Source organism: Hemitrygon akajei, chromosome 10 (genome assembly GCF_048418815.1).
Source record: "Hemitrygon akajei chromosome 10, sHemAka1.3, whole genome shotgun sequence".
NCBI classification, from domain to species: Eukaryota; Metazoa; Chordata; class Chondrichthyes; order Myliobatiformes; family Dasyatidae; genus Hemitrygon; species Hemitrygon akajei.
Genome location: NC_133133.1, coordinates 123480318 through 123552406, shown reverse-complemented (window position 1 = coordinate 123552406; position 72089 = coordinate 123480318).

The following is a 72089-nucleotide window of genomic DNA, read 5'->3' as shown; positions in this document are numbered from 1 at the left end:
GAAGAAGAAGCTTCAGTGCTAGTGTGATAATTTTGTTTCCTGGTTTGAGAGTACTCAGTAAAACAGGGGGTGGAGTGGAGCAGGGAGTGTGTGCTTGTGGTTCTGGATCTGGAGTAGGTTAGCAGCGAGGCTGAGAAAGCTGTTGAACTGCTGCCTTTTGTGAGGCAGCTGGGGAGAAATGGATGGTTGTGAAGGTGGCATTGAAGGGAATGAGGAGATAATGAGGGGATGGATGAATGAAAACTGAGACAAAGGGAGTAAAATAATAAGAAATGATAGTGGATAGAGTTCCGAAAGTGAGGAAGATAAATAAGTTCAGAGAGGAAGTGTTGTCATAGTAAGGTTGAATGACAAGTCTCAAGGGAACATGAAGAAAATTAACCTGTGTGTGCTAACAACAACACTGGCAAATAAGATAGGGGAAACAGTATTTGCAAAAGTCCTTAATTATGACAACCTATTGGTAAGATGTGTGAATGAGGAACAGCCTGAAAAACCACACAAATTAAGAGAGATAAGAAAATGTAAGGTGGAATACACGGGGTGGGTGGGAGCACGAAATACTGTTCGCTGTAAAGGTGTGATCACGGGGGTACCAATGCATATTAATATGGAGGAGTTAAAGAGGAATATTAAAGGAGGAAACGTAATGAATGTTCAAAGACTGAAAACAACAAAGGAGGGAGTGAAAAAGGAAAGTGAAACAGTATTGACAGAATTTGAAGAAGAAAGAGTGCCAGGGAAGTTGTTCCTGGGTTTCATGAGTTACCCAGAAAGAATGTATGGGCCAAAGACATTAAGGTGCTATGATTGTGAAGGGTTTGGACACATAGCTAAAAACTGTAATAGGCAGTGGAGATGTGCTAGATGTGGGGGTGATCATGAGTATGGAAAGTGTGGAACAGGAGTGCAATCAAAATGATGTAATTGTGGAGAACCTCATAATGTGTCATATAGTGGGTATGATGTTGTGAGATGGGAGAATAAAATTCAAGAAATAAGAGTGAAAAGATAGATCACTTATGTAGAAGCTGTAAGAATGTCAAGAGAACAGAATAATGCTCCTAATGAGCAGGGAGCAAGAGGGATGCGAGAGATGCAAGAAAGAACAAATGACAGAATTTATGTAGACAAAAAGGCTCTAGTAACATTCGTTGCAGGAATGATTAATAGTACGGCTGAGGTAAACTGAAAAGGTGAAAAGAAATGAGCTGGTGTTCAAAGCAGCAGTGAACCATTTAGGGTTAGTAGGACTGACATGGGAATACGTGAGGGTGATCTTACATCGCACATCTTACCAATAGGTTGCCATCATAAAGGACTTTTCCAAATACTATTTGCCCTATCTTATTTGCCAGTGTTGTTGTTAGCACAAACAGGTTAATTTTCTTCATGTTCCCTTGAGCCTTCTCATTAAACCTTACTGTGACAACAGCTCCTCTCTGAACTTGTTAATCTTCCTCACTTTCCTCACTAATCAGTCAAACCAGGAAGTGTCATGGGTTGGTTAATACTAATTATAGTGATTCTTTTGCAATGGAATGCAAGGAGCTTGCTTGCCAATAGCCAGGATTTCAAGCAGTTTATTAAAGAGGTGTGTGTAAAACCGGTTGTAGTATGTATTCAGGAGACTTGGTTGAAATCAACTTTAGTCTTTTTTGTGTACAATGTACTGTGTATGTTAATCAAAATGGCTTCTTTGTTTTGTTAAGAGTACGAAGGCTTCTTTGTTATGATAAGTGCTTTATTTCGCAGTTGCTTAGCTTTAGACTTGTTGATATCGGGATTGTATTCATTTGTTAACCATGGGGAAATGTTATTTTGTCTTGTGCGTCTGAGAGCTGGGAGGTTTTCGTGGGAGTCGGGAGGAGGTCGCCGAGGAAGGTGGACGTGTGCGGCACTGCTCGGTCGACCACTAGGGTGGTCCCAGGTGCAAGAACGTGGAGGTTGGCGGAAAGTGATGAGGGGTTAAGTGGTTCGATGGTTGCGCTCAAACGATGTGCACTAAACTGACTGAACCCTGATAAGTTTTGGCGCCTTTTATTTTATTTTATTTTCCTTCATATGTACTGTATTGTTATTAACCTTTTAGTTTTAGTAAATTCTTTAAAGTATATTCTATAACAGTATCTGGTGTGAGTTTGATATTGTGTGTGCATCGCTGCATTAACTTGTTTTCCACAGCACCTGCGAATATGAGAGGTGGGGTTGGAGAGTGGCTGGAGTTCTTCCCCTCTACATATACCAGTCTGTTGGGCAGGTGTTACAGTGGTATATGGATATACAATGATAAGGAAAGATAGAAATCTAGGGGGAGGAGGGGGTAGTGCTATATTAAGTAAACAAGATGTACTATATAGGGTACTAGAAAAGGGAGATGATCAGGAATACATAGTGATGGAAGTGTGGGAGACGGGGAGGAAGTGGTTATAATTAACTACTATAAACAAAGTAAGATGTTAGATTTGGATAGCCTACTAAGGATACAAGTACAAAACAGCCATAAAGTAGTGTGGAGTAAAGATTTCAATGCTCACAGCACAATATGGGGGGATTCGTTTACAGGTTCAAATGGAAATTTAATTGAAGATTTGATGGAAGAAAAGGATTTGGTGTGTATGAAAGATAGTAGAGGAACAAAGATGAACATAACATCAGGAACGGAGTCAGTATCAGATGTTATGTTGGAGTCTAAAACCTTGGCTGGGGTTAGCATCTGGGGAGTTTGGACTGCTTCAACAGTAGGCAGCGATCATGTTTCAGTGGATGAAAGAGCTGAAGTAAGAACAGGTGGTGCAATCCCAAAGTGAATGTTTGGAAAAGCAGATTGGGGTAAGTTCCAGAAGTTTAGTGAAGAAGCATAGACAAGGATTAACATTTCTGGAAATGTAGATGAATTAAACAGTCAGGTGACTTCAGCAAATATTATGGCAGCAGAAGGATCTATACCCAGGAGTAGAAATAGGATGAATAGAAAACTGGTTCCATGGTGGACAGAGGAATGTTGTCAGGCTGTAAAAAACAAAAATAAAGCATTCAGACTAGCTGAAAGAACCCATAATATGCAGCATTTGATTCAATATAAGAAGGGACAGGCAGTAGTGAGAAGATCTATACATCAAGCAAAAAAGGGCAAGTTGGAGGAGTTTTTGCAACAAAATAGGAGGTATGGGGAATGATTAAGAGGATGGGAGGTGATATAAGGGAATGGGAATATTCAGTAATGATATCTGAAGAGGAAGCAGCAGACTCCAGCAGGGATAATGCTGAGATCATGGCCAAGTCATTTGTAAAGATACATAATTCATTAAAAAATGGCTGAAGAATAGAGTAGGAGAAGAACAATGAGTCAACACCCAGGTGTGTTAATCAGGAGGGAAGAAACTGATATAATTGATGAACCATTTACGTCAGCAGAGATCATGACAGCAATAAAGAGATCGAGACCAACCTCCTCAGGGAAAGATCTGATATGCTATGTTATGCTAAAAAATCTGGGAGAAGGAGCGCTCTTGAAGTTACTGCATCTTTACAACAGAGTGTGGGAGGAGGGAAGATTACCAAGTGCATGGAAAGAGGCAGTAGTAATTCCAATAAGGAAACCTGACAAGGATCCATCAAAACCTATTAGCTACAGGCCAATAGCATTAACATCAAATATATGCAAGATAATAGAAAGGATGATAACAGAAAGTTTATTGTGTGTGCTGGAGAGGAGGGGAATGCTGGGATGTTATCAGAGTGATTTTAGGAAGGGAAGGAATTCCATGGACTAAGTGATAAGGTTAGAGACAGAAATAAGAAAGGCCCAGGCAAATAAAGAGTTAGTAGTTGCAGTGTCTCTTGACATAGAAAAAGCCTATGACCTGATGTGGAAGGAAGTATTGTCAATTAAACTGCAAAAGATGGGGGTTGTTGGGAGAGTTTTTAATTGGATAACTGATTTTTTGTTTGGTAGGAACATTACAGTTTAGATTGGGTCAGAGATATCAAATCAGTACATAATAGGAATTGCCACACCTCAAGGTAGTGTGATTAGCCCGTTACTTTTCATCTTTATGATCAACAATGTCTTCACAAAGCAACTAGTGGATATAGGTAGGTCACTGTTTGCAGATGACGGGGCCTTGTGGAAAAGAGGTAGGAACATGGAGCATATAATCATGAAGTTACAAGGAGCAATTGATGAAGTTGTGGAGTAGGGTTATGATTGGGGATGTAGATATTCAGTAGAAAAATGCTCAAACTGTATGTTTCACCAGGAAAAGAATTGAGGTAGGGAAAAAGTTAAGGATGTATGGGATAGAATTAGAAAGGGTTGGATCATTTAAATTTCTGGGAGTTATATTTGATTCACGGTTAACATGGGCAGACCATATCAGGAAAGTTGAGGAGAAATGTAAAAAAATAAAATAAATTTGATGAGAAGTTTGATTGGTAGGGAATGGGGAGCAAGTTGTTCAGCATTGAAGACAATGTATGTGGCTTTAGTAAGATCTCTGTTGGACTACGGAATGGTAGCATATTGAGCAGCAGCTTGGTCTCTTATAAGGGAACTGGATGTGATTCAGGCTCAGGCTTTGAGAATGTGCAGTGGGGCTTTTAAAACATCACTAATAGCAGCCCTACAGGTAGAATTGGCAGTAATGCCTTTGGAGATAAGAAGCAAGCAATTGATGGCAAACGACTAGGCTAATTTTCAGGGGCACAATGATTCTCATCCTGCAAAAGGAGTTTTGCAGGAGTGCTGGGAGAATGGGAAGTTTCAGAGGGATAACTAGTCAAAGTGTTGATGTGCTCAGAGTCATCCTCAGTTCTAGCAAGCTTAAAGTCTTTTCGCACAAACAGCCAGCAAGATGTACTTTATGAAATCCTTCAATCAGTCACAAGAGTTGCAAATCAGGGAAGTCAGGTGAAATTTCTATGGGCTCCAGCTCATGTAGGGGAAAGGGAATGAGCGGGTGGATGAGTTGGAGAAAACAGAGAAATGCACATTAGTATCAGCAAAGCAGAGGCTAAGTGTATAATCTGGGGAAAAAATATCGAAATGTGGCAAGAAAGATGGGACAGAGCGGAAAGAGAGACATTTGTATCAAGTAAAAAAGAGTGTTACAGGTACTAGGGTAGGCAATGGATACAGAAGAGCGGAAACTGTGGACTAGGATAAGGCTGGGGCACTGTGCACTAAACGAAACATTGAAAATGATAGGGAAACACCAGACAGGATTGTATGAGGAATGTCAGGAAGAGGAGTCAGTAGAACATGTAATTTTGAGATGCAGGAATTATGGGATACAAAGAGAGATGAGAATTAATCTAAGCGAATTGGAGGTGCAGGAATTAACATTAAAAGGGTTACTGGGAATGGGTGAGAGAGCACAGGTCAGGGTGCTTTTAGCTTTCTTAAAGGATACAGTAGTTTATTGTAGGGTACGATGGACTATCAGTAATAGGGTAATCGAGTGGGCAAAGAAGAAAGGATGAAGTGTGTGTGTGTGTGTGTGTGTGTGTGTGTGTGTGTGTGTGTGTGTGTGTGTGTGTGTGTGTGTGTGTGTGTGTGTGTGTGTGTGTGTGTATTTAGAATGTAAGTCCATTGTCTGATTTACATTTCGGAGCAGAAGGTGGCATTAATGCACCATTAAGCTGGGGGGGGGTGGGAGGAGGAGGAGGTGGAGCTTCAGTACAGGACTGTTCCCTACTTCTCCCTTCTGCAGCCTATGCCTGAAACCTTGCCTGCTCAGGAGTCCCATGTCCTGCCCAAGACCTAGGCTCTGTGTTTCCATTCCCCAAGACGTAGTCAAGGCTTTGTCTTCTCGTTCTGTCTTGTAGCCTAGCCACGTCCAGTCCTGTAGCCTAGCCATGCCACGACCTGTAGCCATTTCTTGTCCTAGCCTAGACCTGGGTTCTGGTTCTGGGTCAAGACCCGTTTTCCTAGTTCCAACCAAGACGTAGGTTCCGGGTCCTTGTCCAGTCTCTGTTCTGGAGTTCCGTGTTCCCTGTCCAAATCTGAGCTTCCTGTCTTCATCTGGTTCCAGTTCCTTGCCCAGCCCAGGTGTTCCTTGCCCAGCCCTGTGCAGGAGATTCTACATCCTGTGCTGGGGTACATTGCTATGGCCTGTAACCAGGTCCTGTCATTGGTAAGATCTTAGACCCGTGTCCTCACCTGAATCTGGGATCTGAGCCCAAGTGAAGTCCCATGTTCCTCGGGACCTCTCCCGTCTCTGGCTCAGAGTCCTAGTCCAGGCACCGAGTTCAAAGTTCCTTGTCCAGGTTCCTCTTTCCTAGTCTTAGACTTAGCTCAGACTCTGAATCCTAGTCTCGTCCAGACCCTGTGTCAACGTACAGCGTTGTTTCGTCCCGACTTCCCTTGTTTTCGTGTCACACCTAGTGCTGTTCCTAGTACTTCAGTGTCTGTGTCTTGCATTTGGGTCTGCTACCAGCACCCCACCCCCCATGAAACCAAGAGTATAAAAGGAGCAGCGCAGTTGCTCCAGAGAGACATTTTGGTAGCGAGACACTTTGGTGGAGGGTTGTTGTGTTTAAACAGCAGAGTCGTTAATGAGAATGAAGAGTGCAAGCTTTGATCGAATCCAAAAGGGTGTGGGTAGTTGATAAAGCTGTGCATTTCGGAGTTATACTGACATTTCGTAATCCAAACATGGATTTTTGGCACCCACTTTGGTAAACCCCTGCAAGGTCTCGGGTATGGTGACAAGTCCTGTAAAAGGGACATCTCCGGTCAGTTACATGGTGAAATTCACACTTTTTGTCGACTCTTCGAAACAGACCGCATCGTGAACTCACTTCCACTTAAAGGAACAGTGGCTGCTTTATGAGATCTGCATTCAAGAGGTATTGTGTGTCTCTGCTAGATCGGCTTCGGAAAGGTCTGTTGGCTGTTTCTGGTGTTTCTCTGCGAGAATCGCCTCTTTGCTGTATTTTTAATCACCAAGATAGCCTCTTCGCTACACTTTGAATCTAAAAATATCTCCTGTCAATTCATCCGTGAACCCCTGAAACCTTCTGAACTGACATTCTGTGACCGTGCTTCAGTAAGACTCTTAAGAATTGTTTCTAATTTAACCATTTGGGAGTTATAGACACATAGCACTGTCAACTTCGTTTTAAGTTATTCTGTTTAGTTGTCTATGTTTCTGCTAAAATGTTAATAAATTTAGTTGTTTTGCAATAATTCCCCGACTCCATTCCACAATTATTGTTGTGGTTTGTAACATATAAATTGGGGGCTCGATCGGGATCAGACGCAAATGGATTTTATTGGATAAATAATGATTTAATTGGGAAAGGGGAATGCCTAACCCTTTTTGTTTAATTGGTTTGTATGCAATTCATCAGCAATGGATGTTAGGAGTTTTCTAGAATCAGCAACCCATGTGGCATTAGGAAAAGTGAAAAAGTGTGATGTGCTGGAAATTGGTAAGAAATTGAAGCTTACAGGGATAGAAACAAAACGACAAAACTGAGATTAAAAGGAAGATAGCTGTGCACTATATGGCTACGAATGTGCTTGATGAGGAGGTGTTAGAGAAGTTTCCAGTAAGTAACCTTGAGATGCAGAAACAACTGGAGCAAATGAAGTTGGAGAAATTTAAAGTGGAGGTGGCAGAAAGAGAAGCAAATAAACAGAGGGAATTTGAGCTAGTGATGGCGAGGTTAAGGTTTGAGAATCAGGCTTCTGGTTCTAGGAAACCGTTTGTTGCTAGTCACGATTTTAAATTGGTTCCTGCATTTAATGAGGCAGAAGTTGATAAGTTTTTTCAATATTTTATGATTGTTGCTCCCAGTATCCAATGGCTGAAAGATGGATGGCCAATCCTTATACAAAGTGCAACTAAGCGTGAAGCACAACAAGTTTATATAGCTTTATCTGTTGAACAGGCATCTCATTATGTCTTTGTGAAGCAGGGTATACTTAAGGCTTATGAGCTTGTTCAGGAAGCTTAGAGACTAAAGTTCAGAAATCTAAAGAAATCTGTGAACCAGACTTGTGTAGAATTTGCCTATGACAAATCTGTATGCTTTGAGAGATGGTGCACAACCGAAAATGTGGAAAATTATTTTGACCTCTTAAAGGAGTTGAATCGAATTGAGGAAATTAAAAGGTGGTCCCAAATGACATAAAGACAAATTTGGAGAATAAGGATGCTGTTGCGTTATGAGAGTCTGCTAAATTGGCAAATGAGTATGCCCTAACCCACAGGGTTAAGCTTGTCCTGAGTAACTCTTTCCAAAAGAATAGCGGAGATAGTAAGAGAAAACTGAAAATTAACACGGGAACTATTGGGAAATGTAAGGAGGAAGAGAGGCAAGTGAAGGGAAAACCTTTCGGTCAAATTTTCCACTGCTGTATAAAATTGGTTCTTGTTATGGCTAACTGTTTCCATCAGAAGAAGAAGGAAAAGAAGTCCATTCTAGATGGAAACAGTGCAAAACATTGAAACACTCAAAACCCCTCAGGGTTTGGGATATGCAAAGGAAGTTCAACCCCTGATTGAGATGTCTGACCTAATCAGAATGAAATTTACTCATTTTATATCAGAAAGATTGGTGTCACGGTACCAGTAAAAATTCTTCCGGATACCAGGCCTTCTCAGTCATTTATATCAGACAGTATTCTAAAGTTTAATGATGAAACAGACACCAGTGAGCTAAATTTTATTTCAGTTATTGGAGGCACAGAGTAAATTTGAAATCAGGGTTGATTCAGGATTTGTTAAAATAGCACTGAGGCCTAGTTTACCAGTGGACTAGTTTAACAGTCTCTACTGTTAGGAAATGACTTAGCAGGTGGCAAAGTTGTTCCTGCAGTGCAGCTAACAACTAAACCCATTTTAGATGTTCCAAAGATAGATTTCAGGATTTATCCCTCGTGTGGTAACTCGAGCAATGATCAAGAAGTCTGCCAATGCATATGGTTTGGTGCAGCATGGTTCTACCCATTTTGATGATTTGTCAGTAACATTCCTACCTTCATTGTTGGATCAAGATCCTTGCAGTAAGTCAATAATGAAAATCTGTCTCTGTCTAGGAAGGAGTTAATAGTGGAGCAGAGCAGAGACCCTGATATTGCAACCTTGAGGGAAACAGACCTTCCAGATAATGAGATTGCGAAGGTGCCAGTAGGGTATAATTTCAAAAGTGGGGTGCTGATGAGGAAGTGGAGACCCCCTAAGATTCCTGCAAGTAAGGAGTGGGCAGTTTTTCATCAGGTGGTAGATCCTAAAATCTACAGGAATGAGATTTTAACTTTGGCTGGTGGTCATCTTGGGGTAAATATGACTGTGAACAAAGTTTCTAAACACTTCTTCTGGGCTGGGTTAAGAAAAGATGTGGTAACATTTTGCCGAACCTGTCACACTTGTTAGGTTGTGGGTAAACCTAATCAAGTCACTCCAGTGGCCCCACTGCAACCTAGTCCTGCATTTGGTGAGCCCGTTCTCTAAAGTTGTTGTAGATTGTGTTGGCCCATTGCCAATAACTAAAACAGTCCATCAATACTTGTTAACCGTAATGTGTACGGCATCTAGATTCCCAGAAGCCATCCCTCTCAGAAATATAAAAGCTAAAACTGTGTCAAAGGCTTTTATAATGCTCTTTACTTTGTTTGGATTGCTTAAGGAGTTCCAATCTGACCAAGCCAGTAACTTTATGTCCGTATTATTCCAACAGATGCTTTACAAACTGGGAGCTAAACAGATTACTTCATCTGCGTGCTATCCAGAATCACAAGGGGCCTTAGAAAGATTTCATTCCACCCTCTAAGCCCTGATTAGTAAATTATGTGTGGAAAATAGAAAGGATTGGGATTATATTTGCTTTTGCTTCCAGTAAGGGAGTCAGGCAGATATCTAGCCTTTAGCCCCTTTGCACTTGTGTTTGGGCATTGGGTCCGAGGACCATTAGCATTGTAAAAAGAACAGTGGGTTAACAAATTGCTACATACTAATTTACTGGAATATGTCTTAAAATTTAAGGAAAGACTGCAAAAAGCTTGCAGCTTAGCAAGCGAAAATTTAAAATCAGCTCAGGAAAGAATGAAAACTTGGTATGACAAGAAAGCCAGAATGAGGTAATTTAAACCAGGAAACAAAGGGTTGGTTCTTTTTCCTGTGCAAACGAACCCACTACAAGCCAAATTTCATGGTCCTTATGAAATTGTATTTTGTCCACTAATCTCTTATGTGGGACCTTATCAAAGGCTTTTTGAAAGTCCAGGTACAATATATCCACTGGCTCTCCCTTGTCCATTTTCATAGTTACATCCTCAAAAAATTCCAGAAGTTTTGTCAAGCATGATTTCCCCTTCGTTATTCCATGCTGACTGGGACCGATCCTGATACTGTTATCCAAATGTGCTGCTATTTCATCTTTTAAAATTGACTCCAGCATTTTCCCCACCAATGAGTGCCTATCATAATCATTCCCTTCACATCCTAAACCTATGCACTTTTTTAGATTCGCCTACCCTGTTGCCTCCATAATTTCTCATAACTTTAATCACATTAATATGGTCGCCCTTCAGTCTCTTATGTCCCAAGTAGAGAAGTCCTGGCCAGGCCAACCTCTAACTCAGGGCCTCTGAAGCAAAAGACAATGTATTGGCTCATACCAGTTCATCCAACTAGTTTGAGAATATTTCTTAAACTGTCAAAATTTTTAAATAGCTAAACTAATTTAATTGAATTAGTACCTCACCGAGAAGTGACTCTACTCTTCCCCTTTATAACCCAGGTCACTGGCACGGAAAAGCATTACGCTAACTGTTATGCAAACATGCTGTCCAATGTACTGAGCAATAAGAACAATCTAGTGTTTGTTCCCTATTCATCAGATGGTACTTGAAATACACAATATGAGACATTTATGCTAAAGACAAAGCTGTTCAGTTTAATTTTGACCAAGGTAAAACTGACAAGTCAGTGTGGCAACAGGCGGGGTAAATGGACATGATACTGGGAATTGAGAGATTACCAACTTCAGTTTGAAAGGACAGATTGTATGCTTCCTGCAACATTTTGATCAGAAAGAGGAATGGAATAGAAAGGTTTGAACATGATTTATTAATATGATTTAATGAGGTTTGAACAGTTTATAATAGTTTTAGTAACAATGAACAATGAAATAAAGCACAGAAACCGGATCTCATTTTGTTCACAACTTGTGAAGGTTTTACAGGAACACACACAAAATTCTGGTAGAACACAGCAGGCTAGGCTGCCTAGCCTGCTGTGTTCTACCAGCATTTTGTGTGTGTTGTTTGAATTTTCAGCATCTGCAGATTTCCTAAGGTTTTATAAGACTCCTGTTTGCAAAACCCACCAATCCTGTTCTTGAGAAGGTGAAGACAATAGATGAAATAATACAGGAAGGACAGGTTGTCAAACCTTAGAAGACACTGTATGATGTGTGCACGTTAACTATTGTTTGATAGAATATACCTATCATACAGACATATTATTTTTTTGCATACAACATTAAAGAGAGTCAGACGGACCATCCCATCTTATCATAGGGCATTTTCACTGCTGTGTGACTCAATGTTCACCAGCCCCTCATGTCTAAGATGACCATTAAATACTCATATATATTATTGTCACTTTCCTGCATTTGAACATTACCATTTGATGCTCAAGTGATGATGTGTTCTTCTTATCTAAATGTTGTGGGGTGTCCACGAAGTCCTCCGGCAGCTGTCCTCTTTAGTGATAGTTTTCCCTGCAGTTCAATGCTTAGTCGTCACCTGAAACCTCTCCAATCTCCTTTTGAATTATTGCACTAATGCTCTACTGTTTTGAGACACTACCATGAAAAAAGACTAACTATGTACCATATTGGTGCCTTTTAGAATTTAAGTATCTCTATCAAGTCATTCCTCAGTCACAAAACGAAGGAACTGTTCAATTAATTAGAGAAAGTTTGTGGTTCTTTCATGATTAATCTGCAATAACTTGTTGCATCAACTGTGTCAGAGGAGTATAATTATCCATCTGTTGGCTGTGAAAAGTTAGCGTTTAAATAGATTTACAAGCAGGATGATAAGCAGCCCAGCATATTATCCACCCTGAATCTGGTGGATATCTGTAGGAACAGCGGATGACAAGAACCTGGCGAAGTATCAATGGGGCGGAGTGTGTGATGAAGGGGAGGGGAGGGGAGGGGAGGGGAGGGGCGCTGCTCGCGGGAGAGTCACGCATGTTAGGCTGAAAGGGACAGTGGATGGCTTGGCGCTCATAGGTACTGTGTGCATCCTATAACGAGAGAGAAAGGGTATTTCACAATATATTTCAGCTGCTTCCTAAAAATCGTCTGGGTTATCGCGTAAAGAGCCGCGTTGTTGCAGCAACTAAGAAGTTGAAGTATGTAGGCCAGCTCTAGCAATGAATGAGGTGGAATTTCTATCCCCCGCACCAAGTAACCTAGTCGAGCCCATATAAAATTTACTGTAAGCAATGCCCATAATGAAATGAAGTTCCCAGAAATGACCAGCAATATGATGAGGGATTTTCTGCGGCTGTCCATCTCTGGGTCTCTGGGAGTTCTCCCAGTGCCGGAACCTCGGAGCCTCTTGCGGGCTCTGTTGGCCACCAAAGCGAGTCTGATGGTCACTGCATTAAAAAGCAGAAACAGGGCAAACGGGAGCACAGGAGTGAGGAGGTAATGGAGGATAGTAATTGTTCCCCAGACAGGAGAGCCCAGAACTCAATTTCGTGCGCAACAAAATCTGGGGTTATCAGCAATAAAAGAAATACCTGTGAGCATAAAATACCATAAAATATCCTTTGAACAGCTCACAGTGGTCACTGTCCCCAGAACGACTGCCACCGTGCTCTCGCTGCAGGATTTATTCTTCCGCATCTTGCAACAAATGGCCACACATCGATCTAATGTGAAAGTGACGGTAAAGCAAACCAATCAGTTGATGCCCGCGAAAATCATGGCCGCCTGGTTGCTACACATGCGCAGCGAAATAAGGAACTGAAGTAAGTATCTCCCGATTTCGAAAGTTCGTTTACGCTTTTACGAAAGAACTACATTAGTACCCGTTTTCGTTAAACGAAAGAAATCCGAAGAGGATTTTCGCTTGTATGAAAAAAGCCGAAAAGTGAAAATAGCGTTCAACGTTTTTTTTGCAGCGAGCCGCCATAGCTTTGAACTGCTTGTGATTTTCGCTATGATTCACAGCGCTGCAATGATTGCAGAAAAGTATGACTTTAATTTTGAAAGGGAACGTAGGTTTAAGGAAGGGTTGCGGGATGTTTGAATGCTTATAAACAACTATTATTGAAAAATGCGTGATACTTCCAGAGTGCTCGATATCTTCCCGATTATTGTTAAGTGGAGCAACACTGTACATACATTATTTCTACTTTATGGAGGTGTGTATTTATCACCTATTTCCTGCTTTTACTACATGTGCGTTCATTTTAGGTTTTATGTGTAATTTGGTATGATTTGGTGCGTTATTTTTGGGGTCTGGCAACGATCAAATTTTTCACTTATAAAGTAATGTTAATTGTTTTTTGCTTTACGCCATTTGAGCTTACGAAAGTATTCATAGGAACGCTGTACTTCCGGATAGTGGGGAAACTTCGAATGAACAATCTGAATTTGCCTGCAGAGCAGGTTGACAAAAATGACCAGTAGATCGTTTGCTATCATGGCAACCAGGTAGTGTGTGACAACTTTCGAGAGTCCGCACTTACCCCGGGATAGAATCGCAATCGTCACAGCGTTCACTATGCGGAGGGAAATTAACAAGAGGATATCAATTTTGATCTATCATTTTTTCTATTAGTTTTTCTAGTTTTTTAGTTTGGGCTAATTTAAACTACTAAAATGTCCTCTGTGTCGTCACTTCCGGTTCCTCCCTGTGCTTTTGTTCATCTTCCGGGTTCACGAGTTCATAATTTTGTTAATTCTTTATATACTAGAGGGTTGATCGTTAGAAAACACGAGTGAATCTGCAGATGCTGGAAATAAATAAAAGCACAAAATGCTTGCAGAACTCAGCAGGCCAGACAGCATCTATGGGAGGAGGTAGTGACGACGTTTCGGTCTGAAACCCTTCATCAGGAGTGAAGTAACATGGGATGGTCGAGGGGGAATAAGAAGTGGGGGGAGGGATGAAGTAAAGAGCTGGGAAGTGATAGGCTGAAGGGAAATGGGCTGGGGGGAAGGTGGAGAATTATGGGAAATAAAAGAGAAGGGAAGGTAGGGCTGTTGGGAGATTATAGTGAGGGGGGAAAAGAGACAGACATATCGGAGTGGGAGTGGTCTGTGGAATTGAAGTGTGTGGCCACAGGAAGATACCTGGCCTGCCTTTCCCTGTACCTCCCGCACCTCCGGGAGACCTTATTCGCCGTGTGTTGTGGACCCACACGCTATTTCATCCTTCTTCGGATTCATGCATGCAATTGTCGTATTTTTTTTTTTACTTTGTTTCATCCGTCAAACACCGCAAAATCGCCCATCTGCGGACCCCAGAGCCCAGTCGGCTCCGACGCCAACACGCATGAATCTCGGATCGCGACCCCGCTGCCAATCACGGCACTGGACAGCCTCCGAACCCTGACTCCAGTACCACCAACGCGGGTTCCTACGGCCATGGACGCCCCCTCAGGGACACCGACATTGAACTTCCAATCGGACCTCCTCGTGCTGCCATCTTCCCGCCTCCCCCATCAGCACGCTGGATCCCAGCCTTGACCTCCGAGCTCGACCTCCACTACCCCCACCACCACGCTGCCATCTGATCTTTCCGAGCCTGAGGTTCAATCACCGGTTCCCGAACCCTCGGGGACTCTCAATCCCACCCCTTCCCCGCTGACTCCACCAGCCTCCCACCCCCCTCGGACCAGAGCTCTCAACACTTCCGGGTCTTCACCATCCCTCCGACCTTCCTCTCTCTGAGGCTGAGCACTCTGTCCATAGTAAGGGCCTCACATTTGTCCCCCTTCGCCCTCAGCTTAGTGAGTCCACTTCTTCGATAGGGACTCTCCCACACCCACCGATGACCCGTTCTCCCGTCTCAACCCTCCTCCTCCTCATGGACTCCCCGCCCAGGACTTCTACTCGCCCTGGATCTGTTTATCTCTAATTGCCGTCGGGACATTAACCATCTCGACTTCACCACCTCTTGCTCCAGTTCCAACCTTACCCCCTCTGAACGCTCTGCTCTCTTTTCCCTCTGCAACAATCCCAACCTTACCATCAACCCCGCTGATAAGGGGGGGGGGGTGCGGTTGTCGTCTGGCGCACCGACCTGCACATAGCGGAGGCATGACGACCACTCGCTTACACCTCCTCTTATCTACCCCTGGACCACGACCCCACTAGGGAGCACCAGTCCATTGTCTCCCAAACCATTTCGGATCTCATCAGCTCGGTAGATCTCCCATCCACGGCCACCAAACTTATACTTCCCACACCCCGCACATTCCGTTTCTACCTCCTACCTAAGATTCACAAACCTGCCTGTTCAGGCAGACCCATTGTCTCTGCTTGCTTCTGCCCCACTGAACTCATTTCTGCCTATCTCGACTCTGTTTTATCTCCCCTTGTTTCTATCCTTTCCCACCTATGTCCGTGATACTTTCCATGCTTTACATCTCTTCAAAGAGTTCAAGTTCCCTGGCCCCCACCACCTCATTTTCACCATGGACGACCAGTCCCTACATACCTCTATCCCCCACCAGTAAGGTCTCCAAGCTCTCCGTTTCTTCCTGGATTCCAGACCCAGCCAGTCACCTTCTACCACCGCTCTTCTCCGCCTCGCGGAATTAGTCCTCACCCTTAACAATTTCTCCTTTGGCTCCTCCCACTTCCTCCAAACTAAAGGTGTAGCCATGGGCACCCGCACCCGCACCCGCACACCTGCCTTTTTGTCGGCCATGTGGAGCAATCTATGTTCCAAGCCTTCACCGGTATCTGTCCTCCTCTTTTCTTACGTTATATCGACAACTGCGTCGGCGCTGCTTCCTGCACACATGCTGAGCTCGTCGACTTCATTAACTTCGCCTCCAACTTTCACCCCGCCCTCAAATTCACTTGGTCTAATTCTGACACCTCCCTCCCCTTTCTAGCTCTTTCTGTTTGTATCTCTGGGGACAGCCAATCCACCGATGTCTACTACAAACCTACAGACTCTCACAGCTACCTAGACTATTCCTCATCCCACCCTGTCTCCTGCAAAAATGCTATCCCTTTCTCTCAACTCCTCCGCCTCCGCCGCATCTGCTCTCAGGATGAGGCTTTTCATTCTAGGACAAAGGAGATGTCTTCCTTTTTTAAAGAAAGGGGCTTCCCTTCGTCCACTATCAACTCTGCCCTCCATCGCATCTCCCATATTTCACGCACCACTGCCCTCACCCCACCCCCCGCCAGCCCACCAGGGATAGAGTCCCCCTGGTCCTCACCTATCACCCTACCAGCCTACAGATCCAACGTATAATCCTCCGTAACTTCCGCCACCTCCTACGGGATTCCACCACCAGAAATATCTTCCCCCCCCCCCCCCCCACTCTGGGCTTTCCGCAGGGATCGCTCCCTACGCGACTCTCTTGGCCATTCATTCCCCCCATCCCTCCCCACCGACCTCCCTCCAGGCACTTATCCCTGCAAACGGAAGAAGTGCTACACCTGCCACCACACTTCTTCCCTCACCACCATCCTAGGCCCCAGACAGTCATTTCAGGTGAGGCACCACTTTACCTGCGAGTCAACTGGGGTCATAAACTGTATCCGGTGCTCCCGGTGTGGTCATTTATACATTTGGGAGACCCGCCGCAGACTGGGAGACCGTTTCGCCGAACACCGGCGCTCAGTCCTCCAGCAGTGGCGGGATCTCCCTGTGGCCACACACTTCAATTCCACAGACCACTCCCACTCCTATATGTCTGTCAATGGCCCCCGCTACCGTCAAGATGAGGCTATACGCAGGTTGATGGAGCAACACCTTATCTCCCGCCTAGGTAGCCTCCTACCTGCCGGCATGAACATTCAACTCACAGACCTCCGTTGATACCCTCGCCCCCCCTTACCCCATCCCTATCTATAATTTTAGACTGGTTCTCTTTCTCTCTCTTTTTCCGCCCTTACTATAATCTCCCCACAACCCTACCTTCCTTTCTCTTTTATTTCCCCTTCATCTCCACCTCCCCTAGCCCATTTCCCTTCAGCCTAACACTTCCCAGCTCTCTATTTAATCCCCCCCTCTGCTTATCCCCCCTCGAAAATCCCATGTTACTTCATTCTTGATGAAGTGTTTCGGCCCGAAACGTCGCCACTACCTCCTCCCATAAATGCTGTCTGGTCTGCTGAGTTCTGCCAGCATTTTGTGCTTTTATTTGATCCTTAGAAATATGGCTCAGACTATTATTTTTTTCTCTTGGAATACTAATAGTTTTAACCATCCGATTAAATGGAAAAAGATTTTTAAAGTATTCCGAAGACTGAACGCGCACATTATTTTTGCAGAAGAAACTCATGTGAGGAAAGAGCACAATCGGTTTTGGAAGTGTCAATAGTATCATTCGAACTCAAATGCCAAAGTAAAAGGAGTTTCAATTTTTATTGACTTCTCTATTACATTTTGTTTTCAATATAATATTATTTCTGATCCGAATGGCAGATTTTTGTTAATTACTGGGTTACATTTTAATAACAAGGTTGCTATGTTTGATGTTTATGCTGCAAATGTGGACTATCCTGAATTTTTTAAGTCTTTATTTACTTCTCTACCTAATCTAAATAAATATGTGTTGATAATGGGTGGTGACTTAAATTGTTGTTTAAATCCCTTGCTGGATAGATCTATATCCACTCAGACTTTACCAAATAAGTCGGCTGCTTTTATCAACTCTTTTTCGACTGATTATGGAATTTTAGATATTTGGAGATTTCTACGCCCTAAGGACAAAGAGTTTTCATTTTTCTCACGTTTATCACTCTTACTCGAGAATTGACTACTTTTTTAATGACTTACATTTTATTCCATCTGTAATTGGTTGTAATTATGACATTATTACCATCTCTGATCAAGCTCCAATGAAATTTTCTATTAAGTTAATGGACACAGCTCCTAGCATTAGATAATGGCAATTTGATTCTACTTTGCTTCAACACGCGGATTTTATTATATTTGTGAAGGAACAGATTGATTTCATCTTTTCATTAATACAATCGAAGAAATTTCCTGCGGAATTATTTGGGACACTTTTAAAGCATGCATACGTGGACAGATTGATTTGCGAAAACGTATTAAGTTGAAACTCTTTTATTGGTTGATAAGATCAAAGAAATTGATAAGAAATATTCTATTGCTCCTAGTAAGGAGCTCTATAAACAAAGAGTGCAGCTTCAAATGGAACACGGTTTATTATTTACATCCTCTATCGAAAATCAATTAATAAAAACTAGAAGTGATTCTTATATTTATAGTGATAAATCGGGCAAATTGTTAGCTATCCATAGAACCATAGAACATTACAGCACAGAAACAGGCCTTTTGGCCCTTCTTGACTATGCCGAACCATTTTCTGCCTAGTCCCACTGACATGCACCCATGCCATATCTCTGCAAACCCCTCTCATCCATATACATGTCTAAGTTTTCTTAAATGTCAAAAGTGAGCCCACATTCACCACTTCATCTGGCAGCTCCTTCCACACTCCCACCAATCTCTGTGTGAAGAAGCAGATCCCCCATGCTCCCTTTAAACTTTTCCCCCTTTACCCTTAACCCATGACCTCTTTTTTTCTCCCCTAGCCTTAGTGGAAAAAGCCTGCATGCATTCACTCTATCTATACCCATCATAAGTTTATACACCTCTATCAAATCACCCCTCATTCTCCTACGATCCAGGGAATAACGTCCTATCCTATTCAACCTTTCTCTGTAACTCAGTTTCTCAAGTGCCAGTAAATTCCTTGTAAACCTCTCTGCGCTCTTTCAACCTTATTAATATCCTTCCTGTTATTAGGTGACCAAAACTACACACAATACTTCAAATTCGGTCTCACCAATATATTATACAACCTCACCATTACATTCCAACTCTTATACTCAATACTTTGATTTATAAAGGCCAATGTACCAAAAGCTCTCTTTATGACCCTATCCACCTGTGACGCCACTATTAGGGAATTATGTATCTGTACTCCCAGATCCTTCTGTTCTACTGCACTCCTCAGTGTCCTACCATTTACCTTGTATGTTCTACCAAGGTTTGACCTTCCGAAGTGCAATACCTCACACTTATCCGCATTAAACTCCATCTGCCATTTTGCTGCCCATTCCTCAAACTGGTAGAAATCCCTCTGCAACCTTTGAGAATCTTCCTCCCTGTCCACTGCACGTCCAATCTTTGTATCATCAACAAATTTGCTGATCCAATTTGCCACATTATCATCCAGATCATTGATATAGCCAACAATTAACAATGGACTCAGCACTGATCCCTGTGGCACACCACTAGTCACAGGCCTCCACTCAGAGTAGCAATCCTCCAATACCATTCTCTGGCTTCTTCCATTGAGCCAATGTCTAATCCAATTTACTACCTCTGCATGTATACCTAGTGACTGAATCTTCCTAACTAGCCTCCCATGCAGGACCTTGTCAAACGCCTTACTAAAGTCCATGTATACAACAACCACTGCCTTCCCTTCATCTACTTTCCTGGTAACTTCCTTGTAAAACTCTAATAGATCGGTTAAACATGACCTACCACGCACAAAGCCATGCCGACTTTTTCTAATAAGTCCCTGTCTATCCAAATACTTGTAGATCCTATCTCTTAGTATTGCTTCCAATAATTTACCTACTACCAATGTCAAACTTACCGGCCTATAATTTCACATCTTCCTTTTTGAGCCTTTTTTTTTTTTACCAAGTGAAGACTGCTTTGGTTAAACGTCAAATTATTAGGAGTCGTAAACAGAATGGTGACTTGATAGTTAATCATGGTGAGATTAACACATTTTATCAAGATTTTTATACTTCTCTTTATCGCTCTGAATTTCCCCATGATCCCAATACTATGTATGATTTTTTAGGGAAATTAAATTTTCCAAAACTATCACCTGAAGAACGTTTAACGTTAGAAACTCCAATTACAGATGCAGAAATATAAGGTGTTATATCCTCAGTGAATTCCGAAAAAAGCATCATGTCCAGATGGGTATACAGTTGAATTCTTCAAGTTGTTTTCTTCTCTTTCTCCTTGGTTATTTAGGGTTTTTGAAGAAGCAATTCGATTCTAATTCAAATTACCACAATCATTTTATAGAGCTTCTATTTCTTTAATTTAAAAAGAAAGATAAAGATCCAACTGATTGTGCATCCTTTAGACCGATACCCCTGTTGAACGTAGATTCTAAGATCTTTTCCAAGATACTGGCGACCAGGTTGAGAAAGTATTACCTCAAATTCTCTCTGAGGACCAAACTGGATTTATTAAAAACCATTATTCATTTTTTTAATATTAGGAAGTTAATGAATATTGTTTATATTCCTTCACGTAGCACCCCAGAATGTGCCATTTCCTTAGATGCCGAGAAAGCATTGGATAAAGTTGAATGGCCATATTTATTTACTGTGCTTGAGTAATTTAACTTTAGTCCGACATTTATATCTTGGATTAAATTGATTTATCACACTGCAGTAGCCTCAGTTCTTACTAATAACCAAAGATCTCCCTTGTTTCGCTTATTTCCGGGTACCAGACAAAGTTGTCCTCTTAATCCATTACTATTTGATATTGCCCTGGAACCTTTAGCAATTGCAATTAGAGAATCACCTAGCATTTTTGGCATTACTCATGGGATGGATATACATAAGTTATCATTATACGCAGACGACTTGTTATTACCGTAGATTCCGGACTACAGAGCGCACCTGATTAAAAGACGCTGGCTCTAATTTTAGAAATAAAATCAATTTTTTAATTGTAAAGGCCGCACCGGATTTTCGGCCGCAGGTGTCCCACGTTGTAATATGAGATATTTACACAGAAAGATATTACACGTGAGGATTTTTTAACTTTTAATTAAATCCATATGGTAACAAAAACAAATACATATTGGAAATGCTTTTTTTCGAACCGTGCCCGTAACGCGGCTACTTTTAAATATACTTAAAGTTCAGTATACTTCTTTACTGAACAACATTCCAATATCTCCTAACGACTGGTAAAAAATATATATACTGCAGCCTACCAGGAAAAGTTATTGATCACCTTTAACTTAAAAGCAGCGTTCGCTCAGATCCAAAGACGCTCGCGTAATGCGCTCCCTCCCTCCGTCCCGTTTCATCGCAAACCGGCATTTTCCCACAAGACACCGCGAAACCGGGTGTGACGTCATAGCATCCCGCGATGTAGTACAGAAAACAAATATAGTTAAAACTCTTCTAACTTTAACTAGAAAATGAATTACTAAGCGAAAATATTATAAACTAAGTAACTGCCATAAGGCAGCACAATGCTTCGAGTGTTTTCCATGTTGATGAGGGTGAGTACAAATGACTGATTTACAATAATTTAATTGTGAAAGTGCGCTTGATTTATCGTACAATTTCATTGGACCTCTGTGAACTACTCATCAATTTTATTGGTCTACTGTTATGAGGCAAAATGTTTACGAGGCGGCATGAAAAAAATCATGTATTAGCCGCATCGGATTAAAGGCCGCAAAGTTCAAAGCTGTTCAAAATGTGGGAAAAAAGTAGCGGCTTAAAATCCGGAATCTACGGTATATATTTCTAATCCTGAGAAATCCATTCCCGCAGTTATAACACTGTTGGCTCAGTTTGGTAATTCTTCTGGTTACAAATTGAACCTTAATAAGAGTGAATTGTTTCCCCTCAATATGCAGGTTCCAACTTATGGAAATTTACCTTTCAGATTAGTTACTGATCACTTATATACTTAGGGGTTAAAATTACCAAAAAAAAGGATTTATTTACAGCTAATTTTTTCCTTTAAACTGATGAGATTAAACATTTGTTTACTAAATGGTCACCACTGTCTCTGTCACTGATAGGGCGGATCAATGCTATTAAGATGATTATTTTACCTAATTTTTAATATATATTTCAAGCGGTATTTCAAGGTAATAAAATTTTTATTCCAAAATCCTTTTTTGATAATGTTGATTTAAAAATGTCTTCATATATATGGCAGAATAAAAATCCTAGGTTAGGTAAAATATATTTACAGAAGTCTAAAAATGAAGGTGGACTGGCATTGCCGAATTTTAGATTTTATTATAGCGCAATTAATATCCAATATTTGAAATGTTGTTTATGGGATTTGAATTTATGTTTTGGTCCTCATTGGGTAAATTTGGAAATCAAATCTGTACAAGGGTTGTCATTGGGTTCTATTTTAGGGACTTCTCTTCCCTTTGCTTTTTCTAAATTGCATAAACAAATTGACAATCCTATAGTTAAATACACTCTACGCATATGGTTTTAATTTTGGAAATTCTTTGGGTTGAATCAATTTGTTTCAGCAATTCATATTATATCTAATTTCTTTTTTTTTTCATCCCTCTATTATGGACCAAGCCTAATTAGCTTGGAAGACTAAAGGTATATTACGATTTTCCGATTTATTTTTGGATAATTGTTTCATGTCTTTTGAACAGTTATCTAATGAATATAACTTGCCCAGATACCTTTTTTATAGATATTTACAGATTAGGAACTTTTTATGCACTGTACTTCCTACCTTTCCAAATCTAGATTCTATGGGTATTTTGGAGACAATTTTAGAATTAAATCCTTTTCAGAAAGATGTAATAGCAAATATTTACAATATAATTATGAAAATATATTCAGAGGTTTCTTATAAAAATAAGAATGATTGGGAAAAGGAACTTAAGTTTACTATTCCTATTGAGAAATGGGAAAAATTATTCAATTAGTTAATTCATCCTCTTTATGTTCAAAACATTCGTTGATACAGTTTAAAGTTGTGCACAGGGCTCATATGTCTAAGGATAAATTTGCTCGTTTTTATTCCCATATAAATCCTATCTGTGACCGATGTCATTCTGAGACAGCCTCACTAACTCATATGTTTCGGTCATGTCCGTTTTTGAAAAAAATATAGGAATGATATCTTTGATATTATTTCTACGGTATTGAGTATTGATTTACAACCTCACCTTATCACCACAATTTTTGGTTTACCAATGATAGAGTCAATTCATTATCTCCTTCTGTTTGTCTGATGATAGCATTTCTTACATTAATGGATAAAATATCTATTTTGTTGAATTGGAAAGAGATTAATCCCCCTACCACATTTCATTGGTTTTCTCAAAATATGTTATGTTTAAATTTGGAAAAAACTAGAAGCGTCGTATATGATTCTTCTATTAAATTTGAAAAGACTTGGAGGCCATTTATTCAATGTTTTCATATGATGTAATTTGATCTTTTTCCAGACCTATTTCTTTCTGCTTCTGACAATATACATGCATAGAGGATCGGAGCTGATGACACTTACGATTCTTTTTCTTTTCTTAGATATTATAAACAGCCCATGTTTCTTTTCTTTTTTTTCAGTTAGTGGTTACCTTGTTAGAGTAGTTTCTTTTTTTCTAGTTCTGCTTGGGGTATATTTTTTTCTTATGTTTTGTTTTTTTTTTCATATTGTTATACCTCGCTTTCTTGTCTTGTACACATTATATTTGTATCATGTGTGATTTTGGGAGACTTAATTTTTTGTATCTATTGTTTATATATATTTTTTATGTTAGCTTTTAATTTTTAATCCCAATAATTATGTATTGATTATGTATCGATTTTTTATTTTAATATGTTGATATTAATAAAATTGAAAAAGATAAGAAGAGAAACCACCTGGTTTCCTTGGCTGCGTAAGTCTGGGGATGGCAAAACACTCTCCGGTCCCACCAGTGAGACTGAGACGACTCTCCCGCCCCAAAGCCCGGTTTATGTGGATGCTGTGTAATTGGCTACCCTATTACAAATTGGTGTCATCAAATAACGGACCGTACATTGCATACAATTAAAGGAATTATATTTGTGAAACTTAAGGCTTAGTATAGAAAACCAAAAATAAAAGTGGCTGTTCTAATGTAAAGTCAAATATGCACAAGTTGGAGCTCATTTAAAACTTCTCCGTCATTCACACGCTGAGCGCTCGGTCAGCGTGAAAGCACACACCACTTTCCGAACGTCGCTCGAAATCCATCTCGAACAAACGGGTCTCCTACCGGGTCGCAACCTATGACCGGTTCTCCCCAGCGTCTTCGCTCTCCAAGTCCTGCTGAAAAAAAAACAAGATCAAACTTACTGCCCCGACCAAGAAAACCTTCCCCTAATTCGATGGCACACATTCCAGATCATCCCTTATCTTCAACAGTAACCCAGACAGGCTGAACGCTGAACAGACTGCTCTCACAGAGCTGCTAAATGAAATACCCATAGCATAGCAGTAAAGATATGAACCAGGATATTATAATAGTGAAAATGTAGTTATAAATAGCAACGAGATCATCAGCATAAGGAGCCACTGACAAGCATGCACAAGTACATGCACAAAGTAGGAGTACTTGCTCCAGCTCTTGAGCATCACCCAAAGACCTTGTGAAAATGTGAGGGATTTAGACCAGTTTTGCGTACGTGATTATTTAACAAAAGCTATGGAAATCAGGAGGAAAAAAAAGGTCTGCTTCATCTTTTGACCTTTATCCAGAGATCCTGGGTCACTGGGGGAATGTTGGAAGGCGGCCTGCGTAAGATGTGGTGGGGTGGGGGTTAAATGAGCCCAACTACTTCCTGCTCTTTGATGCGCACTAAACCTGAGTGTAAATGCTATTATCGGATCAAGCATGCCATTATGCATTGCCAGTTACCTTGGGATACTCCAATGGAATAACCAGTCTGCACCCTGATCATTAGCTAATGACCCAGTTACCATGAGTGGGTTTCAACCCCCGGGTAAGTGTGAGGGAAATTACCAGGTCCCTGCTACTGGTTAATCCCTAGTGACATTGGGTTGCGATGACAGAATCACGCAGGATCTTTCTATTAGTTATTGTGCACTGACCCTGATTGGGGTGGGACAACCAATTCAAATTCCTGCTCCTGATTGTTTCCCAATGACTCTGAATTTGACTGGATGACAGGCCAGGCACCTTGGTCTTTCCTCCAGTGTCCCTGGTTTAATATGAGGAAATCAATCTAGTTTATGCTCCAGTCTATTGCTCTTGTGCTAGCGGGAGGATGACAGCCCCATTTCCTGGTCCCAAAAGTTACAGAATGAACTTGGCAATGTGGGTGAAAATGCTGAATTCTCATCTCTTGGTCACTACCAGTTGTGGGCGAGTCTGCCATGTTCCAGAATTATCGCACTCCTTGGGCTTGCACTCCACCTCCAAAATTTGTGTTCCTCGTCTTTACCGTGTAGGTCATGTGAACGTGAGGCAAGTGCAATGATCGCGGCTGTTCTATCTACCGGAAGTGGTGAATACTGCCCAGTCCATCACAGGCAAAGGATTTGAGCATACTTACAAGAAGTGTTGCCACTAGAAGGCAGCACTGACACTATCTACAGACTCACGTTGAAGGATTGTACAACGCATATTTTCAGTATTATTTATGTTTTTTTTTCATTTTCTGCTATTTTCTTCTATTGCACATCAATATATGTTGTATTCTTGTTTCTATATAGTGTTGTATTTCTTTATTTTCCTGCAAATTACTATAAGAAAATAAATCTCAGGTTTGTACTTGGTGACATCCACATACATTCATAATATATTTACTTTGTTCAGTTGACAAATTTGACCTAGTAGCTCTGTCCCCCAGTATTTTAATAACTTTCTCCACTATAATCTCCCTCCTCAGATTCTGATGCTAGTCCTATCAAACTCATCATCAGTATGACCAGGTCACCATTTGACCTGTTATGTACTTCACATTCACAGATTTTGATTACCACCTTTGAATCCACTTGTACACTTAAACAGATTGCTCATTCTTCAACCCTTCTCTCCCATATTCATCCATACATAAATATAAACTACCTGATCTGATGCCAGTTCTTTCCAACATTTTCTGCTTTATTTCATAAAACTCTGATTAGGGACCATTTGGAGTATTGCATTCAGTTCTGCTCACCCCACAATAGGAAACATGTGGAATGCTGTAAGCGGTGCAGAAGAGGCTTACCAGGAGACTGTCTGGACTAAACAGCCTACACCATTACGAAATGGATGGTCAGACTTAGGTGGTTTTCTCTCGAGTGGTTGAGGCCAAGGGGAGATCTAATAGAAATTTACTAGAATATATGAGGCATAGATAGATTAGATGTGCATCGTTCACCCAGGCTCAAGATGTTTGATACCCAAGGGCATACAAATCAGGTGAGGGAGTTAGGTTAAAGGAGATATGTGGGCGTAATTTTTTTTTACAAAGAGTGGTGGGTGCCTGGAATGTGCTTCTAGGAGTGACAGAGGAAACAAATATGGTAGATCAGAGGCATTAAGGAGACTATTAGATAGACACATGAATGTTTATGAGATTAGAGGGATATGGATATTGGGTTGATAGAGGGGATTAGTTTGGTTAGACATTTACTTTCTAGGTTAATTAGTTTGGCACAATATAGTAGGCCATGGAAGCTGTTTCTGTGCTATTTGTTTCCATTTTCTATTTTTAAATTCATTGTGGAGTGGAGTGCGTGAACAGGAATTAAGAGTTTATACTCTGAGCATAGTCCACAAACTTCCAAATATTGAAAAGACAGTAAATAAAATACAAAAGAAATTTACAGTTGCAATAACTGGAAATGGTGACTTCATTGAAACACCCAGACCCAGTGTAGCAGTGGTGAGTAAGTAAATTACAAGAACCGCAAGGGTTTTCTTAATTAACACCTGTAATACCAAGTAAGAAGGGAGAATACCCCTCAGGAAGAGTGAGGCATTTAAGCACAACTTGGAATTAGTAGATGGATTGAGAGACTCACCAGGAACAGCAACAATAGCAAGAACAGGAAGGTAAATTTGTTGAGTTGTCACGAGTGCATAGTAGATCTGGTCATCCAGAGTTAGACAGTTCGCATCTGCAAATATATAGTGAGCTGCCCCGAATACATTTCTCCACATTCCTGGAAAATTTGACACATCTGTTCCCATATTATGATGGATCTTGTTCCTCATCCACTCTACTGTTCAGAGTTCACCCTCCCTTCTTCAAGTGCTACAAATTTCTGCTGGTTCTAGAGAAGCTGCTGTTGCAAACAGCTATGGAAAGAAACCCTCATTAATACAGGAGAGAGTCACAGAGTGACACAATCCAGCCCCATGGAAACTGATTTTAATAGCAGCTAATGAACAAATAGGTGAATCCCTTTCTGTCTAGAAGACTTTCACAACATGAGCAGTAGCAGTCAGAAGGGCCAATGAATGTCAGCCTTTCTATCCAGAGTGTTAAACATTCAGTCACAGTCAGCAGGACTGATGATATCAAGGCTTCATAATCAAAACTCCTTTGCATCTAAATGGTTCCCAGTACCTGCAAATCAGATATCTGTATATATGCTCAAGCGGTATCTCAATAATAAAATAAATAAATAGAATGCAAATGTCTCAGCACAATTTAATATCAGAGAGCGAAGCCAGTGAAAATTATTGAAGCTAGACTAGATTTGCTAATTGAGAAAAAATTGATTCTTGTGAAAGAATCAGTAACAGTAAATTATGGTGATAAAAGTGGATTTGGGTTGATTCAACAGGGATTTAAGAAACTGAGCTACTATCGACAAGCTGCTGGTGTTTTGATGTTGTAGGTTGCAGCACATCTAAGGGTGAAACAGTGGCAATGACTAAACTTTAGGAAGCCCTTCAACATATTTCCAGACAGGAGGTTATGAAAAGAAACTGGAACTCATTGTATTCGGAGAGTATTAGGATGTGGTGAAACGAGAGAAAATCAAGTTGGAAATAATGGATCATTTAGTCTTGTGAAATCCCCCTGTGTACTGCTTTGTGCCAGAAGTTCACTGACCTTGTTTCTAATACTACTGACATTCAAATAGTGTCCTTACAGTTACAGTCCTTTTAAAGTATTGTAATCTTTTCTCTTATGCTCATAACTTTTCTTCAGTCCACTCTTACTTTTCTCCTTCTATCCTTTTATTTTTCGTCATCCACACTTTTCTTTTTTTACTTTATCCATACTTCTCCAATTTGTAAAAGCACTATTCACAGCCTATGTTATGCAACTCACTCGGCTCCCTGTCCAATCATGGTTCAGGTGGAGCCTGTCCCTCCTTTCCAATACTGGCGTCAATTTCCCATGAATTTAAATCACTTCTCCCACACCAATCTTTGAGCCACACTGTTAACTCTTTAATCTTCTTGACCCTATGCCAATTTGCACGTGGCTCATGTAGTAACCCAGAAATTACCACCCTTTTGTTTCTGCTTTTTAATTTACTCCCTAACTGCTCAACGTCCTTCAGCAGAACCTCCTTCCTCTTTCTGCCTTTGTCATTGGAATCCACATGGACCATGACAACTGGATCATTACACTCCCACTCCAAATTCCACTGCAGGTCAGACAAGACGAACGCAGGCACCATGCCAGCAACACTGCCTTCAGGACAGTTTATGCTCGTGACATAGAACTCTGGTCCATTCTTCAGACTATACTATCCCTAATTAAATCCACATTCTTTACCCTGACCGAACGGCTCCCTGAACTACTGTGCCAGAGTTAGGTTGCGCATCCTTCCTACAACCCTCACTCTCATCCACACAAGGAGCACATATCTCAGACCTGTTTGGCAATCACAAAGGCTAAGGATCCTCCAGCACTGTCTCTTGGATCCCACTACTCGTAATCACACCTTCTTGTCCCTGACCACAGACCAAATTTGAGGCAGCTAATATAATGGGTGTGACTACTTCCTGAACCAGATAATCCAAATGACTCTCCTTCCCTAATGTCCCACAGTGTTTGAAGGTCAGATTCCAGGTCGTCAACTTTTAGCCAGTGTTCCTCGAGTAGTCAACACTTGCTGTACACAGAGACAGCTTTTAAAAGGATGAAGAATACAGGACCGAAGGTATTGTATTTAACAGTGCATTCCATTTGGAATAAGGTGGGCGAACTCATGGTGCATTTAGAGATTGGTCGGTATGGTGTTGTGGGCATCACTGAGCCATGGCTGAACGAAAGCCATAGTTGGGAGTTTAACATCAAAGGATGTACTTTGTATCGAAGGGACTGGCAGGAATGCATAGGCAGTGGTGTGGCTCTGTTGGTAAGAGATGGAATTACATCACACTGAGCACAGGGGGCTCCCCAGGGTTGCGTGCTCAGTCCACTGCTGTTCAATCTGCTGATCCACAACTGTGCTGCAACACACAACTCGAACCATATCATCAAGTTCGCTGATGATACGACCGTGGTGGGTCTCATCAGCAAGAACGACGAATCAGCTTACAGAGAGGAGGTGCAGCGGCTAACGGACTAGTGCAGAGCCAACACCCTGTCTCTTAATGTGAACAAAACAAAACAGATGGTTGTTGACTTCAGGAGGGCACGGAGCGATCACTCCTGCTGAACATCGACGGCTCCTCGGTAGAGATCGTAAAGAGCACCAAATTTCTTGGTGTGCACCTGATGCAGAATCTCACCTGGTCCCTCAAAACCAGCTCCATAGCAAAGAAAGCCCAGCAGCGTCTCTACTTTTTATGAAGGCTGAGGAAAGTCCATCTCCCACCCCACATCCTCATCACATTCTACCGAGGTTGTATTGAGAGCATCCTGAGCAGCTGCATCACTGCCTGGTTCGGAAATTGCACCAGCTCGGATCGCAATACCCTGCAGCGGATAGTGAGGTCAGCTGCGAAGATCATCGGGGTCTCTCGTCCTGCCATCACGGACGTTTACACTAAACGCTGCATCCGCAAAGGAAACAGCATTATGAAGGGCCACATGCAAGCCTTATACAATCTCTTCTCCCTCCTGCCGTCTGGGAAAAGGCTCCGAAGCATTCGGGCTCTCACTACCAGACTATGTAACAGTTTCTTCCCACAAGCTATCAGACTCCTCAATACCCGAAGTCTGGACTGACACCTTGCCCTACTGTCCTGTTTATTATTTATTGTAATGCCTGCACTCCTTTTGTACAATTTATGCAGTTCAGTGTAGGTCTGTAGTCTAGTGTAGCTTTCTCTGTGTTGTTTTTTTTAATTATTACATAGTTCAGTCTAGTTTTTTGTACTGTGTCATGTAACACCATGGTCCTGAAAAACGTTGTCTGATTTTTACTATGCACTGTACCAGCAGTTATGATCGAAATGACAATAAAGTTGACTTGACTTGACTTGACTTGACATCCTTATAAAGAGATGACATAGCGTCAGAGAATGTTGAAACTTTGTGCGTGGAGTTAAGAAACTGCAAGGGTACGAAAACATTTTCTGAATCATATATAGGCCTCGAAATAGTAGCCAGGATGTGCAGTTGAGATTGCAAAGGGAACTGGAAAAGGCATGTAATAAGGGTAATGTGACAATTGTAATGGGTGACTTCAATATACAAGGGGATTGCAAAAATCAGGTTGGTGTCGAATTGTGAGAGGAATTTTGTTGTATACCTACGAGCTGGCATTTTTTCAGTAGCTTGCACTTGAGTCTACTTAGGAAAAGGCTATCTTAGATTGGGTGTTGTGTAATAACCCAGATCTTATTAGGGAGTGTAATGTAAAAGAACACTTATGAGTAGTGATCATAATATGATTGAATTCATACTAAAATTAGAGAGGGAGTAGCTTCAGTCACATGTACCAGTATCACAATGGAATAAAGGGAATTTAAGATGCATGAGACAGGAGCTTCCCAGGTGGGTTGGAGAATACTGGTGGGGATTACGGCACAGCAGACATGGCTGATGATTCTGCGAATTGTTCACAAGGCACAGGATAGATATGTCCCACAAAAGAAGCTGCTCTCAAATGGCAGGGGTAGGCAACCATGGCTCAGAAGGGAAGTTAAGGACTACATAAAAGCCAAGGAAGGTGTATATAAGGAATCAAAAGTGAGTGGGTTAGATGATTAGGAAGCTTGTAAAATGCAACATTATCTAAATGGGGTTAAGGTTCCATCATAAGAGGTGCAGAGGGACCGAGGAGTCCTCCTGCAAGACTCCCAGAAGGTTAATTTACAGGTTGAGTCTGAGGTAAAGAAGGAAAATGCAATGTTGACATTTATTTCAAGGAGAATAGAATTTAAAAGCAAGGAGGAAATGCTGAGGCTTTATAAAGCACTAGCCAGGCCGCACTTGAAGTATTGTCAATGGTTTTGGGCCCCATCTGGGAAAGGATGTATTGTCTTTGGAGAGAGTCCAGAGAAGCTCCATGAGGATGATTCTCAGAATGATGAGTGTTCGGCAACTTTGGGCCTGTGCTCATTGGAATTGAAAGGAAAGCAAGGGGATCTTACTGAAACCTACTGTTTGTTGAAAGGACTAGATAGGGTGGATGTGGAGAGGATGTTTCCTATGGGGGAGAGTATCCATAAATGGACAGCACTGCCTCAAATTTGAGGAGCGATCTTTTAGAACAGATGGAAGGAGGATTTCCCTTTGCAAGAGAGTTTTGAATCTGCGGAATGCTCTTCCACAGACTGCACTGGAGGCCAAGTCAGTAGGTATATTTAAGGTGGAAGCTGATAGCTTCCAGTTCGGTCAGGGCATCACAGGATATGGCGAGAAGTCAGATGTATGGAATTGAATGGGATCCAGAATCAGCCATGATAGAATGATGTAGCAGACTCAATGTGCTGAATGTCCTAATTCTGCTCCTATGTCTCATTGCCTTATTGCGAGGACCAGACGTCTCAGTTGCTGCTTCCAGAGGACTTGCAGAGTATGGTGTAACACTCACTGCATAAGATTGATATACAAATTTGGCAAGTAAATAGGCCATATATTTAACCAACCCAATGTTTGCTGTTAGAAGACCAAATCAGTATATAAAGACCCGAGACAGAGTAAAACCCTGATGAGGAAGCCAGTTACACCTGATGAATCTGATTGGTGCTCATTATTGAAAATCGTGCCTCACTTCATTTACTTCATCTCTTTCTTTCAAATGTGGTTTTGCTGTTATTGGAGCCCGTGATCTACATTTTGGTGATGTGTTTTCAGGCTGATCAAGCGATCTCATGCTTTGCTGTCCCCGAGGGAGTTCAGTGACGTTTCAATTGAAGGCCAAGAAGCCTGATGATGAGGCATCAGCCCATGTTTGATGCCATTTCTTGCCGACTTCACTGATTAAAGCACTGAGGATGATTACAATCAATAAAGACAAGAGTGTAAGGTGCCTGCACACAGATGCACGTGTTTCCCCTCTTGCTGGGACTAGGGCAAGGCTCTGTTGACGTGGTTCGCGGATTTGTGAATCAGAATCAGGTTTATTATCCCCGGCATGTGACTCAGCAGCAGCAGTTCAATGCGAATCATGATCTACCAGAGAGATAAAAAATAATAATGAATAATGTAAAACATAAAAATAAATAAACATGTAAATCAATTACGTATATTGAATAGATCTTTTAAAAATGTGCCAAAACAGAATAACTGTATATTAAAAAAGTGTGGTAGTGTCCAGAGTTTCAAAGTCCATTTAGGAATCAGATGTCAGCGGGAAAGAAGCTGTTCCTGAATCACTGAATGTGTGCCTTCAGGCCTCTGTTGCTCCTACTAATGGTAACAGTGAGAAAAGGGCATGCCCTGGGTGCTGGATGTCCTTAATAAAGAATGCTGCCTTTTTAAGACACCGCTCCCTAAAGATGTCCTCGGTATTTTCTAGGCTAGGGCTCAAGATGGAACTGACTAGATTTAAAACCTTCTGCAGCTTCTTTCGGTTCTGTGCAGTAGCCCCTTCATATCAGACAGTAATGCAGCCTGTCAGAATGCTCTCCACCGTACAACTATAGAAGTTTTGGGTATATTTTATGACATGCCAAATCTCTTTAAACTCCTGATAATGTATAGACCCTGTCTTTATGACTACATTAATATGTTGGGACCAGGTGAGATCCTCAAGGATCTTGACACCAAGGAACATCAAGCCGCCTACTCTCTCCATCTCTGATACCTCTCAGGATTGGTATTGTTCCTTCGTCTTACCTTTCCTGGTCCATAATCAGCTTTTTCATCTTAATGACATTGAGTGCCAGATTGTTGCTGTGGCACCATTTCACGAGTTGACATATCTCAAGCCTGTACACGCTCTCGTCGCCACCTGAGATTTTACCAACAATGGTTGCATCATCAGCAAATTTGTAGATGGCCTTTGAGCTATGCATAGCCACAGTCATGTGTATACAGAGATTGGGGTAGTGAGTACACACACCTGAGATGCGCCAGTGTTGATCGTCAGCGAGGAGGATATATTATCACCAATCTGCATAGACTGCCATCTTCCGTTTAGGAAGTAAAGGTGTCCAATTTCAGAGGGATGCACAGAGGCCCAGGTTCTGTAACTTCTCAATCAGGATTGTGGGAATGATGGTATTAAATGTTGAGCTGTAGTCGATGAAAAACATCCTCATGTAGGTGTTTGTGTTGTCTAGGTGATCTAAAGCCTTTTGCAGAGCCATTGAGATTGCGTCTGCCGCTGACCAATTGTGGCAATAAGCAAATTACAAAGGGCCCAGGTCCTTGCTGAGGCATGAATTCAGTCCAGTCAGAACCAACCTCTCAAAGCATTTCATTATTGTCGGTGTGAGTGCTACAAGGTGATAGTTATTAAGGCAGCCCACATTAGTCTTCTTAGGCACAGATATAATTGTTGCCTTTTAGAAGCAAGTGGGAAATTCTGCCCGTAGCAGTGAGAGGTTGAAAATGTCCTTGAATACTCCCGCTAGTTGGCCGGCACTGGTTTTCAGAGCCTTACCAGGTACACCATCTGGACCTTCTGCTTTGCGGGAGTTCACTCTCTTTAGAGATAGTCTAACATAGGCCTCTGAGACAGAGATCACAGTGTCATCAGGTGCAGCAGTGATCTTCACAGCTGTAGTTATATTCTCAACTTCAAAGCATGTATAGAAGGAGTTGAGTTCATCGGGTAGTAAAGCATCGCTGCCATTCATACTATTGGGTTTCTCTTTACAGGAAGTAATACAGTTCAGACCCTGTCAGAGTTGCCATGCATATGATATCGCCTCTGACCCTGTTCAAAATAGTCTTTCTGCCTTTGAAATAGCCTTCTGCAAATCATACGTGGTATGATCTGGCCTGGGTTGCCAGACCTGAAAGTCAGAGATTGTCATAGATATTGAGAGATATGGCACTGGATTGTACTGAACAGAATATGCTCTGATCAATTACTTTGCGTTTTATATTCTGTCTTTTTTTGTTTTATTTTTATTTGAAGTTTTGTGAATTCTTCAGTTTTTTGCACATTGGTGTTTGATATTTTTCTTTGAATGGGTTCCATGGTTTTTATCTTGTGCAGTCTGTGGGACGGTGAATCTCAGGTCTGTGTACTATATACACAATAAATCTACTTTGAATGTTTTAATTTATGTCAATTACCTGTAGAGAATAAAGTTGGTAAATACTCTAGAATATGTCATGTTTCTAATATCTAATCAAGGGAAAACAAGACGCAAAAGAACCTCAGCTTTGCTGCATAAAATCAAGCATTTGGCCAGTCTCAAATGACAAAGTGAATATTTCAAATGTATACTTCATTTGAGAAAAAAGCAGCAGAATTAAGTGTCCACTTAAGCAAACCATTCAATTGTAACAATAGAGGTAGAGAGCAATACAGCATTGATACAGGCCCTTTAGCCAAAAGAGTCCATGCTTACCATATTGTCCATCACCCCAGGCTAAATAGCCTGTGTTCAACTCATTTCCCTCCAGGTCCTAAATGATAACATCATTTATGCATCACCCACTTCCTCTGGCAGAATATTCCATTTACTCACCACTATCTACATGAAAATGTTGCCCCTTTTTGGCCTCTCAGAATCATTTCCCTCACATCCTAAATCGATGCTGAATATGAGACTCCGCCACCCTCGGGAAAATATTGTTGTCATCCAGCTTATCTATGTTTCTCGTAATTTTAAACACATCCATAAGTTCATCCTATAGTCTCCTAAGTTCCAAAGAGTGAAGACCTAGCCCGCCCAACCTCCATAATTCCAGGCCTCTGGAGCAATACACAACGTATTAGTTCATAACAGTTCACCCAAATAGATTGAGAACATTTCTAAAACTGTCAAAGCAAGTTAGATTAGCTAATCTAATTGAAGTCAACTAACACCTCACAGAAAAGTGACATCTCTCTGCCCCTTTATGAAGGGAGTGAGAGCCTGCGGTCTGTCAAATTGTCAGGAAACCGTTAGTTTTTGTTGCTCTGTAGATCATGATCAATTTGGGGGGGGGGATTGCTATTTCTTGCTTTCTGGGTGGTGTGTGCTGATGATTTTTTTTGCTGAAATAGATGGGGGATAGTCAATGCTTTGCTGCTGTTTGTGCATGTGGGGGACTTTGGGGTTGCAACACTTTTACTGTCAGTCATTATTTGGGCACTCTTCTATTTTCATCGATGTTTGTGAAGAACACAAATTTTCTTTATTTAAGGATTACTCATTTGTCCCATACACTAGGAAATTTGAGAAAATACAGCGTGTGTTATCTGAATAAATGACCAACAGTCCAGGGATGTGCTGGAGGTAGACCAGCCAGTGCCACCACACTTCCAATGCCAAGATATCATGCCCACAACTCACTAACCCTAACCCTACATCTTTGGAATGTTGGAGGAAACATGAGCACCCAAAGGAAACCCATGCCATCAAGGGCAGAATGTACTGACAGTGATGGAAATTGAACCCAGGTTACTGACACTGTAAAGCATTATGCTAAATGTCATGCTATCATACTGCCCAAGATACCAGGAGAAATGTACTGAGCAATCAATACGTTCTGTTGTTTGGTCCCTATTGATCAGGTGGTATTTGAAATACACAGTAGAAGACAGTTAGTGTACAGGAACATGCTAATTGTTTTAATTTTGACCAAACTGAAACTGCCCAATTGTTGTGGCAACAACGGAGCTAAATCGATGTGATTTTGGGAATTGAAAGATTAGCATCTTCAGTTTGAATGGAAACATGGTATGCTTCCTGCAACAGTTTGATCAGAAAGAGTTACGTAATGGAAAATGCACATGTATGATTTATTGAGGCTTGAGCAGTTTATAATAGTGTAATATTAGTAACAATGAAATCAAGGGTAGAAACAGAATCTTATTTTGTTCACAACTGGTAAAGGTATTATAAGACTCCATTTTGCAAAGCTCGCCAATCCTGTTGAGAATGCAAGTAAGTTAAAGTACGATAAAGTTGTCAAACCAAGGAAAGCTCTGTAAAATGTGTGCACAATATCTGTTAATTGTTTGATAGGATACACCCGTCATACACACACTCATTATTTCCAGCATGCAACATTAAACAGTGTCAGCTCCACCATTTATCATAGGGCTTTTTACCCTGCTGTATGACTCAATGTCTGTCTTCACCCACCCAATGTCTAGGATGACCTTCAAATACTTCTGTATCCTATTACTACTTACCAGTCTTTGAAGCTTAACTGATTCATGGGTTCTTGCAACTATCCTCCCGGTGATGTTCCTGTTCATTTGTTCCTTTCTTCGTGGTCAGCTGAAACCCCTCTTATCCCCTTTAAAATTCTTTCCCCTCACCTTGCGCTACTTGGTTCAGACCCAACCATGAAAAACGACTATGGACCATAAATATGCCGTTTATAATTTATATTTCTCCCTCAAGTCATCTTTTGACCACTTTTGCTTTTGAAAGTATGATTTGTTGAATTAACTGGAGGAAGTTTGAGGTTCATTCATTTTAAAGTCATTTATTAATCTACAATATCTGCAATAATTTGTAGCTTTAAAAATGTTACACAGAGGAGGACAATTATCCATCAGTTGGCTATGAAAAGATGGCATTTTAAATAGCAATAACTGTTTCACAAATAGGATGATAAGCAGCCCAGCATATTATCCACTCAGAATCTGGACGACGAGGGTCATAAACTGTAGGAACAGCCTGTGACACGGACCTTGCCAAGTTTCAGTGGAATGGAGAGTGTGTTAAAGGAGAGTGGGGTGCGGGAAAACCATATATGTTAGGCAGAATGAGGCAGTGGATTGATTGGCCCTCGTCGGAACTTGGTGTGTCTTATAATGAGGGCGAAAGGATATTTCACAATATCTTTCAGCTGCTCCCTAAAAAGCGTCTGGGTCATAGCGTAAAGAGCCGTATTCGTGCAGCAGCTAAGGAGCTGCAACATGAAGGCCACCTCCTGCATTGAATAAGGAGGAAATACTGTCCCCCGCACCAACTTATACAGTTTGGCCCATATATAATTTACTGTAAACAATGTCCATAATGAAATGAAGTTCCCCGAAATGGCCAGCAATAGGATGAGGGATTTTCTCCGGCTCTCCATCTCTGGGTCTCTGGGAGTTTCCCCAATGCTGGCACCTCGGAGTCTCTTGCGGGCTCTGCTGGCCACCAGAACGTGTCTGATGGTCACTGCGTTGAGCAGCAGAACCAGGACAAACGGGACCACAGGGGTGAGCAGGTAATGGATGATAGCAATTATTCTCCAGATTGGAGTACCTGAAACACCATTTCTTGACAAGCAAAATCTGGGGTTATCAGCAAGAAAATACTTACCTGTGAGAATAAAATACCAGAAAATATTCTTTGAACAGCTCACAGCGGTCACTGTCCCCAGGACAACTTGCGCCATTCTCTCAGTGCAGTATTTAGTCTTCAGCCTATGGAAGCAAATGGCCACACATCGATCAAATGTGAAAGCGACTGTAAACCAAACTGAACAGTCCGTGGCTGCGTAAATCATGGCCGCCTGGATATTACACATGCGCAGCGAAAACAGGAAACTGAAGTAATTCTTATAAACAATCGGAATCTGCCTCAAAATCAGGTCGAGAAAAACTACCAGAAGATCTGCCGCTGCCATGGCAACCAGGTAGTGAGTGACAACTTTGGAGAGTCCGCACTTCCCCCGGGATAGAATCGCAATTGTCACAATGTTCACTGCGGGGAGGGAAATAAACATGAAGATTATGTATGAAGCCAAAGAATAAGGTGACAGATTCACTGATCATGTCAGAATAATAAAATGTCTTTTTTTTCCTGTTATATTAATGTCCTAAAATTTAAAACTGCTGACTGTCCCATCTGCCAATCCTCCAGTGCAGACTGCTGTATATTCACTCTCCCTCACTTTCCTCAATTCACCAATCATTACCTTAGTTGTATTGGTATGAATGACGTATTGTGGGATCAACTAATTATGTGTTCTATCTTATACCCAAAACTGACTCATCAGCACTTGTGATTCTTGAGATTATACCTCTCATAATCTTACAAACTCCTTCGCTCCAGTGAACACAACCCAAAGCTTGTGCAAAATCTCTTTCTATTATATGGCTTCAATCCATGGAGCATCTGAGTGAACCTCTTCTCCACCTTATCCAAACCCTCTACATCCTTCCTATGATGGGGTAATCGGAACTGAATATAATACACAAGATGCAGCCTAGCTAAATAATTATAAAGCTGTAACATCTCGCTTCTTGAACTCAATGCTCGACTGAGAAGGCCAGCATGCTATTTCTCTTCTTTACCAGCCTATCAAGCTGTGAAGATAGCTATTGAGTTACACCCAAAGATCCCCTGTATATCATCTCTGTTAAAGATCCTGCCATGAACTGTGTTGTGCATTTCAACTCTGACCAGTTGGTATTCAAATGACTCCCACTGTCTAAACACCTAAGGAGCTTTCATAACTGTTCCTAAAATGCTATCCCAGTGAAACTCCAATCACTTGGCAAGGATATTTTCCGAAACAAGGCCTAATATAGCTTCTCCTGTTGGATTAGCCTTTTTCTGTTTCTTGAACAAATATTGATCCATCAAAGCCTCTGACACAAAGGAAACCAAGTCAATCTTAGGGTTGTTAAATGTACCCATTACTACAGCCCTGTTATTTATACAATATTCCATAATCTACCAATATTTATATTCCTCTATCTCCAAGAGGATTTTAGAAGGCATACAGTACAGATAAATCACATCACAATTATTCTACTTTTACTATTTTTGAGCTCAGCCCATACTGCCTCAGAGGATGAGTCCTCCAGTATACTCTTTCTGAGTTCAGCTAGTGATACTTTCCATCACTCACCTTTTTATCACATTGGAAACATTAATATCCTGGAACACAAAGCTGTCGGTGTTGTCCCTCTCACCACCCAAGCTTCAGCGACTCTGATCCTGAACTGGTGAAGTGGAGAGGGCCAACGTTTCTGTTCCTGATTGTCATGTCATTTAGCAGTGTAACTCTGTGGCTATAAATAGCAACTTCAGGTAATCAGTATTGGTTTCCACTGACAAGCATGTGCAAGTACCTATGGCTGTTGTCAAAGTAGGAATACTTGTTCCAGCTCCTGAGCATCACCCAAAGACCTTGGGCAAATGTGAAGGACTCAGTCCAACTTTGTGTTCCTAATTATTCTATGAAAGTTATGGGTTATGAGGAGAAAGGTTGCCTTTTTCATCGTTTGACCTTTAACTAGTGATACTGGGTCACTAGTGTGAGTGTGTGTAGGGGGGCTGGCTATAACGTAGCGAGTGGGTGAATTTAGTCCAATTCTTTCTTGCTCTTTGTTGTGCACTAAATATGAGTGTGTTGGTGCTGTCAGATCAAGCTTATGCCATATACATTGCCACTGACCATGGTATACTAATATCAAATAAGCGGTCTTGACCCTGGTCATTAGATGATGACCTAGTGACATCATCAGTTTGACCAGGTCTCCACTTGACCCGCCATCTCTTTAACATTTACTGATTTTGAATTCTATCTTTGACTTCACCTTGTGCACTTCAACAGATTTCTCATTCTGCAATCCTTCTCTCCCATATTCATCCATGCCTCAGTAAATATGATCTCCTGTTCTGCTGCCATTTCATGAACCTGTAAGAATGACAGTGGTTCTTTCCCACACCACTTCAGATCAATCTGCTGCTCCAATCCTGTCCAATATATTCTGTTTTATTTAATAAAACTCTGATTAGGTTCCATCCGGACCATTGCATTCAGTTCTGGGCAACCCATAATAGGAAGCACGTGGAACTCTGCAGGAGGTGCAGAAGAGTCTTACCAGGGTGCTGTATGGATTGGAAGGCCTGTAGTATTAGATGAAGAATCGACAAACTTAGGTTGTTCTCTCTGGTGTGGTTGAGGCTAAAAGGGAGATCTGACAGAAATTTACTGCATTATAGAGTAGATACTGGGTGGGCATCATTCTCCCAGGCTCAGATTGTTTGATACTCAAGGGCATTTATATAAAATGGGAGGGTTAAATTTAAATGAGACGTGTCGGCATTTTTTTGAAGAATGGTGAGTGTCTGGAGCGTGCTGCCAGGAGTGACAGTGCAAGCAAATACAACAGAGGAGAGGCATTTAAGAGACTATTAGACAGACACATGAATCTACAAGATTAGAATCATATCGATGTTTTGCAGTCAGATGGGATCAGTTCAGTTAGACATTTTAGATTACATTTAGTTTAGTTAGATATTTCAGATTACATTTAGTTTAGTTAGATATCTTAGTTTAATTAGTTTGGCACAACATATTGGATAATGGGACCTGTTTCATTGATGTTTGGTTCTATGTTATATTTTTGAATTACATCCTTAACGCAAAAAGAATCCCTGCGACATAAAAATCACCAACTGGCATCAGGAATTAAATGCAGGAATGATATTTTTTATGCCTGCAGACACTATTTGTCTGCTCTATCCAATTCCGAGCCAAAGACGTTAGCAGTCAGGTCAAGCACTCAGAGAAGATGCAGAGCAGGATGAACAAGAGGGACCAGTGGTTTAACAATGAATGAATAACTTTGTTTTTCCTCTGTTCAGAGAAGGGCAATGATATTAAATGCAGAGTTCCCGCTCATGAATGATTTGTTATAATAATTCAAGTTTATTGCTTGGCAAAGACTGATATTGCATACCAAAGACATTGATAAAGAAGAGAGTGTGATACTAAAGAGATGGCTCTTTCTATTCAATAGCAGTTTAATAAAAACGGCTATGTGCCTTTCTCTGCTGTGTGTTATCCTCCTTTTACTCTGACGGAGGGATGGATTGAGGGAGGGAGTGAGGGCAAGAGTAAGAGAGAGACATAGCTAGGGCGGGAGAGATGTAGAGAAGGATGAAAGAGAAGGAGATGTTGTGAGAGAGACATAATACAGGGAAACAACTCATTTATGAAGTTGTAGTGAACATATAGGGAAATGGGTCTCTCTGAAAGGGTAAGTCCATTTTGCAATATGCTCAGAATCAAAAGATTGATAATAAATGTTAACAACCACTGGATTGAAATTTTGTAAAAGACGGTAAATTCTGGGTGGAATTCTTGTTTATCAAACCTCTTAACAAAAGCTGCTGGGGAAAATGATAGCACAATGGAAACTTTCAATGCACCTGTCCAGAATAGAATGGGATGGCTGTCAGAGTTGTTGCTAGTGTAAACAATGTTTAATGGCTAAATTTCCAGAAGAAAATTGAGTGCAAAACTGTTGCCTTCAGTCACAGGAGAGAGTGAAGTTAGTCGACAGGAATCAATAGTTGATACTCTGAAAATAGCCCCCAAACTTCGAAATATTGAAATGACAGACACGAAAACACAATCAAAATTTACTGTTGACATAACTTAATTAAAACACCCAATGTAACAGTGGTGTGTAAGCAACTTAAAAGAACTGCAAGAGTTTACATAATTAATACCTGTAACATCAGCAAGGAAGGGATAATGAACTTCATGAAGACTGAGCTAGTAAGGCACATCTTGGAATTTGTAGATGGATTGAGAGACTCACCAGGAACAGCAACAATAGCAAGAACGGGGAGGTAAATTTGTTGAATTGTCACGAGTGCATAGTAGATCCGGTCATCTAGAGTCAGCCAGTCTGCATCTGCAAATATATAGTGAGTTGCCCAGAATACATTTCTCCCCATTCCTGGAATATTCGACACATCTGCTCCCATATTCTGATGAGTGCCTTTCCTGTTCCACTGTACTGTTCACAGAATTCACCCTCTCTCCTTCATTTGCTACTAATTTCTGCTGGTTCTAGACTAGCCGCTGTTACTGATGTTGCAAGCATATATTGAAAGGAACCCTCATTAATACAGGAGCAAGACGCATCAGTGACACAATCCAGCCCCTTGGGGACTGATTTTAATTGCAGATCATGAACAAATAGCTGAATCCCTTATGTACAGAAGGCATTAGCAAAAGGAGCAGAAACAGTCAGCAGGGCTGTTGGCCTTTCTATCCAGAGTGAAGAACATCCAGTCACAATCAGCAGGACTAATCATATCAAGACTTCATAATCAAAATTCAATTGCTTCCAGGTTCCCAGTACCTGCAAATCAGATATCTATAGGTTCTTCCTTGAAAGCATGGATTTCTGCTGGGTTGGCTGATTTTCTCCCACAGTATGAAGACATATGGTTTAGCAGTTTAACTGGTCATTGTAAACTGTCCTATGATTTAGGCTAGAGTTAAACTGGTGGGTGTGGTCAGCACGGATCAGAGGGCCGAAAGGGCCTGCTTCATTCTGTGTCTCAATAATACAATCAATAAATGGAATGCAAATGTCTCAACATGATTTAATATCGGAGACCAAAGCTATTGAAACTTTGTCAAGCTTTACTGGCTTCACGAATTGGGAAAAAATAGACGCTGTCACGATAGAATCTGTAACCGTTAACCAAGGTGACTAAAGTGGATTTGGGTTGATTCAATAAGGATTTATTAAACTGGGCTGCTGTCGACAAACTGCTTGCTGGTGTTTTGATGTTGTAGCTTGCAGCACATCTGAGGGTGAAACAGTTGCTGCAACTACATAAACTTTTGGAAGTCCTTCAACATATTTCCACACAGGAGATTATCAAAAGAAACTGGAACTCACTATATTCGGATAGTATTGCGATGTGGTGAAGTGGGAAAACATCGTTGGAAATAATGGATCATTTAGTCTTGTGAGATTGTGACCTGTAATGTGTTTGAGCTGTTTATGCCCATGACATGATTCAGAAGCTCGGTTCAACCCAGTTTCTTGAGATACATTCTCTAGGTTTGCATTAATGGGGCCATAAGGAGGATGCTGAAAACCTTTGTGGAGTATACCTGACACAGCTGGTGACTGTGTGGTAGATGGCAGAGTAGGTGGATGAATGTTGATCACTTATATTGACCTTGAAAAGGGACTTCCATTTAATATACCACAGTGATAAGATGCAATGGAGTTGTTTACAGAGGAAGCTGTGTGCCTGTGTACACCTGTCTCAAAAAGTCTATACTGCGATCCAGCATATAATCGGTAATGTAAATTAGTTTTGGTTTAGTTGCAGGAAGATTTCAGGATATAAACTGAGATCTCACCAATACATTTACTCCAAGTATGTAGAGTCACTGAGCCAGACAGCACAGGGGCAGGCCCTTTGATGCATTATGTCTATGCCAGCCATCAAATCCACATCCACACTAATCCTCTGTGCCTGCACTCAGCCTATTATGCACCAGTGATTCAAGTATTTATAAAGATGCGTCTTCACCATCGTGAAAGAACATGCCTCAGCCACCTCGCTGGTACAGTAATGCCTTCCAGTGAGCAACAATCCTCTGACTGAAGAAAAAATCTTCCTCAGATACTCTCAAAATCTCCAAATCCTCACCTTAACCTGATTCACACCCTGATATTGTGAGATAGAATCATTTCAGATGGAAATTGCTCTTTGCTTAACAAACCGATGCTGACCTTAATCCTGATCCAAGCTCCTCCTATTTGCCAGCTTTTAATGTATATCCTTCTAAATATTGCCATTCCAACTGTCTTTTAAAAGGGTTGGAGAGCAGCAAAACAGAAAGGATTCGATATGACCATCCATGTTCTCCTCCTCTGCTGGGATAAGGCCACACTTAGGTTGGAGGAACAAAACTTATATCCCATTTGGGTAGCATCCAACTTGATGGCATGAATATCAATTTCTCAAACAATTTCTCAAACATCAAGTCATGCCTCTACCAACACCCCCCCCCCCACTTCTCCATTTTCCATCCCTTTGTCCTTTTCTCATGTTACCTCCTTGCCCTCAATCTGGTGCTTTTCTCCCACAGAACTTTTTACTTTATTGCATGGCCTTCTTTCTCTTTCACCAATCAACTTCCTAGCTATTTTTCTCTAGTCCTGCTGAAGGGATTCGGCCCAAAACACCAACTGTACTGCTTTCCATAGATGCCGCCTGGCCTACTGAGTTCTTTCAGCATTTTGTGTGTCTTTTAAAAGCATTATTACTCCCTTTCTCAGACAGCTCCTTCTCCATAGACACCACTGTTTGTTGAAAATTATTGTTCTTCGAGTTCATATGAAATCTTTTCCCTCTTCCCTTACAGCTATGCCCTTTAAATTCCTGATTTCCCAATCTTGTGAAAATTAGACAGTGCCTTCACTCTATGCCCCTCATGATTGTTTAGACATCTATAATATCATGTGTCATTCTCCTGGACTCCAAAGAATCCTAATGTCTCCAATCTCTCCCTATATCCAAGTCCTTCAAGTCCTGGAAACATGCTTGTAATTATTTTCTGTACATTTTCCAGTTGAATAAAATCTTTCCAATACCAAGGTGACCACAGCTGAGCAAGATACTCTAAGTGTGGCGTTACCAGAGTCTTGTACATGACGCCCAACATTTGTACCAATGCCCTGGCTTATGATGGCCAGCATACCAAAATAATTCTTCTCCTAGGTGACTAATTCTGATACCACTTTCAGCAAAAGACATACTTGCACACTAAAGTTGTTTTTTTCATCTCTACAACCCCCTGCAGATCACTGCCAGTGATTGTAAAAGTCTTCCTAGGTTTTACTTTCCAAAAATGTTGCAGTTTGCACATCTGATCTAAACAGCATTTACCTGTCTATATGGGTGGGATCTTGGTCTGCTGAAGATTACAATCATAAAATCTAATAATGCCCCTTATAACATTGTATGCTTCAGTCAGAATTCTCATCAGCTTTTCCCCATTAAAGAAAATAAGCACAGCTTGTCCAGCCTATCCTCATAACGGAAATTGTTATTTTTCATGCGAGGATGTCCTTTCTTTAATGACCCTCTATGATTATGTAATTAATGCCCATCTATAATAGAGAAATATCAGATCTAAGTACATTGATTGGCCTAATCTCAAATAATGATGACGAGTTCTACAGAGAAAAGTCATTACACTGATACATCGGTGTAAAGAAAACAACCTCTCCTTCAATGTCGCAAAAACAAAGAACTGGTTGTGGTCTACAGGAGGAATGAAGATGAGCTAAGTCCTATTGCAGTCGATGGATCTTGGATAGCGAGGGTGAATAGCTTTACGTTCCTTGGCATACACATCACTGAGGATCTCAAGAGTTCTGTGCATACCTGCTGTGAGTTGAGAAAGGCACAATAGTACCTCTTTCACCTCAGACGTTTGAAGAAGTTTGGTATGGGTCCCCAAATCCTAAGAAACTTCTAGATGAGCACAATTGAGAGCATCCTGACAGGCTGTATCACTGCCTGGTATGGGAACTGTACTTCCCTCAATCTCAGGGCCCTGCAGAGTGTGGTGCGACAGCCCAGTGCTTCTGTAGATGTGATCTTCCCACTATTCAGGGCATATACAAAGACAGGTGTGTAAAAATTGCCCGAAGGATGACTGGAGACATGAGTCACCCCAACCACAATCTATTCCAGCTGCCACAATCCAGGAAGCGGCACCACAGCATAAAAGCCAGGGCAAATAGGCTCTGGGACAGCGTCTTCCACCCAGCCATCAGAATGATTAATTTATACTGACACAACTGTATTTCTATGTTATATTGTTGTACAGACCATTTATTATAAATTGCACATTGCATATTTAGACGGAGATGTATCTATATATTTTTACTCCTCGTAAACATGAAGGATGTATGTAAAAAATTCAAAGTCAATTCAGTTCAATTCAATACATGCATTGACAATAAAATGAACCTTTGAACCTCTTTGAACCTTTAAAATGGCACCCTCTGCTGTGCAAGCATACCGTCCCTTTAATGTAGTAACTGGAATTACACAAAATATTCCTGCTAAGACCAACCTTTATGACGTTGTACCATGATCTCCTTCCAATAATACTATCTATGCTTTGGCTAATGATGAAACACATTCCCATTGCTTCTTCACTATCCTGGCAGTACAAGAAATGGAAGTGTAGCAGACAGAGTAACAATTTACATCACCAGTGGCCCGGGTTCAATTTCTGCCTCTGTATGCAAGGAGTTTGTTCATTCTCCTCAATAAGAGTGTGGGTTCCTCCTGGATATTCCGGTTTCCTCCCACATTCCAAAGGCGTACTGTTATGGTTATTGAATGCTATTTTGGTGCCAAAATCACAGCAGTACGTTCCCAGGATGGTGTGCTGCTCTCATTCTTGAGGATCAGGGATTTCTCAGTGTGGCTAAATGTTCTTAAGGCGGCAAGTGTGCAGCCAGAGTTTGTGGTACATGCTAGAATCAACGACAGAAATAGAAAGAGGGATGAAGTGAATACATGGAGTTAACAGAGAAATAAAGAAGAAGACCTCATGCAGTAATCGCTGGATTACTCCCAGTGTCACGTGAATATGAGTGTGGGAACAGAACTTTAGAGCCACTGGATGTGTGGATGAGGATCTGGTGCTGTGGACAGGGTTTCAGGATAATGTGTCATGGAATCTCTTCTTAGATATGTGTGGGCTGTAAAAGAGGGATGGACTGGAGGGGGACCAAAATCAAAGCAGCGAGGCTCCCTGCTGCTATGCGAGATGGTTAAAACTACATTAGGAGGAGGCAGGAAGCGTAACAGAGAATGAAAGGATTCAACCTAAAACTTTTTCAGGGTAGGCAGTTTGAAGGCGTGAGCAGCAGTACTGTAAGAAGGGATAGAGAGAGAGACACAAAATAAAAGGATGGTAGTAGATGTACTATATGCTGCCTTGGGGTTGCTGACCAGCATGGTTTCTGCAGGCATCTGCTCTGGGATCCCTGCTGTTTGTGATATTTATAAATTATTTGGACGAGGAAGTGAAAGAGTGTGTAAGTAAGCTTGAAGATTAGATGAACGTTGGTGAAGTTAGTGTAGAAGGTTGTCGCCGTAAAAGTGAGCTAGGGCAGAACGCAAATTTGACAGAGAAATGGTAGATGGAACTCAAAAATGTGTGAAGTAATTCACTTTGGAAGGTTGGATTTGGAGGCAGTATATAGGGTTCATGGCAGGGTTCTTGATTGTGTGGAGGAACTGAGGGATCTTGTGGAGCACATCCATAGATCCGTTAATGTTGCTTTGTAAGTTGAGCGGGTTGTTAAAAAGTGTTTGTTGTGTTGGTTTTCATCAGCTGGGGAATGAAGGTTAGGGGCCATGACGTTACTATATAAAGCCCTGCTTAGACCACAATTGGAATATTGTGTATGTTTCTGATCTCTTCATATAAGAAAGATGTGGAAGCTTTAGAGAGTGTACAGAGGAGATTTACCAGTCTGTTGATGGATAGAAAACATATCATATTGGGAAAAGTTGAGTGAGCTAGGGTTTTCTCTTTGCTGAGGTGATTTTACAGAAGTGTACAAGATAATAAGAGGCATTGATCAAATGGATAGTCAGAGATTTTTTTCCCCCAGGGTGGAAATAAGTAATACGGGGGGCACAATTTTAAAGTAGTTGGAGAAAAGTATATGGTGGAATAGAGGTGAGCTTTATCTTTAAATAGGGTGTGTTTAGAGCATGTGACACACTGCTGTTTGTAGTGGTATATGTAGGTATATTAGGGACATTTAATAAACTTTTAGACAAGGGCATGTATTACAGAAAAATGCAGGGCTATGTGGAAAGTAGTGGTCAGGTTGATCATAGAGTAGGTTAAAATGTTGGCACGCTATCTTGGGCTTAAGGTGTGTAGTATAATATGTATAACTGGAAATGTTTGCTTTCATTATTCTGACTGCAGATTTAACTGTTGCACTGATGATAGTGAGATACGGACACTGTTTTAACTTACCACTATTGGTCACTCATTGCAAGAATTCCCAGTCAGCACATGGGAGGCACAGGTTGAATTCCTAGCCAGTGTTTTATGTATAGTGATGTCAGTTACATTATGTCATGTGGTTTACAGCTGTTTCTGTCGAGGTTGATGTGCCTTTATGTATCCTACACCTTCTGTCTTTTCCAGTCCATTTACCTTACATTCACTAAAGTAGAACTCCTCTTTTAGCAAGCTCACCAATTGTTAACATGCAGTTCAACATCCTACCTGCTCAGAAGGGCATCTATTGTATTGTTGGCTAAGAAAAGTGTGGTGACCTGCTCATGAGTACTGAGATCAGTTCAGAATATACTAATATGCTAGTGCATTTTGAGATAAAGAAAGTGGGGGGTGTTGAAACACCATGATGGCTAAACTCCCACAGCCTTATCGGATATATTCTAAATTTTTGATGGAAGTGTGTGGTGAGATTACTGGGTTCTTGAACTTGAACTTCGGGTCTTCTTAAGCCAGGCAAAGTTCTGGAAGATGAGCAAGTAGCTGTTGTTGTTCTGCATTTAAGTAGGTAATACATTGATGAGTTTTATATCAGTGATAGGGAAGTGTCGAGTCTCTGTCCACCACGTCTCTCAAAAACACAATACCAACACTGAAAGGATCTTTATCACACAACTTTATTACTCGCAAAAAGACAGTTTATCTCCACTCCCATCTAGGATGATGGGAGACCTCTGACACACTGTTTTCAAAGCATAAATTTTATACATAAAAATGAGATGAGGTTACTATATCCAGCGAGCTCAGTCCTTCCGGTAACTTCGTTGTAGTCTGCCATCTGCAGTTGACACACCTCTCCTGCTTCCTTATTATTACTTAATGCTAAAGAAAGTTACTGTATACTGTTTCCCTATCATTTACCACACCACCCTCCCAGATGCACCCTTGTCCGGATAATTTGTCTGGCACTTCCCGTCCCGTATAGGTATTAACCATAATCTCACTGATTGTTGTTAATGAACACCACTGGTCATAGACTTTGAGCCAGATTTAATGTCTTCTCCCACTAATTTGTTTATTTGGTAAAGCTATAATGACTATTCTTGATCACTCCTAACTTCTGCAATAGCTCAGAAACCCTGTCACTCAAAATCATGAATGTGAATTTGATCTTGGAGCCATCTGAACTTTGCAGTCACTTTCCAGGATCTATTGACTTGGAACTTCAAGATTCCCCACAAAATAATTTATTCTTATATTTTAGTTTGTTCAGGACAACTTCCTCTGAGTTTCAATAGTTGCTCAATGTGAAAAAAGGTGAAAAGATTAAGACATTAAAGATGGAAGTACGTTCATTAAGCTGTAACCAACAAGTTCCAAGAATTAAAAGTAGATCAGGGACAGTGACCGGTCTGTTGGTAATTTGTTTCTTTAAGTTTCATCTTAATACATGACAGAGAAGGACTATATATTTTATCCCCACAGAAGACAGATGAAAATCTGCTCTTTGATCCATTCACAATCCTTGATGACCAGAAGTCTGAGTTCCAGCTTCCAGAGGACTTGCTGAGTATGGTGTGTGAGACACCCTGCACAAGACCAAATATACAAATGTTGTAAGTAAATAACCCATATATTTAACCAACCCATGTAAGCAAATACAGACTCAAGAAACAGTAAAACTCCTGCACATGTCTTTAAGAAGTAATACATTAACAGAATGGTGAGGAAGACAGTTACATCCGGTGAAGCTGATTGGTGTTCATCATTGAAGATGGTGCCAGCGAACAACGCATCCAAGGGCAACATCCTTCAAGCAGTTCATGAAACTACGTCTTTCACTATGGTTACTTAACCTTTCTCTTTCAAATGTGGGTCAGCTACAATTGCTACTGCTACTAGAGAAGGGGCAGTGTTGGATCTCCTGTTAGGGAATGAGATAGATCAGGTGACGGACGTCTGTGTTGGGGAGCACTTCGGGTCCAGTGATTGCAATACCATTAGTTTCAATATAATTATGGAGAAGGATAGGACTGGACCCAGGGTTGAGATTATTGATTGGAGAAAGGCTAACTTTGAGGAGATGTGAAAGGATTTAAAAGAAGTGGATTGGGACAAATTGTTTTATGGGAAGGATGTAATAGAGAAATGGAGGTCATTTAAATGTGAAATTTTGAGGGTACAGAATATTTATGTTCCTGTTAGGTTGAAAGGAAAGGTTAAAATTTGAGCGTGCCATGGTTTTCAAGGGATATTGGAAACTTGGTTCAGAGAAACAGGGAGATCTACAATAAATATAGGCAGCATGGGGTAAATGAGGTGCTCGAGGAATATAAAGAATATAAAAAGAATCTTAAGAATAAATTAGAAAAGCTAAAAGAAGATACAAGGTTGGTTTGGCAAGTAAGGTGAAAATAAATCCGAAACATTTCTACAGTTATATTAATAGCAAAAGGATAGTGAGGGATAAAATTGGCCCATTAGAGAATCAGAGTGGACAGCTATGTGCGGAGCCGAAAGAGATGGGGGAGATTTTGAACAGTTTCTTTTCTTAGGTATTCACTAAGGAGAAGTATATTAAATTGTGAAATGTAAGAGAAACAAGTAGGGAAGTTATGGAAACTATGACAATTAAAGAGGAGGAAGTACTGGCGCTTTCAAGGAATATAAAAGTGGATAAATCTCCGAGTCCTGACAGGATATCCCTAGGACCTTAAGGGAATTTGGTGTAGAAATAGCAGGGGCTCTGACAGAAATATTTCAAATGTCATTAGAAATGGGAATGGTGCCGGAGGATTGGCGTATTGCTCATGTGTTTCCATTGTTTAAAAAGGTTTCTAAGAGTAAACCTAGCAATTATAGGCCTGTCAGTTTGACGTCAGTGGTGGGTAAATTAATGGTAAGTATTCTTAGAGATGGTATATATAATTATCTGGACAGGGTCTGATTAGGATTAGTCAGCATGAATTTGTGCGTGGAGGGTCATGTTTGACAAATCTTATTGAATTTTTTGAAGAGGTTACGAGGAAAGTTGACAAGGGTAAAGCAGTGGATGTTGTCTAAATGGACTTCAGTAAGGCCTTTGACAAGGTTCCACACGGAAGGTTAGTAAGGAAAGTTCAATCGTAAGGTATTATTATTGAAATAGTGAAATTGATTCAACAGTGGCTAGATGGGAGATGCCAGAGAGTAGTGGTGGATAACTGTTTGTCAAGTTGAAGGCCGGTGACTAGTGGTGTGCCTCAGGGATCTGTACTGGGTCCAATATTGTTTGTCATATATATTAATGATCTTGATGATGGGGTGGTAAATTGGATTAGTACGTATGCAGATGATACTAAGGTAGGTGGCGTTGTGGATAATGAAGTAGGTTTTCAAAATTTGCAGAGAGCTTTAGGCCAGTTAGAAGAATGGGCTGAACGATGGCAGATGGATTTTAATGCTAATAAGCGTGAGCTGCTACATTTTGGTACGAATAATCCAAATAGGACATACATGGTAAATTGTAGGGCATTGAAGAATGCGGTAGAACAGAGTGATCTAGGAATAATGGTGCATAGTTCCCTGAAGGTGAAATCTCATCTGGGTAGTGTGGTGAAGAAAGCTTTTAGTATGCTGGCCTTTATAAATCAGAGTTTTGAGTATAGGAGTTGTGAAGTAATGTTCAAGTTGTACAAGGCATTGGTAAGGCCTTGTTTGGGAAAATTTGGAGTATTGTGTACAGTTCTGGTAATCGAATTATAGGAAAAATGTCAACAAAATAGAAAGAGTACAGAGAAGATTTACCAAAATGTTAGTTTCAGCACCTAAGTTACAGGGAAAGGCTGAACAAGTTAGGTCTTTATTCTCTGGAGCGTAGAAGTTTGAAGGGGGACTTGATGGAGGTATTTAAAATAATGAGGGGGATTGATCGAGCTGACGTGGATAGCTGACAATGAGAGTTTCAGAACCTGGACATTCAGAAACACTTTGATAAGGTCCCACTTACTAGATTAGTGGGCAAAATTAGAGTACATGGTATTGGGGGCAGGAGACTGACATGGATAAAAAATTGGTTGGAGACAGGAAACAAAGAGTATGGATTAACGGGTCCTTTTCAGAATGGCAGGCAGTGACTGGTGGGATACTGCAAGGCTCGGTGCTGGGACGCAGCTATTTACAATATACATTAATGATTTAGATGAAGGGATTAAAAGTAACATTAGCAAATATGCAGATGACACAAAGCTGGATGGCAGTGTGAAATGTGAGGAGGAAGTTATGAGAATGCAGGGTGACTTCAGCATGTTGGGTGAGTGGGCAGATGCATGACAGATGCAGTTTAATATGGATGAATGTGAGGTTATCCACTTTGGTGGCAAGAACAGCAAGGCAGATTACTATCTGAATGGTGTCAAGTTAGGAAAATGGAAGTACCCTGAGATCTAGGTGTCCTTTTTCATCAGTCACTGAAAATAAGCATGTAGGTACAATAGGCAATGAAGAAAGCTAATGGCATTTTGGGCTTCATAACAAGGGGAGATGAGTATGGGAGCAAAGAGGTCCTTCTGCAGTTGTACAGGGCCCTGCTGAGACTACACCTGGAGTATTGTGTGCAGTTTTGGTCTCCCAATTTGAGGAAGGACTTTCTTGCTATTGAGGGACTGCAGCGTAGGTTCACGAGGTTAATTCCCGGGATGCGGGACTCTCATATGTTGAAAGATTGGAGCCTCTGGGCTTGTATACACTGGAATTGTGAAGGAAGAGAGGGGATTTGATTGAAAGATATAAGATTATTAATGGATTGGACAAGCTAGAGGCAGGAAACATGTTCCTGATGTTGTGGGTGTCCAGAACCAGAGATTACAGGTTAAGAATAGGGCTTCGGTCATTTAACCGTATAACCATATAACAATTACAGCACAGAAGCAGGCCATCTCGGCCCTTCTAGTCCGTGCTGAACGCTTACTCTCACCTAGTCCCACTGACCCACACTCAGCCAACTACCAATTTAGTGTGGCAGAAGGCAGGGTTAATTGACATGATTCTGGGAATTGAAAGATTCCCGACTTCAGTATGAAAGGAAACATGATGCTTCCTGCAACATTTTGATCAGAACGAGGAATGGAATCAAAAGTTCTAAAATGATTTATTAATATGATTTATTGGACAATTTATAATAGGGTAGTTTTAATTACAATGTGCAATGAAATAATCGGCAGAAACAGAATCTTAATTTGTTCACAACGGGTGCATATTTTATAACTCCTTTTTGCAAAACCCTCCAATCCTTTTCTTAAGAAGGTGTCGTCAATAGAAGAAATAATAAAGGAAGATCAAGTTGTCAAACCCGAGAAGGCACTCTATAATGTGTGCTATTGTTTGATAGTACACTGCGTAACTATTGTTCATTTGATTATACCTGTCATATATTGAGTTTAAGAGCTGAGAGGTAATGTTGCAGCTATATAGGAACCTGGCCAGAACCCACTTGAAGTACTGTACTCAGTTCTGGTCGCCTAACTACAGGAAGGATGTGGAAACCATAGAATGGGTACAGAGGAGATTTACAAGGATGTTGCCTGGATTGGGGAGCATGCCTTATGAGAATAGATTGAGTGAACTCGGCCTTTTCTCCTTGGAGTGACGTTAGATGAAAAGTGACTTGATAGAGGTGTACAAGATAATGAGAGGCATTGATCATGTGGATAGTCAGAGGCATTTCCAAGGGCTGAAATGGCTAGCACGAGAGTGCAAATGTTTTAGGTACTTGAAATAGGTACAGAGGAGATGTCGGGAGAAGTTTTTTTTATGCAGAGAGTGGTGAGTGCATGGAATTGGCTGCCAGTGGTGGTGGTGGAGGCGAGAACAATAAGGTCTTTTAAGAGACTCCTGGATGGCAAATGGAGCTTAGAAAAAGAGAGGGCCATGGGTGAAGCACAGGTAGTTCTAAGGTAGGGACATGTTTTTTTTCAGCACAGCTTTGTGGACCGAAGGGCCTGTATTGTGCTGTAAGTTTTCTATGTTTTTATATACTATGCTACTCAGACGTATTATTTTTAGCACACAGTATTAAAGAGACTCAAGTGGACCATCATATCATAGGGCCTTTTTCTCTGCTGTGTGATACAATGTTCTCCAGCCCCCATGTCTATGATGACCATCGAATACTCATATATACTTGTGCTGCCTTTATGGCAGTTATTTAGTTTATAATATTTTCGCTTAGTAATTCGCGTGTTAGCATTTTTTAGTTAAAGTTAGGATTGTTTAAGTGAATTCGTTGTCTGTAATATATCGCGGCCATGCGATGACGTCACATCCGGTTTCGCCGCGTCCTGTGGGAAAATACCGGTTTGGAGAAACGGGAAGGTGGGGGCCAGACATGTGCGAGTCCAGCGCAGCAAAGTTTTCTTTCTACGCACCAGAAACATAGTGAAAGCAACGCTGTAAGTCATACATAATTGATATGTTGAATTAAAATGTTAACGCTGATTCTTTTAAAAGTAACGACGGTCGATAAGGTTTATGTTTTCGTTAGTTAAAGAGTTGCGGATAGTCGCGTTGAAGTGTATTTAAAGCAGTCAATGGTGTAAGTAGATTCTGACTGTATGCTGCACTTTAATGTAATGTAGTTGTTGTAGTTTTACCTTTGCAAGTATTCACGATGTAAATGTGATATCTAGAAGGAAACAAATACTGTACCAATCTTGTTTTATCAACAGTTTTCACCATACGTTAGTGTGGAAGAGTGAACAGTAAATGGTTAATCTTACTGCAACCCTGTTTTCATTAACGACGGTTTACCTCGGCGTTTAACTCGGGTTCCATTACACCCGAGCGGGAACGCTACAGTGAAAAAGCGGCATTATCAGGTGTTTCAAGTGCAGCAATGACAACTCGGTCCAGCATCAAGTCGTTGCCATCCAGCGACAGGGGCAGTAGGGCATCAAGTAAAGCCACCCAAGCAAGAGCTAAAGCAGACGCCGCCAAGGTGCGAGTGCGCTACGCCAAACAAGAAGTTGAAATGAAAAAGGAAGCGGCTGCCAGAGAAGCCGAAAACCAGTTGGAAAGGGCAAGGATAGCGGCAGAGTTAGAACTGCTGACGCTAGAACGAGAAGAAGAAGCTGCCAGGGTGGAAGCAGATTACATAGAAGAGGCTGAAGGTATGCATGATCCGGTTGACGGAAAATCTACTTCAGAAAAGATCAGGTTGGAACGCACAAGCGACTATGTCCAATCTCAAATAGACTGGAAGATTTGTTCTCCCTCTCCACACTTATCTGATAACGTCCCATTTCATGAGGAGTCTCAGAGAGGCCCGATCGCATCACATCCATCCAAGGAAATCAATTTACGCTTGCAACTCCGTGAAGAACTCAAGAGTGAAAGGGCTCACGACAAGTACTTCTCGACACCAAACTTACCAGATTTGGGGAGAAGAGAGGCAAAGACCAAAATCAGAACAGCAAATTCCATAACAGATGTATGCCCTCAGTCATATACCCGCCGACATGTTTCCCCAGCCCGCAAGGCACTTGCAGTCGAACCCGTAGCACGGTATTTAGCACAACGGGATCTCGTCACTTCAGGACTATACCAGTTCAACGACAAACCTGAAAATTACCGTGCATGGTACTCCACATTCACCAACGCTATCAACGGAGTCCAGCTCAGAGCAACCCAGGAGTTGGATCTTATGGCAAAATGGCTGGGAAAAGAATCATGCGAACATGTGAGACGCATACGTTCAGTGTACATCAACAAACAACAAACCTGAGCTAGCCTTGATCAAAGCATGGAAGAGACTTCGGGAGGGCTATGGGGCCCCCGAAATTATTGAAGCGGCACTATGCTGACGTCTGGAAACTTTTCCTAAAGTGTCAGCCAAGGACCACATTAAGTTATGGGAGCTCGGAGATTTACTCATGGAGATTCAAGGCGCCAAAGAAGACAGCTACACAACTGGTCTAGTATACCTAGATACTCCACCCGGGATTAGGGAAATCATGGACAACTTCCATTTGGGCTGCAGGACAGGTGGGTGTCCGTTGCCTCAGAGTACAAGGAAGATCACAGAGGTCGATTTCTTCCCTTTGAGTATTTCACTAGGTTTGTGTGCAAGGAGGCGAAGAAGCAAAATGACCCTAGCCTCATGGGTCCAGGAAGCAGTACAATTTACACCAAGCCAGATAAATCCTCTTTGAATAATTTCAACATTAATAAACCAGTCTCAGTGCTTAAGACTGAAGCCTTTACAACTAACAACGACCCTGGCAAAGATTGTGCATTGCATAACAAACCCCACCCCCTTAAGAAATGCAGAACGTTTAGGGAAAAATCCCTCGAAGAGAGGAAGGCCCTTCTCAAGGAGAAAAGAATATGTTTTAAGTGCTGTTCCTCGACCTCTCACCTTGCTAGAGAGTGTACGATCGCCTTGAAGTGCCCGGAATGTTATAGCACTAATCACGATGGGGCCATGCATCCCGGCCCATTACCGCAAACCGACAATGCTCCTTCACCCCCACAACAGGACGGCGGGGAGGGAGAAGCTCACTCCAGGACAACTGTTGTCAGCTCGAGCTGTACAGAAGTTTGCGGTCAAGCTCAGTCAAGCCGTACTTGTTTAAAGATCTGTCTCACTAAGGTGTACCCTAAGGGAGCCAAAGACAAGGCCATCAAAGCCTGTGTAATTCTGGACGATCAGAGCAATCGCTCACTAGTCAGTCCAGAGTTCTTTAACTTGTTCAACATTGAGAGTGAGCAGTTTCCATACTACCGTAGAACTTGCTCAGGCAACATGGAAACTTAAGGAAGGAAGGCTGAAGGCTTTCAGATCGAGTCCCTGGATGGTAAAGTCATCATCTGTCTCCCTCCACTCTTAGAGTGCAAAGAAATCTTGAATAACCGCACTGAGATCCCGACGCCAAGTGCAGTGCTACACCAGCCACATCTCCACCACATCGCCAAACACAGAACTGGATCCAAAAGCAGAAATACTCCTGCTATTAGGAAGAGATGTTCTCCGGGTACACAAGGTTAGGCAGTAGGTCAATGGACCACACCACGCCCCCTTTGCGCAATGCCTGGACCTGGGCTGGGTGGTGATAGGAGAGGTGTGCCCTGGCAATGAACACAAACCGACGGTTAACACACTCAAGCCCAATGTGCTAGAGAGTGGCCGCCATTCGATTCTTCGACCCCGCACAAGTGTCACGTGTATTACAGAAGCACGACAAGGCTTTAACAAATGTAAAGTAACTGACGAGATGCTGGGTCAGTCAGTCTTCGCTCAAACTGAGCATGATAATAAACTTGCTCCATCAGCTCAAGATGCCATTTTCTTAAAAACAAAGGACACCAAGGTCTTCAGAGATGAAGCAAATGATGGGGTCGCCCCACTGCCTTTCAGATAACCATGCCAGTGCTTGCCAAACAACAAAGAGCAGGCAGTCAAGCAGTTCACGCCCTTGCAAAAAACCCTGAAAAGGAAACCTGAGATGCAGCAACGCACCTGATCGACCCACGAGGTACTGTGCACACTAATGGCAGAGGTCACAGCCATTATAAATGCACGACCACTCCTACCCGTGTCTTCTGACCCGGTAAACCCCTTCATACTCTCGCCATCAATGCTCCTTACGCAGAAGGCAGGAGCTTCCCCTCCACCAGGGGACTTCTCTGATAAGGATTTGTACACAAAGCAATGGAGGCAAGTTCAGGCTCTGGCAAATCGGTTCTGGTCTTGTTGGAGACAGGAATATCTACCTTTGTTGCAACACAGACAAAAGTGGACAGAACCCGGCAGGAATCTTCAAGTTGGAGTTTTAGTCCTGCTCAGGGACAAGCAAATTGCCCGCAACTGCTGGCCAATGGCCAGAATCACTGCCACATTCCCTAGTAGGGATGGACATGTCAGGAAGGTCGAGTTGAAAACTACCGACCAAGGCGATGTGAAAATTTACCAAAGGCTAGTTACAGAAGTCATTCTACTTCTACCTAATGACTGATTTAGAGACTAAGTTTTGTATTACGTTCATTGTGACCTTACGAAGGTCAAGCGGGGAGTGTGCTGCCTTTATGGCAGTTATTTAGTTTATAATATTTTCGCTTAGTAATTCGTGTGTTAGCATTTTTTAGTTAAAGTTAGGATTGTTCAAGTAAATTCGTTGTCTGTAATATATCGCGGCATGCGATGATGTCACATCCGGTTTCACCGCGTCCTGTGGGAAAATACCGGTTTGGAGAAACGGGAAGGTGGGGGCCAGACATATGCGAGCCCAGCGCAGCAAAGTTTTCTTTCTACGCACCAGAAACATAGTAAAAGCAACGCTGTAAGTCATACATAATTGATATGTTGAATTAAAATGTTAACGCTGATTCTGTTAAAAGTAATGACGGGTGATAAGGTTTATGTTTTCGTTAGTTAAAGAGTTGCGGATAGTCGCGTTGAAGTGTATTTAAAGCAGTCAATGGTGTAAGTAGATTCTGACTGTATGCTGCACTTTAATGTAATGTAGTTGTTGTAGTTTTACCTTTGCAAGTATTCACGATGTAAATGTGATATCTAGAAGGAAACAAATACTGCACCAATCTTGTATTGTTTTATCAACAGTTTTCACCGTACGTTAGTGTGGAAAAGTGAACAGTAAATGGTTAATCTTACTGCAACCCTGTTTTCATTAATGACGGTTTACCTCGGCGTTTAACTCGGGTTCTGTTACACCCAAGCGGGAATGCTACAATACTATAATTACTTACCAGCATTTGTACTTTACCCTTTGATGCTCAAGTGATGATGTGTTTTTCTTACCTAAATGTGGTGTAGCCACGTAGTCCTCAGGCAACTGTCCTTTTCAGTGATTTTTTCCACCTCGGTTCACCACTTCCTCATCACCTGAAACACCTCCAATCCCATTTTACATTATTCCTGATGCTGTACTTGTTTCAGACCCTTCCATGAAAAAAGACTGACTATGTATCATTGTGGTGCATTTTAGAATTTAAATACCACTATCAAGTCATTTCTCTGCCATTAGAATGAAGGAATCGTTGAATTAATTGGAGAAAGTTTGTGGTACTTTCATTAGTAATCTGCAATAACTTGGTGCATGAATTGTGTCAGAGAGAGGAGTATAATTATCCATCTGTTAGCTGTGAAAAGATAGCGTTGAAATAGAAACAAATTATTTACAAGCAGAATGATAAGCAGCGCAGCACAATATCCACTCTGAATCTGATAGATATCTGTAAGAACAGTGGACGACAAGGACCTGGCGAAGTATCAGTGGAATGGAGAGTGTGATGAAGGGGAGGGGAGTGGCACTGGCTGCGGGAGTGTCACACATGTTAGGCAGAAAGGGACAGTGGATTACTTGGCGCCCATAGGTTCTGAGTGCGTTTTATAATACGGGAAAGAGGATACATCACAATATCTTTCAGCTGCTTCCTATAAATCGTCTGGGTTATCGTGTAAAGAGCCGCATTGGTGCAGCAGCTAAGAAGCTGCAGCATGTAGGCCATCTCCTGCATTGAATAAGTTGGAATTGTTATCTCACGCACCAAGTAAGCTAGTTAAGCCCCTATAAAATTTACAGCAAGCAATGCCTAAAAGGAAATGAAGTTCCCCGAAATTTCCAGCAATAGGATAAGGGATCTTCTGTGGCTCTCCACCTTTGGGTCTCTGGGAGTTTCACCAATACCGGGACCTTGGAGTCTCTTGCGGGCTCTGCTGGCCACCAAAACTTGTCTGATGGTCACTGCGTTGAGTAGCAGAACTAGAACAAACGGGGCTACAGGGGTAAGCAGGTAATGGAGAATAGTAATTGTTCCCCAGACAGGAGAGCCCACAACACCATTTCTTGTCCCGCAAAATCTGTTATCAGCAGAAGAATATATATCTGTGAGCATAAAATACCAGACAATATTCTTTGAACAGCTCACAGCGGTCACTGCCCCTCGGACCACTGCCGCCGTTCCCTCGGTGCAGTATTTATTCTTCAGCCACTGCCAACAAATGGCCACACATCGATCAAATGTGAATGTGGTAAATTAAAACAAATAGTCACTGGCTGCATAAATCATGGTCCCCTGGATGTTACACATGCGCACTGAAAAGAGGAAACTGAAGTACTTCGAATAAACGATCGGAATCTGCCTCAAAATCAGGTTGAGAAAAATGACCAGAAGATCAGCCGCTGTCATGGCAACCAGATAGCGAGTGACAACTTTGGAGAGTACGCAATTCCCCCGGATTGAAATTCAGTTACTCTATTGAATATATACTGTTACGTACCCCGTAACTGGGTCACTTACCAGCAAAGATAGAGAGGTCCGTTGAAGTCTGATGGTACTATTTTTAACAGTATTTATTGATAGAAATACACAAAAATAATATCAATGCAAACACACAGATAATATACATCGACAATACTAAATCTAAAAGCGCGTGTATAATAATAATCAATAAGAAATAGCTCTATCGTTGTCTAGGGGATAATGTATTGTCCGATGGAAATATAAAAGTCACTTTAGTTCAGTCAAGCTGTAGGCTGCAGCCTTTGGTTGGAGAGAAAGATGGGTTAAAACTTGCCCATTCTTTTTATGATGTCAATCCTTAGAGAGTCGTTGGGAGTTGAACTCCCCGTTGTTAGCTAAAAACCGTTTTTCTAACACAATACAAAAGCTGTTCTTTTCACTACAGAGCAATACAGTTATACATTCAATTCAGCATCTAGATAAACAGTCCGCGAGCACCTTATCACTTCCTTTAATATGCTGTATCTTAATATCGAACTCTTGCAGCATCAGACTCCAACTCAATAACCTCCTGTTTTTATTTTTCATATTTTTCTTTAGCCAACAAAACTAAAGAGTTGTCATCTTAGCTTACGGGTATACTACAACAGTTCACGCAAATACTAATCTTTATGTTGCTTTCAAAATCAACAGGCAGGCTTTCATGGGGGTTGTCTTTTATTATTCACAGGCTACCGGTTTCTGTTATTTAAAAATGGCGTCCCCATTAACCCTCGCCTCTTTTCCGGTTAGTTCCCACATGGGGAGCTTGGGTACTCTAGCGAAATAGGCTTTTGCCTGCTTCTTTCATAGGAGTTATTTTATCAACACTGTGTCCCAAACTTAGACCATGTTCTGGATTTCCACCCAATTCTTTAATTTTACGCAAGTTGCTAGCTTTCTCTTCAGGACCCTTCAGGCTATTAGTTTTCAATTCGTACTCTTTGTTCCAGCAGCATTTCAAATTCTGCCTTTTCACACCACACTCTGGAATAACAATAGCATGGGGGGCCCCGTCTTCTTCCAACTCAACCTGTACGTGATCCGCAGGTTTTAAATTTTCTTCATTCGATTTGGGAAGTACATATTTCCCATTTTCTTCAATGATAATATTCATCTCCCCACTTTTGCTCTCCGCATTAACTTTTAACACACCCTCGAGCACAAACACCTGGGAACTCTCACGTCCCACTATTACCAAGGTTAACCCTTTCTTCGCTGAACCAAGTCTATCTGACCCACAAGGACTGCCTTCTTTGTCAACTGAATCAAATATCTCAGACTTTTTCTGAGCTTCATTACTAGGTTCAGTACCACGTGCATCCACATCTTGGACACACTCCAACGGGACATTTGCCTCTTCCAGGTTTTCAATACCCGTACCCGGTCCAAACTCTAAATTCCCCTGATTCTCCCAGCTACTCTCTGGGCAACTTCCTCCCGGAGTAAACTCAACCCCGCGGGCTGAAACAACCTCATCTGCCAACCCAGCAGACTTCTTCAAGGTAAGGGCACCCTTTTCATCTAGGACTGCCCTCATTTCATTATCGGGAACACCTTTAGAATTTTCAACTTCTTCAAACAGTTCTGCCAAACCAGACAGATCATCCATGTCCAACTCTGGACCTTTTAACAGCTCTATCTGTTTCTCATCTTTATCTCCTGCCTCTAGAACTTTTCTCCTCGCTAAGGGGAGGTCTGCCTCCTCTCCCTTACTCTCTTTCACTTTACTACTCTTTGTTTTACCACCCTCTAAACCCTCGTGGTACAGGGTCGGTAAAAACGTCTCGGCCAAATCGACACTGGCCAGATTTAAACTGCTCTCGTTCTCAGCTGCCTTTCCCGATATGCTGCGAGTAACCGCGCATGCGGGATAGATCTTGGACGCTAGGGCCGGGGCTAAAACGCTCACCGGCCGGCTCGTCAGCGTCATTGCTGACCAATCGTTACCCAGAAGGACGTCCGCGTCAGTTCTCGGGAATTCTGATCGCACCCCCATTTCAACTGGTCCAGAGACTAGCTCACAATTCATAATTACCCTATGCAAGGGCACCATTTCCGTCCCTTTTCATCTCTTTCTCTCTCTCTCTCTCTCTCTCTCGGCTCTTTCATTCTCCTTCTCAGCTGTTTCCAGCTGCTTTCACTTAATTGCATGTTTAACCTTAATTTCTCCAACTCTGACTGAGCCGTCCCACTAGTTGGTACCTTTTCAGGGATATTTTCCAATACCTCAGCTGCAAACACATTCTTCCCAATATAATACTGAGTTATTGCCCTTCGCACCTCCCGCTTTTTCATTGACAACCTCACCTCTGCGAGGTTTAACCCGTTCACCAAATTTATCAAGTCTGATTTGGTGGCCGCCTCTAGCGCCTCCCGAGTCGGGTTTTCTATAAATTCACCCACGTCCATCTTTGCTGGTTTCCCGTCTGGCTACCCGCGTAACCAGATCCAAGTTTGGACTCACAAGCCCGATTCACTGGCCTCCCAATTTGGTGTCAAATCCTGAGACGAGAACCCCAATTGTTACGTACCCCGTAACTAGGTCACTTACCAGCAAAGATAGAGAGGTCCGTTGAAGTCTGATGGTACTATTTTAACAGTATTTATTGATAGAAATACACAAAAATAATATCAATGCAAACACACAGATAATATACGCCGTCAATACTAAATCTAAAAGCACGGGTATAATAATAATCAATAAGAAATAGCTCTATCGTTGTCTAGGGGATAATGTATTGTCCGATGGAAATATAAAAGTCACTTTAGTTCAGTCAAGCTGTAGGCTGCAGCCTTTGGTTGGAGAGAAAGACGGGTTAAAACTTGCCCATTCCTTTTAAGATGTCAATTCTTCGAGAGTCGTTGGGAGTTGAGCTCCCCGTTGTTAGCTAAAAACCGTTTTTCCGTGGCAAAGGCCACCGATTCCGGGCAAATGGAAGCAGACGCATGTGGCCTTCCACCGGCTTTCACTATTACGGGATCACTAGCGTTTCTTCTGGTGCGTCTGAGGGGCTGTTCCCCCAGACCCTCTTTTTATCCTGACTTACAGAGTCGCAGATGTTGATCAGGTTGGGATGATGCAATCCCTCCACCACCCTCCCCCTCGGTTCATTGCCTGGGGGGGGGGGGGGGGGGGCTTCGATGCATCATGCAGAATGCAATGCACAAGTCCGTCTCCAAGAGACAATAGCCGGCATCAATGGGTCCGCTTTTCGGAGGCCAGGACACATTCCAACCCTTTTGTGGATTCTGCATGTGTTTTTCTCATTTCCTGTGTCCCCTGAACTGACTTAATAGTGATCTTGCGATTCTCACAAAGGAGGGAGCTACCCCGCACCCTTCGGCCCCTCAGAGCTGTGGCACATTCGTAACAATGCTCACCCCCGGGAAGTGATATTGGTTTCTTTCAGAAAATTACTGATACTATGTTAACGGAAACAGAAGGTTTCCTGATATATGTGGGGAGACTTAAATTTACAATTACAACCAAACTTAGACTCTTTCAATAGAAAAACCTATGAAACACAATCTTTACATAAGAAAGTTAATACCCTTTTTGAGGATGTTGGTTTAATTGATATATGGAGGGACCTTTTTCCCGACAGAAGGGATTACACTCATTATTCTGCTCCCCATTCTGTATATACAAGAACAGAGTATTTCATAACAATTGGAAAAGACAAAGACAAAATAAACACCTCTGGAATTGGGACAATAGATGTAAGTGACCATGCACCTATATATCTATCTATTGATTTTCACCTGGAACCAAAGAATACTATTTGGAAACTAAATTCAAATCTACTCAATGATCCGTACTTTAAGGAACAAATAAAAAAATAAGAAATCAGGAAATACGCAAGAAATCAGGAAAAACATAATGTTTCTGAAACAGAGACATTATGAAATTGAATCGAAATCTAAGAAAATACTGGTGTGGAAATTTAAAAAAAATGATAGCAGAAAATACAATTCATAGAATTAGCGACCCAAGAACGAAAATAATAAAAAAAATAAGTTAAGTGATATTCAAGAAGCTTTTGAAGTGTTTTACAAAACTCTATATTCCAAAATTCCAGGGGGAAGCATAACCCAAATTGACATCTTTTTGAATTCTCTAGAGTTACCCACTTTAAGTGAAGAACAAAATAGAACGATGACTGCTGACATAACTGAAGCTGAATTAAAGGCTGCAATTAATAGGCTTAAATTAAGCACGTCACCAGGATCAGATAGGTATACGGCAGAGTGGTAGAAAGAATTTAAAAATGTGTTAATTCCTGTTTTACTCCCCACACTGAACTGGACTCTAAAAAAGGCACAAATGCCACCCAGTTGGAAGGAAGCGATAATCTCAGGTATACCGAAAGAAGGCAAGGATAAAATTAAATGTGGGTCACTTAGACCAATATCTGTTCTTAATGTAGTTTATAGATTATTTACCTCCATCATGGCCAAACGATTAGAGGAGTTTCTACCCATACTGATACGTAATGATCAGACAGGTTTTATATGACAATGCCAGACACAAGACAATATACCAAGTACACTTCACATTATGGATCATATACAAAAAATAAAATTGAAGCAGTGGTTATAAGCGTGGATGCTGAAAAAGCATTTGATTTGGTTAATTGGATTTTTCTTTATAGAGTTTTACATAGATTTGGTTTCCAAGACAAAATTATTAAAAATATACAGACACTATATGACAATCCTATTGCTAGGATTCAAATCAATGGAAATTTATCAAATAGTCTTAACCTAGAAAGGGGCACGAGACAGGGTTGTACACGGTCACTGCTACTCCGCGTTATATCTGGAACCATTAGCTCAATACATCAGACAGAATGAAGATATCAGAGGAATTACTATTAAAGGGACAGAGCATAAATTGGCTTGTTTACGGATGACATTTTGATCTATCTAGGGCAACCAACATACTCTTTACCTAAATTGATGCAATCCTTTGAACAATATGGTCAACTATCAGGATATAAGATCAACATAGATAAAACCCAATTACTTTCATATTACTATAGCCCACCAAAAGAAATTGACAGTTGATACCCCTGGGCATGGCACACAGAGTCTTTCAAATATTTGGGCATCATTATGCCAAATGATTTGGCAAAATTATCAGAATGTAATTATCAGCATTTATATAAAAATTAAGGAAGATGTGGCAAGAGGAACCTGATTGTTTTTTTCAGTCTCAGTTCAAGGACTGAGTCTATTAAAATGAATATACTGCCCAGACTGTTATATCTCTTTCAGACCCTACCAATAGAGATTCATCAAAATCAAATCAATGAACGGAACAAGATGATATCAAGGTATATTTGGCAGGGTAAAAGGCCTAGAGTTCGTCTCAAACCTTTGCAATTAGCAAAGGAAAAGGGGGGATTGGGCCTACCTTCTCTTAGAGATTATTATTTTGCAGCACAGTTGAGAGCTGTGATATGTTGCTGCAACCCATCATATGACGCTCAATGGAAAAACATTAAGGAGCGGGTACTTCCCATCCCCATACAAGCAATTCTGGCTGATAACAACCTGCAAAGGTACGTAAATGCTATTGATATCCCATGGATGAAATTGACTCTTAAAATATGGAAAACTACTATGAAGGAATATAATCTAGAGGGAGATATTGCAATTCTTAAATGGTGTGCATATGAATTGGATTTTACACCAAATAAATTGGATGCTAGATTTAAGGCCTGGACAGCTAAAGGAATAACAGTTCTTTGCAACATAATGAAAGAAGGAACACTTCAGTTTTGAAATGCTTAAAGAGAAACACTTATTAGAAAAACAAGATTTTTATCGGTATTTACAGATGCGACAATATCTTAATAAGATGCTTAAAATTGTAACCAAGGCAAGTACATGTTTGATAGAGCTCTTTAGAAAATCATATTATTCAGATAATGGTAGTAGAATCATTTCAAGCATGTACAAGGTGTTGTCAAATCTTAAACACATTTGGCTTCATACATTAAAACAAAATGGGAGAAGTAAGGAGGGATAATAATATCTGAGGAAGAATGGACAACAATATGGAAATATCAATGGAAGTGTACCAGTTCACAGAAATGGAGGGAGTTTGGATGGAAAAACTTGATAAGATATTTTATTACACCCTCTCAGAAATCCCATTATGATAGTAACCTCCCTGTTTGCTAGAGAAATTGTGGAAATCAAAATGTAAATCCTTATCATATTTTTTGGGACCGCCCTGTTATGAAAAACTATTGGAGGGGGTTACACACTCCCCGACAAGACATCTTTAAATATGAAATACCCTTAGAGAGTAAGACCATATATTTTGGATATATACCTCAGGAATGGTTGAAAAGAGATAAATATTTAATGAAAATACTGTTGGTGGCTGGTAAAAGGACTCTTACTAGGAAATGGTTATCACAGGAGAGCCCAACTTTAAATACATGCATGGAAATTACAATGAACATTTACAAAATGGAGAAGACAACAGCATCTGTTAATCATAAGCTGGAAAAATTTGATTCATACTGGGAAAAATGGTTTAACTACATAATGCCTCATAGGCCTGATTTTATTCTCACAAACCAATGAATCTGTTAAAAAAAAGGATCACTCCCTACTTGTACATTGTTCTTTCCTTTTGCTTGTTTTTTCTTTCTACTCTTTTCTATAAGTCTATACCTCAGATAAATACTTTGTGGAGATTTGTGATATATATGATTATATGATATATTAATACAATGTCTCAAATACATCTTACGGAAATGTTGGTTTGATGATGAACTTCAATTAAAAAATAAATTACAAAAAAAAAAGAATCACAATCATCACAATGTTCACTATGCGGAGGAAAATAAACAGGAGGATTATGCATGAGGACAACGAATAAGATAACAGATTCACTGAGACCGTTTATTAGTAAAATCAGCAGAATTCATTGTCTGCATAAGTCTGGGGAAAACACCCTCCCAACCCACCTCATACCCCTGTACGTGTGGATGCTGTGCAATTTCCTTCCCTGTTACTAATTTGTGCTATGAAATAAAAGACAATACACTGCATATGATGAAAAAGTTATCGGTTCTCCCCAGCATCTTCTCTCCCCATCTCCCGCTGAACAAAAAAAACAACACCAACCTTATTGTCCCTCTCCAAGAAAACATGCAAATAATTGGATTGCACACATTCCACATCATCCCTTATCTTCAACAATAACCCAAACAGGCAGAACGCAGAACAGACTGCTCTCACAGAGCTGCTAAATGAAATTCATATAGCATAACAGTAAAGATGTGAACCAGGGAATTGTAATGGTGTAACTGTGGGTATCAATATCAACGAGGCAATCAGAATAACTTGCCACTGACAAGCATGCGCAACTGATGTTGCGCATCCACTGATGTCGAAGTAGGAGTACTTGTTCCAGCTGTAGAGCATAACACAAATACCTTGGGCAAATGTGAGGGACTTAGTCACTTATGTGTTCCTGATTATTTAACAAAAGCTTGAACACGAGGAGAAAAGTGTCTGCTTCATGTTTTGACCTTTACCCAGTGATCCTGGGTCACTGGGGGAGTGTGGGGAGGCGGCCTGTGTATGGTGTGTGGGGATAAATCAGCCCAAGTCCTTCCTGCTCTTTGCTGTGCACTAAACCCGTGTGTGTGTGTGTGTGTGTGTGTGTGTTGTCGGATCTGCCTTATGCTGTTATGCATTGCCTGTGAGCTTGGGATACTCCAATGGAATAGCCAGTCTTCACCCTGATCATTAGCTAATGACCCAGTGACAATGAGGGGGTTTCAACCCTACGGTAAGTGTGACGGAAATTACCAGGTCCCTGCTACTGGTTATTCCCTAGTGACCTTGCGTTGCATTGACAGAATATTTCTTTTCTTTTTCAACCTTTTTATTAGTAGTAATAATATTATGAACAAAATACAATTAATATATTAATAAAGGGATTACAAACATACAAATTCCCATTACACATGAAGGAATACATAAGCAATGAATACAGTATAAGTAAGTTTTCCCGAAACATGAACCATATAGTATATATATGAACAAGGTAAATCTAGATATTTCATAATATATAATATAAAAAAGAAAACAAATATATGCAAAGTTGACTAACTACTAATCTAGTATCTAAGGAAAGAAAAAAAAGGAAGCAAAAAAAGAAAAAAAACTAAAAAAAGAGAGAAAAAAAGGGCTGTTTATAGTATCTCACAAGAATACATAAACATCAATGTCGTCAACTCCGATCCTCTCAACATAAATACGATTAAAGCTGAAAAAACCAATAAGCTTGGCACAGGGCCATATTACATCATATGAAAATATTGAATAAATGGTCTCCATATCTTTTCAAATTTAATAGGTATCAAATACAGCACTTCTAATTTTTTCTAAATTTAGACATAACATAGTTTGAGAAAGCCAATGAAATACCGTGGGAGGATTAATTTCCTTCCAATTCAACAAAATAGATCTTATAGCCATCAAAGTGAGAAAAGCAATCATTCGACAGGCGGAAGGAGATAAATGGAGTGAGTCCATCATCGGTAAACCAAAAATTGCGGTAATAGGATGGGGTTGTAAATCGATGTTCAGTACCGCAGAGATAATATCAAAAATATCTTTCCAATATTTTTTCAATAGCAGACATGACCAAAACATATGAGTTAAAGACGCGATTTCTAATTGACATCTGTCACAAATAGGGTTTATATAAGAATAAAAATTAGCTAATTTATCCTTGGACATATGGGCCCTATGTACAACCTTGAATTGTATTAAAGAATGTTTGGGACATATAGATGATGTATTAACTAATTGAAGAATTCTATCCCAATTCTCAATAGGAATAATAAGATTGAGCTCTCTTGCCCAATCATTTTTGGTCTTATCAAAGGGCACTGAACGTATCTTCATAATTATATTATAAAGTTTTGATATAATCCCTTTTTGAGAAGGGTTTAATTCAAACAAGCTCTCCAAAATATCACAAAATTTGGAAACGTAGGAAGTACCATACTTAAAAAATGCCTAACCTGTAAGTATCTAAAAAAATGAAATCTAGGCAAATTATATTTATTAGATAATTGCTCAAAAGACATAAAACAGTTGTCCGAAAATAAATCGGAACATCTTAATAAACCCTTAGTTTTCCAAGCCAAAAAAGCTTGATCTATAATTGAGGTGTGGAAAAAACAATTAGGTACAATAGGACTATTTAAAACGAATTGAGTCAACCCGAAAAATTTCCGAAATTGAAACCATATACGTAAGGTATATTTAACTATCGGGTTGTCAATTCGTTTCGGCAAGAGCAAAAGAGAGAGATGTCCCTAAAATAGAACCCAAAGCATAACGTGGTACCGATTTAGTTTCCAAACTCACCCAATGAGGGCCAAAAGGACCATCCCATTCTTTCAACCAACAAAACAAATATCTAATATTAACTGCCCAATAATAAAATCTGAAATTGGGTAATGCCAACCCACCTTCCTTCTTTGTCTTCTGTAAGTATGTTTTACCTAATCTGGGATTTTTATTCTGCCATATATAGGAGGAAATTTTTGAATCAACATTAGTAAAAAAAAGGATTTTGGAATAAAAATTGGTACCGCTTGAAAAATATATAAAAATTTAGGTAAAATAACCATCTTAATAGCATTAATCCTACCTATCAGAGATAAAGATAATTGTGACCACTTAGTAAACAAGCCTTTAATCTGATCAATTAAGGGTAAAAAATTAAACCTAAATAATTATTTATGTTTTTTTGTGATTTTAATCCCTAAGTAAGTAAAAGAGTCATTAACTAATTTAAAAGGTAAAATACCATAGCTTGGGACCTGTCTATTCAAAGGAAACAATTCACTCTTATTAAGATTTAACTTATACCCAGAAAACTCACTAAGTTGTGCCAACAATGATAAGACTGCTGGAATAGATTTCTCAGGGTTAGAAATGAATAATAATAAATCATCTTCATACAAAGATACCTATGAATATCTGTTCCACGATTAATACCCAAAATATCCTGTGATTCTCTGATGGCAATTGCCAAAGGTTCTAAAGCAATGTTAAATAGTAATGGGCTAAGAGGACAACCTTGTCTAGTGCCCCGAAATAAACGAAAAAATGGAGATCTTTGATTATTAGTAAACACCGAGGCTACTGGAGTTTGATAAATCAGTTTAATCCAAGAAATAAAGGTCGGACTGAAATTAAACTTCTCCAGCACATAAAATAAGTAAGGCCATTCAACTCTATCAAATGCTTTCTCCGCATCTAATGAAATAACACATTCTGAAGTGTTATGTGAAGGAGTATAAACAATATTCAGTAATCTCCTAACATTGAAAAAAGAATAGCGATTTTTAATAAAACCGGTTTGATCTTGCGAAATAATTTGGGGTAATACCTTCTCCAGCCTGGAAGCCAGTAACTTGGAAATGATCTTAGAATCCACATTCAATAAAGATATTGGTCTATAAGATGCACAGTCAGTAGGGTCTTTATCTTTCTTCAGTATTAAGGAAATGGAAGCTCTATAAAAAGATTGTGGCAAATTCCCCAATCTAATTGCTTCTTCAAAAACCTTGCATAGCCAGGGAGAGAGAGTAGCAGAAAAACATTTAAAAAATTCTGCTGTATACCCATCTGGACCTGGTGCTTTCCCAGAATTCATTGAGGAAATAACCCCTTTAATTTCCGCATCCATGAATGGAGTATCTAATACTGAAAGATCATCAGATGATAATTTTGGAAAATTCAATTTCCCAAGAAAATCACACATGGTATTATGATCCTGAGGGTATTCAGATTGATACAGGGAGGTATAAAAGTCTTGAAAAGACTTATTTATCTCATCATGGTTAACTGTCAAATCCCCATTCTGCTGACGAACCTTAGTGATTTGACGTTTAACCCAAACATTCTTCGGCTGACTGGCTAACAGTTTTCCCAATTTATCACTATGTACATAGAAATCAGGTCTGGTTTTCATTAATTGATTTTCAATCGGAGATGTAAGTAATAAACTATGTTCCATTTGAAGTTCAACCCTTTGTTTGTACAGCTCCCTGCTAGGAGTAGTCGAATATTTCTTGTCAATCTCTTTAATTTTATCAACCAATAAAAGAGTTTCCTTCTTAATGCGTTTTCTCAGACCAACAGAGTAAGAGATAATCTGTCCATGTATATACGCTTTAAAGGTATCCCAAAGTATTCCGCAAGAGATATCTTCCGTGGAATTAGTTGAAAAGAAGAAATCGATCTGCTCCTTCATAAATCTAATAAAGTCCGGCTCTTGCTATAAGGTAGAGTCAAATCGCCATTGTCTAGCACTTAAAGCTGTATCCGTGAAATTAATAGAAAGTTTTAATGGAGCATGGTCTGAAATAGCTATAATATCATAATTACAACCAATTACCGATGGAATAAAACAAGAGTCAATAAAAAAATAATCAATTCTCGAATAGGAATGATAAACATGTGAGAAAAAAGAAAACTCTTTGTCATTAGGATGTCGAAAT